This window comes from Sinohyriopsis cumingii, chromosome 6 (genome assembly GCF_028554795.1).
Source record: "Sinohyriopsis cumingii isolate HCF-2022 chromosome 6, ASM2855479v2, whole genome shotgun sequence".
NCBI classification, from domain to species: domain Eukaryota; kingdom Metazoa; phylum Mollusca; class Bivalvia; order Unionida; family Unionidae; genus Sinohyriopsis; species Sinohyriopsis cumingii.
Window position 1 is genome coordinate 49,188,712 of NC_142966.1, and position 72,089 is coordinate 49,260,800.

Sequence of the window (72,089 nt, forward strand, 5' to 3'; positions counted from 1 at the left end):
CATGACTATGATATTTTGAAAGTTCGTGTTGTTTACAACCATGTGAAACCTGAACAGAGTTTTGTATGATTAAAAAAAAACTGACCCGAACTAGGATATCTATTTCAGAAGATAAATAACTGTTTTAATGTGTATATTCTTATATAAAAAAAATGTCAGCCTTGATAACAGTACGACATTTAACTTTTATAATCGATGCTTCCTTTAAGTCTTTGAGTTTTTATTAAATAATAAATAAACTTGGCCTGTTTACAACGACTACTCTCTATTTACCTAAGTACTACATTACACGAGCGTATTGTTCACCTATTGGCTGCGATACCTCGTAAAGACGTTGTATATTACGCCATTCCTATTATTTCTGAGCACTTCAGAAAAAAGTATTGATAGTGCAGGAAAATTACGTGGGTATTTTATACGTGCGAACGATACAGTCATATACGTGACTATATGTCAGAATAATGATATATTACTCCAAAAAATAGTTCCAGCTAATGAGAGAATCTATTCCTAGACTCGTGCTTATCGAGTGTTGTAAAATACTGATCTATTTCATTTGTAATTCAGAATTTTAACATCTTAATATAACAACGATCACGCATAATTCAGAGGACTCGTATAGTCTATGCTGACACAAACTAAACTTGAAACAAAGGTTGGTATATTTATGTCAGAACCATTTTGTTATAAATCTTGTAATGATTCTTCACAGTCAACGAAACTGGTCTGGACAGTCTATCCACTATATAAACCATGTAAAAAAAACAAAAGGGATTGATGCCACTGTTTTGAAAGAATGGATGCATGAGTACAGATGGTCTCGATCGAAGAAGCCGGTCACTGTTGCAATGACATACTGTTTGTATGTGGAGTTGCAGAACTTGTTCTATGTTATTTTTTAAATTGTTTTAATAACAATATTTGACTGATGGATGTATTTGTCATATCATGTGAGTTTCACTTTCCAAATTAAATATTATATCTTATTCAAATGGGGAGATATGGATGTACTTAGTATTTGTAGTGAATGGAGAAAACTTTGGAAACAAAAGACAGCATAATCGGATTTGATTTTTTTATCAGACTGCCAGATTTTCTAGGACAACACAGGCTATACAAGAATATTTTAAAATAATAAGATTTTAAATTAAGACCTTTTTCATAGCCTAGTATGAAATATAGAAATAACACAAAATAAGAACTCACAATATCTCTGCAATTTATATGCACTACTGTACCTACTGGTAAAGCTAATAACTTATTTCAATTTACATGTTTACAAATCTAACCTTTTTGCAATGAGTAGTTCCTTTGCAGAATAACGTGAACATAAATAGTAACTGTTGAGCCATTAAAGACAGCAAAATTGTTTAATTCCTACGATTCTTTATCAAAAGCGCACTCTAGTCATCCCACTAAAATTTTTAAATGTTTTCAGCATTTTCAGAGTGAAAAATAATCCAACGAACAAGTATATACTATCTTAAGCTAATGAGAACTCGTGACTATACACATTAATGTGAATCCACCATTTCAAATCTCTTCCGAAGAAAATAACAGTATAAAACGAATATACATAATTAAACTAAGTAACTTAAAGTTCAATCCCAAATAGCCATACACGTTTTATCACAAATCCAAATGTATGAAGTTCGAATTGAATTTCAGTGGTGTTCCAAGTAAATTCTAATATGCAACGCAAAGTTCGCTAGGGCCTGGATCCGATTGCAATAGAGACACGTCAGGCTGACGTAACTGCACATGTGACCACGCTGACTATGGATACAATACATGGTACATCGTCTGGAATTGCCCGCAGGGTATACCCATAATACTTCTACATTGTATAATTTGCGATGATAGTTTTGCTGGAACACCAGCTCGATAATGCAACCAACGTCGACCGAACGTTATTCTCAAAGGTCACTGCACTAAAATCCTCGCTTCGTGTCAGCGCGATACTACAATACTAATTTATTTGCTATCGCCGTGCGAATAGGGTCGAGGCACATTAGAAAAGTCTATTTCGGCAAAGCAGTTACCCTATGGCAACCATGGGAAAATCAACGAGAACATCGCTGCACAATTCTGACATATATTATACTGGAGAGATATGCACAGTTAGACCATTGTCACTTAGGATATTTTGCAGTTATTCCTTGTGAAGATCAAGATCCCACGGAGACTTATCTGTGTTAAATGCCTGATCATCTTCGTTAAGTGACGCTGTGACGACATTTCTAAGGACCAGTTTATTTTGCTAGCGCTGCAAGGTATCGCCATGTAAACGTTTTGCTTCCAGGCATCCATTGCCCTGTACAACAACGGGACTTTCTCGTTTGGATGGTGTTCCGCATTTTAAGCATTTCCTGGAGAAGTGTATCATGCATTTGTTTTCGGGAAAATACAATCAGATCTGCTGGGGTCCACGCAGATAGAAAATCTCTTGTGCCGAGAACACGTTAACGGACTTTGTTGTTTCACTGGAGCCACCGCCGCTATTAAAATAACCATGTTTGTGTTGCGCATTAGGATCATTTACCGTTCGGGACGTAGATGTCTGCGACATGTTGTCATGGGAGTGATATACTGTGGGCGCCATGTACAGAAAAATCTGAAGACTGTATGAATTTCTTCATGGTTGGAATAAACTTTCCGCTGCGAATAGTAACTATTCTGATAAAATCACGATCAGCGCTATCGATAACTATCCTATTACTAACCCCTTTAACATATACCCTTTTTAAAATTTCTCATCTTCTAAAGTAGCCCCTGTCTCTCGTACTTTGTCCCATTCGGATATGATCTCACGTTTCCTGACCGTTAAGCCAGACCCCAGTACCTCGTTTGTAAAATGCCCCTTGACGCGCACAGCCACACAGTTAATGGTGTCCGACGTTTTCGTTGGCGCCAGTGACTCTTTTACTGGTTAGTTGATCTGATAAATGCCATATGTAACAGCGGTTTCCGGATATCTCCTATCTTTATAAACTTTGTCGATGCCAGTAAGTAATCCCGGCTTTGACTAAGACGTTATTGTAACAACCGAGAGACCATTTCTGCGATCTTCACGTACTGAATCAATCTTGTCTTAGACGATCCTTTCACTTGACTTATTGACCGTAACAAATTTTATTCTGATAAAATACTTTTGTTTGGGAGTGGGGGTAGAAGCGCTAAAATGGCCGCCGCACGAGCATTGGTTATTCTGCCATTATAAATCTACTTTTGAGCTGTCTCAAAATACCACGTCCACTACACGTATGCTGCTCAATTAACAGAAAACGCATCTTTTGCATCGTGAATAAGCATATGGATAGCTGAATATTCTTTTGGTGGAGGGGCTGTGGCATACGTGTTTATATCTCGATCAAAGCGGACATCTGTGCTATCAGGTTCAAACAGCTGTTGTCAGTTGTATTTCGTTCCGGACAGTTTTATCTTCGCTGTCAAGTTCATTACTTAAACCCATATCTTCAGGGTTTATCAATGCTATCCGACTACTGTTAGAAGGCGGTGAATGTGTAAAAGCGTCTATTTTGCACAGTTAGATATTGGAAAATGTGCAAGACTATTACATATTGCAATAAACTTGGAGTATGCGCATTTGTTTACAGTACTCCGTTTCAAGGTTGCTTAGATGTTTGTGATTATTTGTTTGATTATGGGAAGTCGGTCCTGAGAAAATATTCCTCAGACCGAAATAATTAGCCAATTGCTAGGAACAAACGTCACGGAGTGAAGTGTTAGTGAGTTTCCATGATGCCATGGATTACCTTTGGTGAATTCAGGTCAGAGCCGCATCATTGTCCCTGTCGTTCAATAGTCCCTATTAAAATCTAGTTGTGTACATTGATGGTGTGACTCTAGGTGCAGTATTTACGATCGGAGACTGGAACATTACACAGAGGAATAAACGAGAACGGAATGTTCCGTCGTCAGAAGGCAAAGTTGATTGTTGCCAAGGTGGTACATGTGATACAAAGTTACAGGCGAAATGTAGCTTACAATCATGATTTTGCTGGCCTAATGTAGCGTAGTAAAAATAGTTCCAAGTGTTAGGTGGCTGAGAAGTACAGTGTTATGGAGTGAAATGCTGACGGTACGTTACGGAAAGCTAATAAAGAGAAACCATCCAGATGTGACTATTGGGAAGTTGTGATATCTGTGGTCTTGTAGTAACTAGAGTAAAATTATTTAAATAATGGACACATTGGACTTTCCAGTATACATCACTAGTTGTATAGAGTTCTTTGGATTTAGCAGAAACTTATGACTTCTAGCAGAATCGCGACATGGTTTGTCATCGCTCTGTCAGGTAACCCCTTTACTTGTTATAATATATTGAGTCATATCTTGTTTATGACCATACGATATGAATATAGTATCAAAAGAGCTAAGCAAGTTGAACAGTATTATAATGTAAGTATGCATTTCAAATGTCAGTGATATAACGAAACACTATATATGCAGACCAGCATGCATAATATAGACTCGTCCGCTTAAACTTTGAGGTCGCCAGCACATTATTTGGACAACACTGATGTCCTTTACATGCAAACAGAGAAGCAAGGAGAGAGAGAGAGAGAATATACAACCTACATGTTGGATTGCAACAATGAATGAATGAATGAATGAATGAATGAGTGGTGTTTTCGGGGGTTTATGCCAAAATTCAGGCACCATTTACTGTATATGGCGTGTAGTACAGCTGGTGGAGGAAGAACCAGGGAACCCAGCGTGAGTAAGAACCACCGACTCGTGTGACGCTCCTGGCAAAGCGACAAGTACCATATCATTAAGAAATTTTAAAAAAGGCTGTGAACGAAAAAAGAAAATGGACTTTTGTAATAAGTTATGAAACTGAATTGCGATTCTTATTAAAGAACATATACAGGGAAAAGAAACGTTAGTCTTTTGTCTTGATATTATAGAAACTATTACTGAGGGCAAATACTTAAACACATTCACACACGCACACAGCTGAATCACGTGAAGGGCTTTCACGGGTTTATTTGATTTGGCAATAATATAAAATAAATATTTACCAACAGATACAGGTGGCCTCACAACGGACCGGTTGCTTTTATTTTTTGAATCATTTCGGTCTTGACATAATCAAATTTATTTATCTTAATCCCTTTTCACGGTCAAGGAATACTCCTCCTGCTCTTGTTGTTGATGATTTGATAGTAGTATTAACGTTTGCTTCTGCTGACATCTCAGTGGCGGTGAGAGTGGTTGTAGTCATTGAAGGTTTACTAATGTTAGCACATGGATGTCTCTGTCTCTTGAGCTGAATTAAAGACGTCTGATACATTTGTCTCAGATATTTTAACTCCGCAAAAATGTCATGTAACAGTCCACCGTTTCGTATTAATTCCCTTCCTGTTTCCTATTCTATTATTTGTGTTTTCTTTTTTCTCACTTCTTGCTGTTGTTGAATACAATCTTTTGCTTCTTTGTGTCGCTGCAAAACAATTCCATTTCTTCCTTCTCTTTCTTTTTGAATTCATCCAATAATGGTAATGATGGAGAAGGAGGTGAATGCGGCACTACCGATGCAGTCAAACATTCTTGGCGAAGAAAACAGGCAATCAGTCAAAGCCAAATTGAAGTCACCCTCTTACAGAACAATACTGGCTACAGCAACTGTAGTAGTCGAAGTAACTGTAATGTCACTAACATTATAATATCTATCCTCAGCAGTCGTACCAAAATATATCGGCTATAGGTATGGTACTTGAACTTTTTCGAAATGGTAAACCGTATGAACAATCTTGTACATGTATATTGATAGTGACATCATGCTACTACTCTCTTCTGATTGGAAGATGGTCTCTTACTAAATTTGTAATACATGATTTGATTGTTGGAACGTTGCAATCAGTTCTGGTATGGTACTACGCCACATATAAAATAACGACCTGAATAGCTGTGGGTAACACTAGAGCGATTGACCATCATTTGGAACACGCTATTCAACCCAGACTACCTAGTATACGTTAATACATCATGATCCATCTTCATTATTATGGACACAACTACATGGGAGAGAAGAGTGTATGTGGAAAGACAGGCGTGAATGAAGAAAACATCTTCTTCTGCTTCTTTTGCTTCTTCTTTTTCTTCTTCTTCTTAATCCAATAATGTGCTGGGTTCCTCTAGAACATACTCGCTCATGATGTGAACTATGTACATATGGTGGGAGGTCCAAGTGCAGCTAAAATCAGGCTAAAAACATTTCTGGTCTGGAACTAAGCAACTGCCATGTCAACCCCTGCTCTGAAAGCATCGATGGAATTGGCATTGACTATGGAGGCTGGTACGGAGTTCCTAAGGCGGATTACCGATGGGAAGAAGGAATCATTGCATGCGTTGACTCTGCCGTAAGGGACGCGAAATTTGCATAAATATCATCTAGTGTGAGATCCTGTCTGTTGGAGGTATGGTGCTACTGGGAAGACAACCAGCTAGTGTACAATCCGGTACATCATAACAGCTCTCGCTTGTTGACGTCGTACTTAAAGATCTTCCCATTACAAATGTTGGTTCGTCGATAATCACCAACAGTAAACCGTAGTAATAGTAAACCGTACTGTCTTTCACTCTACTGCTTCAAGTTTTGCAATGTTTGTTTTGGTGATGGGCAGAAAACGGTCGACGCATACTCTAACTGTGCACGTACTAAGGATTTATAGCACCTAGCCTTAACTTCTTCGGAGCATGTAGACAGATTTCTACGAAGGAAGGCTATGGTGGTTTTGTAACAGAGTCAATGTGGCTATTCCGTGATAAGGTACAATCGATGGTGACTCCCAAATATTAGGCTTTGGATGTCATCGTCAGTGTTTGACAATAAATGGAATATGTGGTTGGGATGATCCGTCTCTTGTTGATGATTCGGATGACCTCACATTTGTCAGAATTAAACTCCATTTGCCAGTCTTTATCATATCGTTGTAGCCGGTCTAGATCAGTTTGTAACAGTTCTGCATTCTGGCCGAGTCGATTATTCTGTACAGCAAGCTGTCGTCAGCAAAAAGGCAAATCATTGATATTGGTTTATTGATATAAGACCAGCAGTTCGAAGGAGAAGAAAACTGAAGAGATGTGGCCTGTCTTAGCTCTCTTCTTTGGTTAACTACCAAAACAGCCCTTGTCAGACCCACCCAGATCTCTAGAAGAGAGATATGCTGATCATACTTGCCAAAAAGTTTTCGTTTGTCTGTAATTTTGCGTATGTTTGTGCACGACTATGTCTCTGCTAATATCCGAAACTTGAAACCCCTTACCCCTCATTTATGTTTGATCACCTGGTATGCTTTTGTCAATGTATGTTTGTGTGGCTATTTCAATACCCTTCTTTTACATCCTACACCCCCACCCCGTTAGATGATATTATGTGCGTAATTATAAGTATAGACTAAAGAGTGTGTTTATAAATATGCATATCCTTCTCGTTGGATAGTAGAGATGTGCGTTTGAATTGTAATGAAAAAGCGTGTACTGGACAGAGAGTATATGTCGTGTGTTGGATTATAATCAAAATTATGGTGCCAGATAATGGAGTGTGGATTTGGATGGTAAAGTTGTGCGTATGGATTGTTGATAAAATTTTAACATTACCATTCTCATTTGACCCTATACAACTTTTGACCCTATAAATACTTTTGACTCATTAAACACTTTTGAGTATATAATATTATCCCCATGTTACACTCAATGAATTTATTAACATAGGATTTGCCACTGGTTCCATACCGCCTCAACAATTTAAGTCTATGGACACATTTAACATAGGATTTCGTATTGATCCCATACCGTCCCACTTACGTAAGTTTATGGACATTTTTAATTCAGCATTTCCCGTTGACAGTTAGTGGTCAATTTTAACATAGGATTGCTCGTTTGGTTCTATATCGTAGTGATAGTACTATTGTGTACCTCCTTTGAGGTCAACTACTTCTAAAATGTTACCATTTACCCAGGATATTCAATACATTATAATTTTTACATATATTTCCCATAGACTCCATACCGTACAACCAAACCACCAATGTTAGCAAAGGATTTCCAATGACCCCACACTGTCCCATAATGTAAACATATCGGCTAATGTTAATTCCCATTAGATCCCCTTGACCAGGCGATGTAAGGGGAAATGGAGACCACCTCTAATGTTTGCCATTTATGTCTGCCAGAATACATTCCCAACGGAATGGAATACATTGGCAATACACGAACACGTACCCAGTGAGACAGAAGATTTATGTTATGTAAAGTAAACCAAATAGGAGTATTTTTTATGAAATACCTGGAAAGAATATCTAGGACTTACATAACGAATGCGGCTTATATTTAAAATATTAAATAAATAAATAATAATAATAGTGTTTATTTGTAACACAGGTCACTGACCCATGGATTTTAAGCAACTATTCACATACAGAACTTCAGGGACAGGTTTTTTTAAATATAATTTTGCATGCAAAAATATAGCCTGATTTGTATTGATGTGCATTTACACCAGCTGCATATATTCATACTTTCAAAGTCTCTCTCTCTCACAGTCTCCCTCGTGCCAGTGCCCAGATATGCGTGCGCGCGTGTGCGCGTATGTGGTAACCTCCTATTATGTGAATGTCTCTGTGGTTAGCACCAAGATTTTACTAAAATATAACTATTGCAATATATAGTTTGCACTCGGACTCCTTATATTTGCTATGAGTGTCCTTCTTTAAAAGCAGGAAGTAAATTAAAACAATGTGTCTAAACAAGTTTCAATCGTTCATTCGAGCAACTATCAACTAGTTCTAAGTATACCTGTCTACAAGCGAGACCCACGTAGTTGTTCAGGCAGATTATGATCTTCATGTATGCCTCTGGTGTAGGGGAGAATTAAGATTCCTAACTTTATAAAACGTTTACATTTAAATGATTTCTCGAGCAGACATTGTTAATAAATAATCTCAAAATTGTTCACAAGAAGAATGTTTCTTGCAGATTTACCTGCGATCAAGGAAATAAATTACCCTCGCAAAAGTGCACACCAGTTCGGTGATCAGTCACAACTTTTCAGCTGTATTTAAGGCCCGGATATATCACTACGGTAAGTACATTTTTTAAAGCGTAACTTTATTCTGTTTCTTGTAAAGTATTTTACTGATTTCCTGGTTAAATTTTCATATTCGAATTTCGTCCGCCCCTCATCTCCACTCCAACCCCTTTTGAAACGTTTTCACAGTGAACTTCTCCCTTCATCATTATCCACTCTCTGAAAGATATAACCCTTATATCCGAGACATTTGTACTGAAACTGCTGTCATTCATGGAATTATGTGCTAAACACTTGAACCCGGATATGGGGTGGGTAATGGGTCCAGTGTTACCTGGGAACCCCTCGTTAAAAAAGTACAGACACAACGTACATTCACTTGTCAATTGAAATTTGACCATGATTTTATCCTTGCGCATGTTTATTGGGTATTATGCAGACTTTGAGTAAATAGATACGTATACTTTGCTTTGGTGCTCTTTCAAGGGAAGTTAGGACCCTTCCGAAATTTTCGAAACCCAGCCCCCAGCCCACAACACTTAACCTGAACCGGCTCCATAACCAGCCCCGCTAACATTGTGATTATATAAATTATGAAATTGATAGATACATATAAAAATAGGGTAGAACCTACCATGATAAACACACACACACACACACACATAAACGTATCTTAAATTTGTGTTATTAGTGCATGTATTCATTACTTTCATATTTCTACTGACTTCTTCAAGTTGTTTTGAATCTTATTATAAGATGCAAAGATTCACGTTTGCATTGGAATTCAAGTGAACTTAACATAAAACTATAAAAAGCCTCATACAGTTTTAAAGAAGGATAGGGTCTACAAGATTAGTATTGTTAGGACTTTATCATAAAGAATTAATGTATCGATATACAGTATATCTTCAATCATTTAGTATCCATAAATAATTTTTTTTTTATAATCAGCAATCGTGATAGGAACACGGTCGACCGAAGAGATCGTATGTGGCGCCAGTCTTTAAAAGGCTATAAATTAGACGGAATATTTTTATATTTTTTTAAAAAACAATTTGGTTTGGGGAGGGGGGGGGTATTTTACTTGCACGGGTAGATGGTGTGGAATGGGGCGTTAAAGTCATAACTTTTCCTAGGGCGCCGAAACCATTGTTCTGGTTTTGGATAAGAAAAATCATTTTCTCTGTATAAATTAAAAATGTTAAACATTATAATTTTCCACGGATATATCCTTGTCATTGACCAAACATATTCTATGTAATTTCATGATTGGTTAAGATAAAATATGATTAACTCGGTATACACTTATACCGATTGAAAAGGGACACTATTCAGAGATGCAGGCAGGGCCGGATTAAAGCTTTTTCCTTTATATGTGTATAATTATTATGATTATAGCCATATTACGCAAAGTATTAGTCTGTTTAGGCCTACATATGGTTTATTTAAACACGCGTACTTTTATCCACAGCAACCATGGGGCCCATATGACGGGGCTAGGCTGAGAGGTGAAGAGTATATTTTGTACACTTATATATTGAACAATTTACAACTTTATTTTCTGTGCTGTTTTACGTTTTGATTATGACAACCCACGTGACATAAATATAGCAAAAATGCCTTCATGAAGTCGAGTAATGTGGTAATTAAATATGCGTTTCTTATGTCAGTGATAAAACGGAAAAATATACACGGAGATTGCGTTCACACATATATACATATATTAATCCATCATGAGTATATATCAGTAACTGTGAGTATATAATGTGAGTATATATTATAAAATATACACATGATATGTAATGCATGTCTTCCAGTGTTTCATCCTTCGCATTAAACACTTTAGAAATGCAACATATCAATGCTACATGGCTTTATATAAACATATATATTGTTTCATAAAAAGCGATCTTGGCAAAATCCAGAACACTTTTAGATATATATCAACTTGACCGATCTGTGATATAAGGATTGAAACGTAGGACATGTCCGGGAAAAAGAAGACGTATGCTAAACTAACAAAATACAGAGAGAGAGAGAGAGAGAGAGAGAGAGAGAGAACTGACGGAACTGAATTATCTACTTTGCGGTGACATGTTCTGGCTACCAGTACTTGACGGGACTTAAATGTTATTGCGATTATCAGGACTCACCTAGAATAGTTTCAAATTGTTCAAAATCGGGTAAGTATGACGACTTTTAAAATGTCCCAGTAATTATCAATGTTTAGACTTGTTTATCTGAGTCTGTAAGTATTACCGAGTACACGAGTCTAATGTACATTCGGATCACATCGGCAATTTTTGCGAGACAAAAATATGCTTATCCGCAAAATTGCGATTGCGATAATGCATTCCGAGCAAATCTGTAGTCTGGTATGAAAACAGAGATGATCTAGCGATGTTTGACGTACCGGACTTTAGTTCTTCACCGGAAACCCAGAAGCCATGAAAGCGCAGCACGAATGGAGAGATGGAAGAGGTAAATTATCTTGATTCTTCTGTAAAAATCACTTGAGTTTCGTAAACTTTTAGAGCTGTTAGAACCCACTTGGATGCATTTTACAATTACTTTAAAATAAAATTATTTTTCTTTCTGTAATTAATGCGAATTCGGTTCATACCGTTTCTTTATTTGTGTCTTACTTTCCATTTGTTACATGTTTCTGATATATAATTCGAACTGTTATCTGTCCAGAAATTTCAGTTAGGAGCTTAAAAAACTGCACTTTTCTTAAAGTACTGCAATTGGTTACTTAGACATAAATGTTGTTAAAACTGGCAGGTATGTGGGTGGGTTTAAGGCCGATAAATCAGCCCCTCACACGTGATGATATTGATTTTCGGGTTAGGAGCTGATATCACCTATTCATTAAAAGCTGCGATTATCTGCAGAAAATTTTGAATGCACTCTTCAGTGTACATTTTATACATTTACCGGTATTTCTCATGGTTTTGGAGCTACCGACGGCTGAAGGGTTCATTTGGTGATATGTACATTATATTTCTTTAGAAAATCCTCTGTTTGGTGACTTGTACATCCACGTGGAATACAACAATCTGCCCTATTGCCATTTCGCGCTAGATTTGGCTGTTACCAATTACCGGTACGTATCTAAAGTGTACAAAGTTTTGTTCTGGAAAGATTTGCATGCAGCGAAATTGCACATTTTAACGAAGTGACATTAGACCCACATATTTTCCATCATTATCGACACAGATTTGGGAGTGGTGGTGATGTCTCTTATTAGGTCTGTTTTTACAGCACTTGACAGACCTATATGATTTTATGATGCCAAAGAAGTTGAAGCCTCAGTGCTGTTTTCAACGACACACAGAGACAGCCGGCCTGGATGGTATTGCTTAGATTAGGCCTAGACTATGAATCCGACGATCCACTAAATGAGACACTGCGTTTCCTCCGCCACACCCTAAAACAAAAATTAAATTGTGCATCCCACACTGAACAAGAACTCCGGTCATTGCAGCTGGAGCATTTATTGTCATAACCCCTGTTGGATTTGCAGTACGAGTTATCATGTGGAATCATGAAAGACAAAATCTCTTTGATAAATTTGCTGTCATTTATTTTTCCACACTGTCAAAGCCCAAACTAGCAAAGCATGGTGACATGTTTTCAAATTCATTTTGCATGTCAATTATTATTATGATATGGGAAAACTTCAGTGTTGTTGAATATAATTTTGAGATAATTAACGGCTGGGATCGGTTGTACAGAACTGTGCTCTCAGTGGACGATCAACAGTGTTATAATGTAATCTTAGATTTAACAGTAGCATTTCAGTAATTGCAAAAACAAATCTTCCATCATTGATTTCTTTTTCATAGAAACTCCACATGAAGCTGCCACCTTTGACGACCTTGCTTCTTGTTAGGATAACTTTATCATGTACATTGGTGTAATTCTTGAACCTCAAGACACAAAAACCCAGAGATGATCTATGTAATGCGGTGACAAGGACATATTCTGAAAATTAATCTGAGACAAATGTTAATAATTCAGGGTATTGATGTGCATGGTCTTGCAAACATTCGTTGGACTTGGTGTGCCACTGATTACTCGGTGGATGAGCTTCAGATTATGTTTGTGGAGCACACCCAAGACCTGTGTAGTTTCCTCACTATTGCTTGGACCCCTCCGGTGTCCTAGTGGTTAGCAAGTCCGCCTCTGATGCCGGAGATCGCGGGTTCGATGCCCAGCTGAGTTATACCAAAGACTTACAAAAATGGTACTAACAGCTGCTTCGCTAGGCGGTTAACGTTAAGAGGTTAGTATCAGGACTGGTCAGCCTGGTGTCAGGATAATGTGACTGGGTGGGGCATCATGCTAACTGTCCGCGGTATGATGCTCCAGTGCTACACATCACTATAAACTGCCACACTGCAGACATCGTAGTGATATGACTGAATTTTTTTAAAGCTACGTTAACAATCCGAAACAAACATACCACCAGTAGAACTATTTCTCACAATCATGTCTTTGTTTTCATGTTTTTAATTTTGCTACCATTATTGTCAGTGTTATGCACCATATATGCGACAGATTCAGAAATAAAAACATTATCAATTGTCTTCGCGTGTGCTGTCACCTTCCACATCGGAGGCCGACTCTCAAACCACTAGGCCAATGGAGCAGTCAGTTCTCATGGTGGAAAAAATGGTATCAGATGGTACATTAAAAACAACTATTTTGCCAGCTATTGAAAAATATTTTCTGTCTATGTGGTCCTATAATAATTTAATCCAGATAGGTTATAAAATAATGATCATGTGATTTTTCATTTTATATATATAATTTTATGAATGATTGGAGATAACAATTTTATTAATATTTTTTGTTATGTATAATGTATTATTTGTATAATATATTTAAACTTTTTTTAAATGTGTTCTTTAAACTATGTTAATTTAAAGAGTAAAATCTTAATTACATCCCTTTGTACGATTATTTAAGAATAATTCAATAGTTTTCTAATTTTTAAAATAAACCTAAAATAATGAAAATGTGATAAAACTAATGTAATAATAACAATATTTTTACCAATAAATTTAAAAACAATGGCTATTATGAAATAAATTTACGTTACATTATGATTATTAATTTATTGAATAGTTATTTATTTATATTATTGTCAGTATTATGCAGACAGTAATTGTAATTAGGTAATTTGGGTGACAACGGAAAAAATTGTTTATAAAAAAATCCAAAGGTTTCAATTTATTTATTAATAAATATCACATAGAATTTTCGAATTTAGACTATCTTAAATGTATTGTATCTAGAGGATAAATTCAATAGGTGTCGTTTAACAGATGTTCCACTTCAGAATCCAATATATCAATAGGATGATATTATGACTCTTGCAAAGTATGGGAACTGTCATTAAAGTTTGACCAATATATTGTATGCCACTATTTGTACACGTGGTCAAATAAATAAGATTTGGTGTTGCACAATTAGTATCATAATGCATCCTGAATGTTTGTTTAGTATTGTTACTACTTAAAGAAGTATTTTCATTTATGAAAATGAAGTTTTGAATTAACTATGAAATCTTTAATATTCTATGTAGGATTTCTTTTGCTTAGCGATTTAACACTTACATTACATAATAATTGTAATAAATCCCATTATTTATTGATAATCTTACCTGCATACGGTAAATTTGGATTATATTAAATAACAAAAGGAATGATATCTTCATTTCTGATTTTGATTTTACATTGTAGTGGTTCAAGTTGTGTAAGAGAAGATACTTTGAAGGAAAGCAGTATTAATCATGTCAGTAGGATAATTTCTAATTAAAAAATGCCGACCGAACTCTGTTAAAGGTGATTTACAAACAGTGTCATCTGAAATTATTCTTCTATATATTTCGCTTGACTATGTGGTATTCCATCTTTTCATGATTTCAGATGACACAAAGAATGTTAGACATATTGATGAATATTTGTGTTTTTACCATGAATCTAAATGCTTTTGTCGGATGTAATGTATTTAAATAATCTATGAAATAATAAAGGTATTCTAATGAATAACTCCAAAATGAAAAAAAAATATATGATGTACAGATTTTAACCAATCAGCTGGTTTTAAGAGGCATTTATTTTGAAAGTTATAGCGATGCATAAGATGGTGCCATACGACTACCAAATGATGCGCCCAACTTTTGTATATAGTTCGTATTATCAAATCGAAACAGTTATTTTCGAGCACAAGTTTTATCAAATCACAAATAATTTTATTCGCTAGCTTTACATGTATTTTCATTTTTTTTTTTCAAGACAATATTTATACGCCTCGATACTATCGTTACATGATATAATCGTGTAGAGTTAAAAGATATCAAGTGTAACTAGGAATAATTTTTCAGTTAATTTCTTTAAAGATTTAAATTTGGTAACGAAATCTGAAGCGTCTTTTACACATGAAGGTAGTGATTAATATTTGGAAAATATGATTGCTATATAAAGATATATTATTAATAAATTAGTTACATGTACAAACTATAGGTCTACCTGGGTACCCTAAAGGTAATGATTTATCAGATGTTTTATGTGTCTTGGGTTGAATATAAAACTGAGATGCGCGTATTATACTAGGGAATATGGCCAGTTTGTGATATATGGAGCACAACTTCCTTTCCCTACAAGTTGCATAGACTGGTGAAATTATATATCTTTACTGAAACCTTTAAAATGATATCTTAAATATAATGCTTGTTCAGAAAGCAAGTTCCGTAATGACTGTATATCTTGGGACACTGTAAGTCTTGGGACACCCTAAATTATTTTCAAAAGTGACCTTTTATGATCTATAAATGGTGGGACACAAAATTATAGCAATTTTCGTGTACTATAACTCTTGGGACACGTTCAACATTTGTTTGAAAAGTCAATAAAATATATTAAATTTTATTTTGTTTCCTTATTATTTCTACCCAATTCAAATATGCATAATTTGATAGATGAAAAGAGTTAATCATTAGCGGGTTTCTGTGAGCATTTACAACAGTGAACTATCCCTTTTGGATTCCGTTTATTATTGTTTGTTTAAGCTTTATTGCATTTGATTATTGTATCAATGCAGCACCAGTAATTACGTTTTTAGTTGCCTTGAAAATGTAAACACCTAACTCGTTACAACTGCTACCAGTATCGCAATAATAAACAACAATAACGTTTGCTTCAATGCACGCATGTAGTCAGCATCTTTACATCACGGCCTCTTTGCATGTACGTTGAAGATTTTGACTTGCACTTAATGAAGTACATCCCTTGGATTCAAATGATTGGCACGCTTGCGCTGAAGTTTAATCATACCGCCAAAATGCAATAATGAAGTTTGAAAAAATGCTTTGAAAATAACTGTAATGTCTAAACCACTCGGACTAGTTTTCATTGATGTAAACGACCATAAATAGGTACCCGTTTATTTGGCTACGGTAATCGTGTTACTCAACCGAGCAAGTGTTCATATCTTAATTGACTGACAATGATAGTCAATGGTTAGTTAGTCCAGTATAATTGTAGGGGGACAACAATTTAGTACCGCTATTATGCGGGTCATCCCATCCCGCTCAATCCACTTTAGATTGTACAATAATATAATTCGTGTGGGTTGATGTTGTAGAACAAACGGTTTACCAGCATTGCTACCAGATAAAAATCTCCCTTTCACAAACCAGTTTCAGGGCTCAAACAATTACCTGGTCTTTTGTGAAAAAACAAAAGATTAAAAAATCGGCTAATTATATATAAAATGAAACGCCAAAACAACCAACTGTCCAAATTCAAAGGTGGAATGAATACTGTGTAGAAAGTTACGAATTGGTATTATGGTTAGTCGAAACACAAAACTAAAATGTATCAATGATGATCAGTGATGTGAATTTTTTATCTGAGACTTCTCGAGAAAGAAGCGCTTGAAGATGAGACTCAGGAATACATCTTCAGTCCGAATCAAGAAATTCTTCCATGGGGTGAACATAATTTGAAATGGTTTTGGAGATCAGTCTCCAGCCTCACAAACCCAGCAACATGAAATCTCAAATTAGAACTTCATTGCAGGCTAAGCATAGTTGTATTGTCATTACAACATTCTAATGCTGATACATTGGGTTACAATTTCTCAGTTTTTTGCAAAATACAAAATGATTCAAGGGGAAATATGGATCAGAGGAATATAGAGAGCCTGTCAAGTGTGAAGCTTAATACTCACAGTGAATGGTGTCAGTCCTCACCATACAGTAATCTTGTGAATCAAACTACAAACTCTTTTTGGATTTCATTCACACAAAAAATCCTGAAAGTAAACTGTAAGATGCCATTTTTCATTAACTGACAATAATACTGACATGTATTTATTATCATTGTAATGTTGCCATCATAATCAGAATCTGATTCAAGACTTCCCGTTTTGTTATAGTATGAGCAAATACATGTTGTGTAAAAAATGCACTTGTCAATACTCTTGAAAAACATAACTATTATTTCAATAAAACGTTTCTACTTTAGAAGTTAATTTACTTGTCAAAATTTGCAAATCTGCTGGTTTGTAATCTTCGTTCTGTCAAATGTATGTAGACCAGAATAGAGTATGGAATGGGGTTTTGTCCATTTTCCATTTATTAGTACCAGTGTGTTACTGAAAGATTGTTTTATGTCCTGTTAGGCCTAAATGAAAATGGTGTCAGTCTAGCATTTAATCTTGATGTTGATACTTCTAGATGGAAGATCATATCCATATGTCATCAGCATCATAATCAGTCCCTAAAACGAAGAGGTCTTTGAGGCACCCATATTTGACTTTACAACTAATTTTCTCCATTCTTCCCTGTTCTCTACTGCCCTTTCGGAATCTCTAAATCCTATGCCTGTCCACTCCTTAATATTGTCTTCCCACCTCTTGTTCTGTCTGCCTCTTCTTCTGCACCCTCGCACTGTGCCTTGCAAGATTGTTTTTGCCAGTCCAGATGATCTTCAAACATGACCAAACCACTTCAGTTTGCGCTTTGTTACAGTGGTCAATAGGTCTTTACAGGGTCCGATAGCTCGTTGGATCCTGCTGTGGACCTCTTCGTTGGTTATATGGTCAATTTATGAGATGCCAGAGATCTTGCAGTAGCATCTCATTTCGAAGGTTTGAATCCTTCTTTGTAGTTCTGATGTGAGCGTCCGTGTTTCACAGGCATACAGAAAGACGTATATGACAATCGAGCGCATCAGCCTTAGTTTGGAACCAAGGTCAATGTTGGTATCTTTCCATATTGGACTCAGCATTGTTATTGTCTGATCAACCCTGCAATGTAATTCTGGTTTATAGCCTTCATCTGTGATAATCGATTCCAAGTACTTGGAGCTTGTGACTCTTTCTAGTTTCAGTCCACTGAGCTTTATTTATGCACTGATGCCATTGGTGTTGTTTGTCATCAGTTTGGTTGTTTCGGCGCTAACCTCTGTACATTATACTGTGGAGATTGTGTCGAGGTGCTCAACCAAGTCAGCCAGTTCTTTTCCATCTTCTGCTTATCAATCGGTATCATCTGCGAAACGAAGGTTGGTGATTGTTCTTCCTCTGATGCTGACAGTACCCTTGTGGTCATGCAAGGCATCCTCCAAGATCCTTTCTAGGAAAATGTTGAATAGTGTAGATGACAGTACACATCCATGTCCGATTCCAACTGTTATTCGAAACCAATCTCCTCTGCTACCATTGATGAGGACAGCGCTCGTGCCTTTGTGATAGAGGTGCTCAACAACCGTCACCAGGTCTGAGCTGATATTTTTGAAATCCCCAGGTTGACAAAAAAGTCAGTCTGGCAAAGTAGCGATGATAAGAATTTCATATGGATGCCAGTTAGCTAGCAAATCTGTACCACTTTCATTTTGGATCAACTAGACACCATACTAAGTCTTCTGGTAAATGATACAGATCTTATACTGCCAAGGTGGCTATCTTGAAAATCTTGGTTGTGTTGAAGATTATCAGAGATGGTTCGAACACCCAGCTTTTAAAATCTATGATTATTGGAAGTTCTTTTGAGTCAATAGAGCATCATCCTTTCAAGGGACTCTTGTTTTCTTATTTAGTGAAACTTGAAAATCTTTTTGCAGCATATCTAAACAATTTTAGTCAATTCTTCAAGTTAAAAAGTGTTGTGCAGGAATAATACAGCTCTGAGGTATGAGATGTCCTCAAAATTATATGTCCCAAGAACGGTTTTACGCCCCATTCGTTAATCTGATAGAATATTCTGGAAGAAGGAATTAGACTAATAAGAGTCTAGTGCATACTACTGGATACGGAAATGCATTCTTGTATGTAGAAATCAGTGCCTCAGAATCCATAATATCTACCCATGCCCTAAGAGATAAGTTTAGAAAGTGAGAGAGAGTTGACCTGATAATAGAGAATTGAATAAAATATATGGAGAGTGACTGATAGTTCAAAGATTTTCAAATGAACTAGATTATGAAAAGTAACAAATATAACATATAACATATGTTTGGTATGTTGGATTATAGCTATGAATAAAGAATGAATGAATGAATCCAGGAAAATAAAAATTAAAAGTGGTAATTATTGAAGTATTTATAAGAATAGATGAACAAATTGAAAGAGAATTTGAGTTAAGGAGAGCTGGTATGAACAAACAAACATTGTAATAATGTTGATGTTTAATTCAATTGTATCAATGTGAATGAACAATGTCAGCAGTTAGTACTATTCTTTGATTCAAGCAGACTGTAATGATTCCTTCAAAATTGCAGGGTTGCTTTGAAATTCGGTATATGATCGATATGTCAAGTAAAAGACCCTAAAAAGGTGTATGCTGTAGTTTACCCAAGCACTTAAGTTTATAGAAGTTAACAAATTTCTCCCCTGCCAACAGTTGATAAAATTAGGATTAAAGCTGTTTACGATTTAATTTTTTTGCAATCTTTATATGAATTATTATTATCAACATTATCGCCATCAATAATAGTACTATAAAGTGTTTAATCAACGAAATCTATTCCATCAGATTTCTACTCACCAGTACATCTAATGTATCAACTTAATCATATTTCAAGGCATTAGTTTACTTCATATACTATGGAAACACAATGATATTGAAAATGAAATAACTCCAAAACCTTAGGACCAAACTATAACTCATAGCGTAAAACTATTTTTGGCGTATGGCTGTGTTGAGAAAATCACCATAGCATTATTTAAAAGAGCATTTAGTTGAAAAATATATCACCACTCTGACCAATGGAATAAACTATTGTTATTATATGTCGTCGTAAGGATTACTAAGCCAAGCTAGTAAAATTAAGTAACAGGTTACCAGTATCTTTTCTCCTTCTCAATTCACTTAATGGTGGAATATCTGGATATCAGCCTTGAAAAAGTGGTTGTACTTATTATTTGTTTATCATTTTCAACCAATTATAAAAATTCTTCACCATTCCAACCAATTTCACCCTGTTTATCATATATGTTACCTCTATTTTATCAGAGAACGCTCGACCTCTTTTATTGGATTGTTAGTTTTTTACATACTGAGTTTTAGGGCTGTTTTTATTTCCTGAAGTAAAATTGTACTTCCTTGTTGGACTGTTTTTCTAATTTTTCTAAGGAAAATTTTAATCACAAAAGCAGAGTACTGATCAGAACCTGGAACACATGATGTTAATAGATTGGTGTGTTAACAGTATTGGACAATGTTAATTCAATACAAAATTACGCTACATAAGGAGCATAGTGTATACACTGCATCTCTTACGAAGTAAATATGCATTGTACGCGACAGGAATCCATTGTCTTTGATCATATTGTGTTGTTTCCGCTACCTGTGAATGCATAGTGGGAAGAGTAGATGCAAACATACAAAGCTGAATTTTTAAAGCAAAATGCATGTTCTTGTAGAAAACTTAGGAAACTAACACTAATTTGTTTCTTTCAGGATGATCGTACTTGCCTCATAGACAGCATACTTCAGTCAAGCATGGATTTAATAATGGCTTTACAAATACATTGAATACTTTAAGGCTCAGATCAAACAGAATATGCGAACATTTTCATTATAATTATTAGCAGATAAAATTTGGACGACACCTCAAGGAGCACTGTTTAATAAATTTGTGTACATTTTACATTGAATTGTTTTTTTTCCATGTGATTCAAATGTTGAAAACGTCTGAAATAAAGAGTGTGCACTATGTAATATGGCCAAGATTCATGTTTAAAGAAGTTCTCGTTTAGATGCACGTATGAGTCTAAAATAGGGAATGACTAAGATTATTATTGTAATGGATATCACAGATTAGGTCTAAGACACAATCAGACCAGCTAAGCCATATAATTTAGCATTAAGTCCTACAGAAATGGCCTTTAAAATACAGAATTGCACACATTACAGAAACACATCTGTCTGCGGTAAAATCTGGATTTGGATACTTGAACAGTTTTTCGATTAGATACTATACAGGTGAAGCCGTCAAAACATTCAACAAAATTTGCTGTGGGTTCGTTCTTAGCAAAGATATTCACATATGTATTCAGTTATATTCATGGAGAAGGGGAAAACTCCTTAATCTGAATTGACTTCATGCTTCGTACAATATTTGACCAGCTTTTTCTTTGACAGATCTCTAAAGTATAAATTTTGTTTTTGTGTTCGGCTATTTTTAGACTTGCTATACTGGATCTAAACTGTGATCTTTACAAACTGATGCTATTACCATTATTTACTTATGGTACTGTAAATGATCATGTACGCATAGTAAGTGATATCTCTGTTGTACATTGATAGCATCATTTTCAGGCATGATTTCTTTTCCATTTATATGACCCAAAAATGAAAAAGGTCTTGATGACTTAGTCAGTGCTGCATCTGTTTACTAAATTTATTATAATTTTTAAGTCCTCTAGAACCCTCACACAACCTTTTCTTACTTACATAGTTTTGATTTTGGTCAAGCTTAAAGTTACCAAATAAATTTATCAGCCTTATCATAAATAGTTGATTTCTGTGTTAGCATTTCTGAATGGACATATAAGATATATTTGGTAGAGATACAGTCTCTGAAATGGGCAAAGGGCGGAAGTAGTTTAAAATAAGTACACTTATCTGAGTAGATTCAAACTTCAGTTATCAAACTCATCTTCCATGTATAAATGTTACAAGCAAAAGAGGGCGCTGTGGCAATGGTGTTCTCTTCTGGATTACATACTCATTATGTGCATGCGTAACAACAAACTGTTTATACCTTTTACCAATCATTGTTTCCTTTTTCTAACATTTGTATGAACGGGCAGGTCACATTGACTCAAGATAGTTGAATATCATCCAAAGAATATAAAGAGAAGTCGAGAAATCTTGGAAAAATAAAGATTGTGCCTTTATAAGAAATTTTGTAATTTATTTAAGTTTAGTCAATGTCATAAAGAAACCGTAAATTTCCAATGACTTTCAAATTTGATCATTCCATGATGTTATTTTAATTGATTATTTGTTTTAAAAAGAAATTTGCATTTGAAGTATTTTGAAAATTTGGAGTTGCTACAGACATTGAGCCTTCCTCTTGTTCATTTCACATGTTTAGTAAATCTAAGTTATAAAATAATTAGAAATTTGATATGAAAGCGATCTTGATTTTACTTTGTTACGAACCATGCTTCATACATATTCTTCTTTTATTTCTTTATCTTTAGAAGAAACTCTTAAGACATGTTCGACGTAAAGTTTGTATAATGTTTAGACTATGTGCATTTTATTGCAAAATAGGCTTTTGAACTTCCTAAGGTATATTTATAAATGTTGGCTTGTGTGAACTATTAGAACAACCGTGTGGAGGAAATTACTTATATTTAACTTGCCTCCTATTAATTTGCACTCAAAAACATGACCTTTTATCCTTCGAATACGTTCCCCAACCACATTAGGAACATCAGCCTGCTACTTCACGAATCCAGCCCTATCAAAAGACGAAAACTTTATTATCCTGTCTATTTTTAGACAAAGAGCAGTAACTCGTACCTCTTACCTCCCTTGATATCACCATGTGTCGCCAGTGTTTAGCTTCACCGCTGTGCAGAGAATACGTTGTTCAATAGCCTTCAACAATACAGCCTTTTCTACATTTGTATAGGCCCATCCATCGTTTGTTTTTAAATTAGTATATGCACTTATTGATCCTCTGCAGGTTGTATACATTATTTTACACTTTCGGCAAGTTTCTTATACTGATTTTGTAATTTAATCGAGATGTCATCTGTAAGACCCCATTCCACCACGCTATCGTCGACCTACACATGGTCATTTTTTAGTAGAACGAGACTTTGACCTTTTAGTGCTGCCTGATATATATTATTATATTATTAGTTTTCCAAACTGTTTTGATAGTCTCCTTGTTAATTATTACTAAGCATTCTTCCCAAGTCCATTATGGCATAGGTTAGGCAACACTTTCAATTACCTGTTCGTTAGGACATGGTTTTGATGTCTTAGTAATTCTAATACATTACTAATTTTTTATTTAATTTGTTTTTTGTGGCGTCGTTTTCAAAGCGTGTGAACTGCAAGAAATTCAAGGCCAGTTTTGGACACTCTTGAGTCATGATCCCTGTATTGTATGTGCGAAATGCATGATTAATCACCTTGTAAAATATGCAGTGCTTCGTCTGAATATATGACCACGGTACTACAGAAAGCAACAAAGGGAAGGAAAAGCAGTACAAATCATGCCAGGATAACATCCACGTTCTCAGCCTCCACCCAAAATACGTCTCCGTCGCAAGGTTCGTGGGGAATGCTAGGGTCCCTTCTCTAAAGTTCGTCGGATGGAACCCACAGCCAGAGCTCTTTCAGGGGACGGAGCGCATAAAGGAAGGGATCAACTATCGTTGGACTACACGCGTCGCTTGGTTAAGCAGACGATGACGCAACTATTTCAGTGTGCGCAAATCGTTCCCTTCTTCCCATAATTAGCTTCTATGGACGCATTAGGGGAACATTCTCCCCAATTTTAGGCAGTCCACGCGGCGTATGTACGCCACATGCCTGAGCATGGCCTTCGGGCATGTAAGTCTGGGTGTATGGGTTAATGGCGAATCCTTTGGATCAAACTTATACTGCAGCACCGTCATTCAGCCGTCCAGTCCTCACCGGTTGTTCCGACATAACCAGTCGTCCAACTGACACTAGCAGTCAAGCCGTCTCTGCATGGGAACATTTGCGTTGGAATGGTCCAACTCAACAGTTTATACGGGGATCTTAGTGATAGAGCCGTCTGTCTATTTGGTCAACTGGCAACATGTCAATACTATGCCGACGATTTTGAGGAGACATCGGTACGTTCAGCCAAGTCTTTGGAGCGGCAGGTACCTGTGCTTCCCGGACCGACTTGTATAACACCAGCCGTCAGGCCTACCACATACAGTTCGCACCAGCCGACAGTGCTGGCGATGCCAGACTTTGGATCACTCACGGCCTACCATCAAGGCATAACTCGTGAAATTCCAAATACAACCGAGCTGAGTCGTTGATGCCACTTAGAGTGACTTACACAGAGCTTGAAGCCGAACCGGATGAGGACCCGGTGCACAGTCTTATTCCGATCCGACTATGGAGCGGACTGAATTCAGCTTTCAAGCCTCTGTCGAGGACATGTATCGGGTGTTGGTCATTTTGGATTGTCATCCACCCCTCTCACTTCACAAGACTTCAAAGACAATCGAATGCTATTTTCGGCTCCTTTGCCAATCGGTGAAGATTAAATAGATTAACAACCGGCTTTCAGGTCGGATTAGAAATTTGAAGGCATTCTTCTCGGAAAGTCATGTTTTAGCAGCCTCGTTTCGTTGATATAAGATGCACTTCAAAGTCTTTAGCACAAACCTTCCAGCATTGGACAAGACTTTAGCAGCCGTCCTCATGCCGAGTCCATTGTAATACATAGTTCCATGCCACCTCGAAGTTGGTTCGGAACATAGTGGCAACATCCTCCATGTTAGATTTGGCCTCATTGGCAATCTTCTGATTTGCGGATCAATCCAATAATTGACATGCTAGGGAGTCGACGACAATAATCGCTTGGGTATTTAACCGAGCAGCTCACCACACTATTGCCAGTGGCTTGATGGCTTCAGCCACTTTCGACCTCATACGACGGGACGCATGTCTGCGGTCGGCATCACTTAAAAGACACGATACTCTTCCTTTGCGGACAATCCTGTTTGGGTATCCATTGCTTTTTGGAGTATGGATTGAAAATATTCAGGAGCTGCTGCTTCAACTCGCCGCTTCCCCTGCGTAAGCTTTGAGACCTTTTTATCACCCGCCAGTTTAAGGGAATGCTCAGCGGCCAAAATACGCGGGTTTGCCCCAGCCATGAGTACCCCAGTATTGATCCATCCCAGTGCCAGAAGGTCTCAGCCTACTCAACATAGGATGCGTTCGTACATAGGCGAGAAGAAAAAGACTTTTTCTGCCTTCAACATTTTCAAATGCAAACATTGACATAGCTTCCCATCCGCATGTAGACAGCCTGCTCATGCGATTTCGAGCTCACTTGATCTATTTCTTATGTCTAGCGACCCCTCCGTCATCCGGGGAAAATATGTCGTCAGTTTTCGACTTAACACGCATACTTTCATGTTCTTGTCCACCCCATCTAACGTAAGTGTCTCCATTTTCCTTACCGTGACACAGTCTGTCAATTTACAATTCTACCTTGACCTCAACATCAGCCCCTGGGCTTTCACTCAGATTGTGTATGTACCAGTGCGCACTGTTAGGGCTCCCACCTATTGCCAGATTTCACTATCGTCGGCAACATGTGGGAAACAGGTTAGTATCTCTGGACATCGAAATCCTAGAAATGAAGGCCGTTATCAACGTCTTTCACTTCTTAGAAGATCTAATCTCAAGCAAAGCGGTCCTCATCATGTCTGACAACTCGGTACTTGTCACATATCTCATGAAACAGTGAAACAGGGGCTACAAAATCATCCAGCTTGTGTGTCCTGGCATGGCAGTGACTACATTGGGGCGACAACCACCATATCAACGTGCAAGTTAGACACATTCCCTGTAGACTCAATGACCTGGCCGACACTCTATCCAGTAGAGGTCAAGTGCTTCACACAGAGTGGTCTCTCAACCCATCGTGCTTCATCCGGATCTGCATCCTCTGGGTAATCTCTTTATGTAACCACGGTCAAGAGTGTTCCATCCCTACTTGGGTTGTCATCTTCTACACACTTGGCTTTTATCAGGACAGCCTTGTGAGACAAGTAATTCAGACCTTCGATTGTGAAGAGAATATCGAGAACAACAAGACTCCAGTCTAAAGGCTTACGAGGGGAAGTGGCTTATGTTAAAGGACTGGTGCCTGGTCTATCACATCATCCCTTGGCATGCCTCAGTCCATCTATTGGCCTACATTTTAATCTGGTACTTTGAGGAGAAACAGTTGGCCCTAATCACTGTCAAAGGCTATCGATCTGTGATATCAGACACATTCCGACATCATGACAGATGTGACATTGGACATGATCAAGACCTTTTACATCGTTTAACCACTTTTGAACTTCAGCGGCCAAATATCCATATCATTGTTCCCAAATTGAACTTTTATTAGGTTCTAACATGATGCAACTCAAGAAAGTTCAAGCCCTAGCCCATACTTTGCTAAAGTTTGTATTACAGGAAAACATGTTTCCTGATAGCTTTAGGTTCCGCACGCAGTGTCAGTGAGTTACATGCCCTTTCAGCAATTTGTAAAGTAAATTCTATTTCTCCGAGAATGCTTTCGCAATAACATTACTTAAAAACCCTCCGAACCACCCCGCCAAGTGAGCATCCACGTTAGTGTCAGCTAAAAACTGGGGACACTTGGTGGGGAGTTAATGGGCAAGATTTAGAGCCCTTTGTATATCTCTGATTCGACAGGATAAGCCGTTTTTCTCATTAATAAGACTAGAACCACGAGGTAGCAGGATAATGGCATGTGATTGGGTAAGTATTCGCAGAGAAACATAATTTACATACAAATTTAGTTTCTTTAAATATGATGATACTTTTAGGTTTCATGTAAGCATTTTGGAGTGGAAGAAAATGGACTTTTTAGGTATAGAATCCAATGTAGCAAACACGTAAATAAAACGCACAGGAAAGCAAATCCTTAACCTCTGATGAAAATGGATATGAGATGAAAAGTGTAAATGCTGTTTTCTTTGTGTGGATTGACTTTAATGATGAAATGTCATCCTGTGTTGAAATTCACTTGTCATTTACATGCTTGTTTAATTCAGAAATCAGACGCTATTAACGACAAACATCATTTTTTTGAACTAAATTCTATTTGTATCATAATAATTATCAAGATCATTATCATCATCATTGTAAGAAAATAACATTTGTAATAATATTTGAATTTGATTGGATATTTCAATTTTGGAGATAAAATGTGTATCCGAACATATTTAAAATGTTTGCTGCATTTCCTTTGATTTTGAAGGACGTCTAGGTGATGAGAAAGAAGTTTAGTTTTATGGTGGCAAATCACCGACAATTTAATTGCTAAATTGACTGTCCATTTGCATTATCGTAATTATAATGAACTTGACTGATTTGCTTTTATGAAACTCATTCAGCATGCTGTATCATTGATGTATTTGTTCTTTCCCTGATGGAAACATTTTGATTAATACAACTTTCATCTGTAGTTTGTAATTCTCTGTTTCTTGAATGTCGATTTGTCAATAGTAAGTTATAAAATATACAATATGACCGATTTCTCCTGTTTTTATGAACATCAGATCTGGACAAGAAAGCGAGTTAGATCCACTAGCTAATCTAAATTCATATATGGCCACAGATAATCTGGGAAGGTAAGTAAAATGCAATGGAATAAGGGCACGACCATTTGACAAGATAAATAGTCTAAAAAAATTAGGCCTATGATATAGCTAGTATCATTGAAAGATATCTTTAATTTCATTTTATTCAGTTGAATGCATATAGACAATATTGGCACACTGATGCAATTTGCATTAATGAAAGCTTGCTTTTGCACTAACCGGAGAAACAGTGTTAAAACACACCTTGATATCCTACATCAGAACGATATATCATGCCCACTTGACATATACCTCAAGGATTGGCAGTTATCATTGGTTTAACATAGGCCATGCTGACCTTTAATTTTTGTCTTTCAGCAGTTATAAAGAGTGAATTACTTGAAATCGTTTAACTACTTCCATGATATATATAATTTCTGCTGTCACTTGTGATTCTATATAGGGTTTCTTTTCTTCCGTCATATTTAGTTGTTGATGTTACTGCAATTTGTCGAAAATTTAATTTAATTTCATCTGACCTGTAAATATGTTGAGGCCTAGATGGAAACTGACCTATTGTCATTTGTATCATTTCATACAAATCAGTTATAAGAGCCATTATTAACACGGGGAAAGTTCTCACAACACATTATAACAGTGCTACAGATGTTAAAGGATGTGTTACGTCTAACACAATCGTTTTCCTTTCGATAGTAGAACACATCAAATAGAATTAATGAATAAGTGATTTATGTTCAGGTTTGTGTTATGCTTTTCATAGTTCCTTAGTTGAACAGGCATCATATGGTTTGAAACTAGGCTTATATAAAGTTGAACAGTAACTTAAGCTTTGTATTAAAAGACTGAACTACTTAAATCTTTCAGGAAAAATATAAAACCTAGAAACACGTTGCCCGTCAGCATGTTCAATTTAGAGACAAGCAATGGAATGGAAGAAAACAAAACCTTCCATAACTACACAGGACATGTTTGTAAATAAAAACGAAAGAGCTGTTCTCAGTGATGTGGAGCTGTTTACCCCCGGGTACAAATGTTAACACTGCCAAGTAATTCAGAAAATAAGTTTGGAAACCAGAATTAATTAAAGACAGGAAGTTAATATAAATTGTTCCTTATTAAGTCGAAATAGAAAAATGTAATACACAAATGAATTTTTAAAAATCCCCAAAACATTTTGATAATACAGAAAAATATAGGAAGTGAATAATCACATTGACGACAGAACCACCAGAAATCTAAAAAGGATAGATATGATATATGATATTTATGCAAGATCATATTATTTCTAATCAATATTGTTGGTGTTGCACTAACATGGTAATATAAAAGGCTAACATAAAGGCTAACATAAATGAGTTGTCCCTAAGATTTGTATAACTTTAATGTTTCTAATTGTATCTCGTTAGGTTCAGTAAATCTGAGGATTGACTTTAATCTTTCTATCATATAATGAGATTCCTTTGATGTCATACAACATAATGGGATGGGAATTCATTTATTGTTATTGAATGCCAAGTGAATTTACAGAATGATTGTTAAGAAATGATATTTGCTATAATTACCTGAACCTGATTTTACCAAAAATGTTTCTCCTGGATAAGAAGCAGGGAAGTTGATCATACCTAAAGTGAGCCGTTTCTAAACCCTATTTGGCCAGACACCACTAGTATGTTGCAAGGGCATGCCCATCCTTTTCTGGCAGGCATCGCATGTTTGTTTCATTAGACAAAGTTATTGTGTTGCTTAGACTACAAAGATATGCGGGTCACTAGTGTGTGCAGGTGGTTGTTGCTGGAAGAACAGGTAATTGTGGGACACGGTGTGCTCTGAACTACTGCTTGGTATATTATCAACGGCTGAGAACCAGGGTTACGTTACCAGTGCCCTAATATATATGCGGAAAGAGAACTCACACAAAGGTGTGTCTGCGCCGGGCATGCCACAGCTAGAAAGTAAAGGCTAATATGCTGTGAAAGGAAATAAAGACAATGGTGCAGTGCAGGCTGGTGACAGCCAAGTTGCCAAAAAAGTGAATTTCCTTTAAGTGGGCCTTACATGTTTTTGTGTAGAATGAATATGTTGCATTCGATTTACTCAGATATACCACAAAGACATTTAATATTGTATACCACAAAGATGAAACTACGAAACGGCAATTTCTTGTGCACAGCTGTAGCTCCCGGAATGAATATACTTCGGGCGTCCTGTGGAACGTGTATGGCTGCCAGTACAGCGCTTTTAATGCTTGATACAGCAGAGTGGACAGGGATGAGAGATGGAGAGAAAGATAGAGCGCGGGATTTAAACCATCATGGCACCATTGAACCTGTGGATCCCCATTTGCCCTTGACAAAGTAGTGTCAGGTCTATTCCCACAGACATGGAGCGGGGATAGTACTGCAACTTCCGGGAAGGCAGAAAAGAGTTAGAGATTGCCAAGGCTGCATGCATCTTAAGTGTCTTTCGTATAGAAGAGAACGATCCATTAGTGACTGAGGATATCAAAATGACGAAAGGCTACATGATATTTGTAGGCATTTGAGTCTTGTTACGAGTCTAAGCTCTTGAAATAAGTAACAGAAAATTGTGAAAGACAAGACGTTTTGTAAATTTTAACAAATTATTTATTTCCCCTGAATACAAAGTGAAACCCTTCAAAATATATCCATTAGCCATATCATAAGAAGCACTCTGCTGTAGTGATAGTGAAATGTAAATATCACGAAATTTACCAGTAAGTACACATTGCAATAATAGAGTCCAGTACTATCTTGGCCTTTTCAAAGTCCAGCAATTTTCTCAAAATGAACAAAATATTGATCTACTTCTTTTTCCTGAAAAGCAGGTATTTATTTCATATTTCTAAAAACATCAAAATTGGCGGAATGTTTTCCACTTGCCTGCTCTAATCTAATTTGAAATTCCTTTTCTTTTTCTCGTTTCGTTTACATTGGCTATCTTCTTTTCTTTCTCAAATTACATTTACGTCCCCCGCTCGTTCCATTTGTATCATTTCTATTTGAAACTGAACCTGTCCAACATTTGTAGCTGTGCTTCCATTTTCAAAATTTCTAATCACCCCTGGATAGAGTTTGAAATAAAGATCTCCACTGTAGATGACACCGTAAAAAGCCTTAATTTTCAATAAAGATTTCTAAAATGTGAAATAATACCTGGTTTTCAGAAAACTCCAAAACAATGTAAATACAAATTTCAAAACCAAAGGTTACCGAAATATTTTAGTCAAATTCGTATCCTAAGGATGAGTGTCTAATTTTCTTGTTCTTAAAAATAAGTAACAGGAACGAGTGGAAGACAAGAAGCTTTGTAAAATTTAATAAATAATTTGTTGCCCTAGAATACAAAGTGAAAATGAGAAAAAATAAATTACAGTATTTGGGATTTAACCCCAAAATAATCCAAGAATTAAAGTCCTGAAAAAAACTATATACGACACTATAATAAATCAAAACCTGAAGGCGATGATGTGTCTGTTATATTTTATAGAGTGTTGATGTGTAAATAGTCTTTTGTTGAATCACAGAAATAAAATTCAAAGTCTCAGTTCAGTATAAATTCCAGTGAATGTCTTTATCTAATAATTTTATCATAGCACGTTTGTATTTCTAGAGAAAATGATCATATGAATTCAGTAATTGAAGAAAAGAAATCATCTCATCTGGACACGACGTAATACAACTAGGAAGTGCTAGATATTAAAGCACGAATGATTTAATCCTCTCAGTTACACTATATATAGTGTAAAAGGATGAGCATATCTACTTGACCTCAAGTCACAATTTGCATTTTCTAAAAATTAAAACATTACCTATTAGAAAATAACCTTTTAGAATCATACTCATATTTAGAACAATAACCTGAATTATGCATAATTCACCTCAGAAATTCTAACATGTTGACCTAAATAAATATTTATTTCTTATGTCAATAATAATACTGATTTTAAATCCATACATGCAGTATATTTATTCCATTTTCAGGCATATACAGAAATTTTGGGGTGCCTCTAGGAACTTCTGGCAAAAATGTTGGCAATACATCCATGTTAATGTCTTTGGGGAAAATGACTTGATCACTGCAGTAGTAGGTATGGAGGACATGATTTTTTTGTGTTCTTTAAGTATTGCATACCTTTTGAAGCACATGTACTCTGGAATGTTACAGGTAAACTGGATTAATTGACTTGTCTTTTAAACTAAAAATGACCAGTTATTCATTTAAAAGCATATATAAAATTTAAATGGAGGAAAAGTTTGGTCAAATATTTTGTATGGACATTCTGTGTGGACACTTTCCATTTCTTACTCTTTTCCACCCAGAATGAAATTTTGATTGGCTGCTCCAAGATCACATGATGTGTGTCTCACAACTCTTCTTGACTGGAGAAGAATAACCAATCTATGTAACTCTGTTCTAATGGTAGCTTCTTCTCAGATTAGATAATCTTGTATATAGGAAATAATAGTAAAACCAAGGTCAGTGTTTAACAATATAAAACATTGTGAATATGAGACATGGCTTTGTTGAACCCTTAGTTTCTGAAACAAAATTAGAATTCAGAATCAAACACTGTCTTTGTATGTGAGAAATGCTTCTGTTGATCCATTAGTTCATGAAACTAAATTGGAATTAAGAATTGTCCCTGATCAGATGCAAGCTTTTGCTTGTGCTATCAACCAGTTTTAATGAAGACAATTTTCAGACAGACCCTTTTTGGAAACTTTGTTGTACCAGAATGTCACAGAATTTATTTCTACATTCCTGTTTGTCTGATCATGTTTTCCAGGGTAGAACACTCATATGGAATCTAAATATCATTTTGATTGGCACATCACCAGACTTGTTTGTATGATGTCATCATGTACATGTTGTCAGAATTATTTGTGAGTTTTAAATCACTTTTATTTCAATACTAACTTGTCTATCTGCATTTTAGTCATATTTTCAAATTCATATTTTTTACAAGACAAATTTATATCTATAAATCATAGTTTGTAAAAAGTCCTTTAACCCATGTTGTTTGTACATATGTAAAATTCGAAAAAAAGGACAGGTGTTAAAATAACTCAGTTTGTTATAGAAACATGACATATACAGCATACCCTCATTATAATACTATTCATGAGTTCAGAGCCTTATAATGAAGTATGATGCATACAGTTTTATATGATACAGCACAACTGATATGACTTTTCAATTCCTCACACTTTGCAGTAGTGGAAGTGGAGAGAGAGAGAGAGTGGAAAGAATTTAGAAAAAATATCCACTATCTTTCTGTGCATCCTGTGGAGAATAGCTCTGCACACCACACTTTCTGTGGACTGATGACAACCACATAGTGGATGTGGTCTTGATAAAATGGCATGGTTTGCTGTTTATGACCCAAGCAATCATGTGAGAGAGAGAGGGGGGGGGTACTGATTTATCTACATCATTATCTCTTTTGAGAGCATTTTGTCTGCTTTTTGATACTGAGACATGAGATATTACAAGTAACCAATCGGCTCAAATCTCAAAATTTATCTCAACCAGAATAAACATCTACCCATTTATTATATGTAATTACAGCACATCAGTTACAGACCTGGTTGTTTATATCACCAAGTAAACTTGACCATCAGATGAAATTAATGTTTTACATTTTTCTATTTTTGTTTATTTACCTCTTGCATACAATACATAATAATAAAAAATGTGATGAATCTGTTAGGAAGCTTTTCAAGATCATTAACTTATTTTAATAATGTTAATGTCCTCTCACTCTCTCTCTCTCTCTCTCTCTCTCTCTCTCATAAAATATCGGATACAAATCACTACTGCACAAGTTATCATGATCTGTTGCACTTAACATTCAAAACATTTTCTTAAATGTTTTTGTACATTCTTCAGTAACAGTAATACCTGAGTGCCTACCTTTTTTCATTTGGCTGTCACATTGTTCTCACTAAGGCAAAACAAAATGTTCATGCCATGAAAGTTTGTTGTGACTCAGCATATGTTTGGAAGAATTTTTCACCAGTGTGAGTTTAAAAAATGATGCCAAAATGCTTATTAACAATAATCAAATTTTCCTTTTTTCAATGTTTCACATGTCACATTATTAGGTGATCTTTAGAATCAAAATATTGACTGTTTATAAATATACATGTATGTAACTGAAATCTGGAAAAGTTTGTAAGTGGTAAAAAAAAAACACTGTACTTGACATACAGTTATGGAGGAAAATGAGAGAAAGAAATTTTCCCACCTGTAGATGAGAACTCATTACCTTTTGATCCAAAGTCACGTGTGTGTGTGTGTGTGTGTGTGTGTGTGTGTGTGTGTGTGTGCTTGCATGTATGTGTGACTATGTCAGGCACTTTATCCATTAACCCACGATAACTGTAGCTGTAAATCTAAGTTACTTACAAAAATACAAAATATTATTGAAAGAAATTAATTTTTTTTCTTCTTCTCAATATCAAATGCCCCAACAGTCACAAACAGGAAACTGCATACTTTAATATCTGTTTTTAAAAATCATTATAAGAAATAGATCAGTATAACAATTCAGTTATTTACATGTCATTTCCATATGGTTTACTATTTCTTTTATATGATAATGCATTTTTTTAAAAACATCCTTCCCCTTACAAAAATGAACAAATAATAGCATGATGTGAAGATAATACATACATGGAGAATGCCCTTCCTCTGAAGAAATTAAAATCTCTGAAAATCTGAGATTTTACAATTTTTGACAATATTATTCCTTTCAGCAATTAAGTTCAGATTAATTATGAAACTTGTTAATGGAGGGACTGGAGCTATTAAGTACAATGTGCCAGTTCAGATGGCTTTGTGTGATAGAACACACCTTTTATGAGCTGAAATTTACATCATCTTTTGATGCTAACAGTTGTCAAAGTTGTTAACAGTGTTGACAATGGTCACTGCCTTGATTTCTGTAGAACATCTGCTAAAGTCAAGTCTTTGTTATAGAGAAGCCATTTAATTTTTCTATTTTTTGGGGGGCGGGGGTAAATGCTTGAAATGATTGCCTTATTCTGACTGGTAGTATAAAAAGGACATTATTCCATTCCTTATTTCACTTGAAACAAATTTAACATGTAATGAAAGAAAAAAGAATGTCCCAGTCAGAAAGAACATTCTAACCCCATAAATGTAATGTTCAGTCCCTTGCAGTACACATGCAGTTAAAAGATGTCTAAGTTCACCCTCTTCACTATACTATTTAGGACTAGACACATGGTTCACATTTCATTGTAAATTAAGTACTTTCTGTTTGGTTTGGTTTTTAAACAGAAGTGGTTGTCATTTGGAATTTAATTGTCCATATCCCAGAGGATTACTTTTTGCTTTGTAACAGTTGGATAAAATGATGCTGTTCAAGAGAAGCTCAAGAAGGTGTCCCTAATGTCAAGTTAGTAAGTTGAGATTTGTTTGGATAAAGTAAATATGTAAACTTATTGCAAAAGAAGATCAACAACCATTTTGACATATACATATACTGAATATACTGACATTTTAAATTATTGTTTTACTGTCTAAATATATGATTGAAATAAAGATGTCTAACTCTTCAAATGGTATCTGATTGTAAATCACTCTTCTCAGTCTTTCCATGGGTGGTCTTTATCCGTTGGCTGTTCAGATGTCTATTAATAATGTTGACCAGCTTTCCACAGTGGAGTTGCCATCAGAATGCCTGCTAAGACTTGGTATTGATTTGTAGATATTTATCCTTCCACTGCAGAGTGTTATAGTGGAGTGAAAGGGGAGGGGTTTAAGTCCCCCACTGTTGAGTGTGGGGATTGAAAAATTGTATGAGCTGTATTGTACATATCATTTTACATGATACATAAATAATTTTATTTCGATATTATGAATTATATCCATGATCATTCTTTCCTGATACTAGGAACTGCTACTTTGAAGAGCCTTAAAGTGAGGGAGTACTGTATCAACATCCCAATAAAAACGTTTTACAGATCAAAACAATTACTGTACAATTATCTTTTATTTTGCTTCTTATGTTGACATAAATGCGTGATACCAAATTTGATTGAGTTGGATATACATGCATTTCCACCAATCTCTTAGTTTCATTTGGACTGATACTGAAATGTTAAACCAGAACTGCCAACATTCCACAGAATATTATCAATACAGCTGTATTTAGAATATAATCATTACAGGAAATTATCAAGAGAGCTGTATTTTCAATTATTAATACAGCTGTATTTAGAATATATATATATATTACAGGAAATTGCCAATGTATTTAGAAGATATGCATTACATAAATTATCAATACAGTTGTATTTAGAATATATGTATTACATAAAATCATCAATACAGCTGTAATTAGTATATATGATTACAGGAAATGATCAAGACAACTGTATTTAGAATATATATATTACATAATATTATCAATACAGCAGGTGATCTGGATATATATTAACTGCCTCTTATACACTATTTCGTCATAAAATTAGTTTAAAACTGTAAGTGAACCAGTAGGCCTAACGGGAAATGATGGGACAGACTTCGCTAAGTTTGGGATGTACCAGTTTATTAGATTGTCTGTTTTCTTAAATCATCAGGCAAATATATTCAGAAAAAATATACAAATCATTGAAACCAAAGCCTATGTATTATTTTATTAAAGATTTAACTTTAAAATGCAAATTATGTAGGTCAGAAACGTATGGGACAATGCTATGTTGTGGAATTCGCGAGATGCGCTTTTAAGGTCTAAGCTGTTTTCTAACTTGACACGTATTTGCGAAAATACGGGAAAAAACAGCAAATCAGATGCTATTTATTTGCCTAAAATTAATACAAGTATGTACACAAATAAATAAACCATAAATTTGCGATCCTGTCAGTGGATTTTGTAATGAACCTATATTATAGTGAGTGATTGCATTACGAAATCTCTCCATCTAAAAATAGATGCACGCACATCTGTGTTGATTCTGTAGGAAAAAAGGGACTGCAACTTGTGATGGTGGGACCCTTATTTTTAACAATAATGGGAGTCCTGGACTCCTAGTTTTAAAATCCTAGCAATACCTCTGCTGTTTATTGCTAACTAGCATAATGCACAAAATTTACATCACAATTTTGCTGATTTTTATGAATTTATTTTTAAAAATTCAATAAAAATAGTAGAATTTCTAGTAACCTTAACAAGTACAAACCTAGTTTCAAAACATATTTCTATTTACAGGAACTGTAGTCGTGACTATTGGTATCTTTTGGCTGGCCAATATTGGTCTTGTATTCTTGGAAGTAACTGGTAGACCAAAAGCCTTGCTGAAGTACAAGATTCAGGAAGACAAGAAAGTACAAGTGAATAGACTATTTCATTCATCACACACACTGAAATCTAACACTGAACTTTGTCAATTTAGGATACTCAGCAGTCTTTTGTAATGCTCCTTAATTGGGGACCATTAGTATCTGGGGTACAGTTTATCATACATTTCCATGTAATAGCCCATACTTTTGTGGACAGTTAGTGACAGGGTACAGTTTTTCAAACATTTCACTGTAATTACCATTACTTGGGGACAGTTAGTGACAGCGTACTGTTTTTCAAACATTTCACTGTAATTACCCTTACTTGGAGACAGTTAGTGAGAGGGTACTGTTTTTCAAACATTTCACTGTAATTACCCTTACTTGGAGACAGTTAGTGACAGGGTACAGTTTTTCAAACATTTCACTGTAATTACCCTTACTTGGAGATAGTGACAGGGTACAGTTTTTCAAACATTTCACTGTAATTACCGTTACATGGGGACAGTTAGTGACAGGGTACTGTTTTTCAAGTTTTCATGTAATGACCTGTTCATGGGGGTGAATTTTGTTTATTGACAATTAGTGACAGGAATCAGTTTTTCATACTTTTCCATGTAATGACCCTTACTTGGGGACAATTAGTGACAGGGTACTATTTTCCATACTTTTCCATGGAATGGCAGTTATCTGAGGACAATCAGTGACAGGGTACTGTTTTCTATACTGTTCCATGTAATGGTGGTTACTTTGGGGACAATCATTGACAAGGTACTGTTTTCCGTACTTGTCCATGTAATCGTGGTTACTTGATGACAATTAGTGACAGGCTACTGTTTTCCACACCTTTCCATGCAATGGCATTTACAAGAGGATAATTAATGACACGGTACTATTTCCATTCTTTTCCATGTAATGGTGGTTACTTGGGGACACCTAATGACAGGGATCTGTTTTTCATACTTTTCCATGTGATAACCCTTACTTGGGGACAGTTAGTGACAGGGTACTATTTTCCATACTGTTCCATATAATGGCAGTTACTTGGGGACAATCATTGACAGGGTACTGTTTTGTATACTGTTCCATGAAATGGCAGTTACTTGGAAACAGTCAGTGACAGGGTACGGTTTTCCATACTTTTCCATGTAAATAACGGTTACTTGGGGACAGTTAGTGATAGGGTAATATTTTCCACACTTTTCCAATATAATAATGGTAGTTACTTTGGGGACAATTAATGACAAGAACTGTTTTTCTTACTTTTTCATACCCAGTGTAAATTGATAGAATGACATAAGAACTTTTATGTCAGGTCAGATATTAAAAAAGGCAACAGTGGCTCTGAACAACTATTCTGACAAATAATCAGGGCCTTTGGATGTTTGAGTGGTCTGAGTTGCTCTCCTTTACAGATCACTCATCTCTCTGACATCTGTATTCATGGGTTTGAATCTTGGCCAAACCATTATGGGTATGTGAAAAAACTTTCTATGGGATGGTGGCTCTTCCCACGATATCCCAACTTCTTCCTTCACAAAATATACTGACTGCCATGTGTAGCCTATTATATGTTGAAAAATGGCCGTAAACCACACAAAACCAAAAGTCTGATGAATAATCAACTTAAAGCAGCTATGCAGGAATAGGAGTAATTTTGAAGTAATGAGGCATTCACATCACACATAAAGCATGGAGTAATTATCATACAGTGATGCATACACATGTGTGCACACACAGACACACACACCCAAGGATTTAAGCAAGTTAAATACTGCATGCATGCATGTATACATACATACATTCATACATACATACAAACATACACACACACACACATACATACATACATACATGGGGCCCTGAGTGGCTGAGTGGTCTAAAGCACTCTCCGTTACGGATCACTGCCATCTCATCTCTGTCTGCAAGGGTTCGAGTCTCAGATTCGGCTAATGTGAGTATGTGAGAAAGTTTGCCAGTAGCTTCTCGTGGGTCGGTGGTTCTTTCCGGGGTTTTCCCTGGTTCTTCCTCCACCATTAATACTGGCCGCCATGTATAGCCTATCGTGTGCTGAAAAATGGCATTAAACCCTACAACAACAACAACAACATACATACATACATACATACATACATACATACATACATAACAGAAGTTAAATATTATTTTAATACTCAGTATGGTGACATAATTACACATGTACATGCATATTTCAAAGTAAGATTTACACAAACATTAAAACATTGTTTTAAGATGCATGTATTAATAAGATAAACATAATAAACACATACATGCATAACACCAGAAGTAGAATGTAATAGAATAACAATTATTTGAACTTAACAGATGAGGAGGGCATGAGAAGAGTTTGAATGATCAAAATGTGGCCCAATCAGAAGTGGATGAATATACTGGTAGCAACAGCCACTTCACATTTGTAAAAAAAATGCTTTGGAGCTGCAACGAGAGAGGGGAATTGTGGGCTGATTTTTGATGGAAGAAATTTTGTTCAACAGGATCACATATTTGGTACAAGATGGACTCAAAGAGGACAATATCAGGGTCACCCAAATAACAGATCATAGCTGGACACATTGGCAAATTAAAGTTCCAGTTAAAATAATTCTATAGAAATGACAGCTGAATCTGTATTATGTAACACCATTAATATCAGAAGATTGAATGAATATAAACAACATGTCAAGTTAATTATTTCTTCAAAAGTATTTTTATGTTTATGATATTGTTTCATACATTGAAAGTTTTGTTCTGATTTGAAAATAATATGACCTTGCTAATCCAAACTTTTGGAATTAAAAATACTTCTTTCTTTTATTATTTACATTTTGCAGGTGGACAAAGAGAAGCTAAACAAAGCTGTTTGGTTAGTTATGTTCAACCAGACAGTGATAGGTATTCCCTTTGTCTATATAGCCTATCATATAATGAAGTGGCGCGGATGTACCTTTCGAGCTGAGGATTTACCCACCTTCCACTGGACACTGTTTGAACTCATGATCTTCTCCCTGGTAGAGGAAGTCTTTTTCTACTACTCACACAGGTCATGAGATATTAAATGAATGTATAATCTTAAAGCATTTGCATTATTTGTTTTGTTTACTTATGTGCATCAGTTTCTCATTCTTTTAGTTACCAGTCTGTAGCTATCAGTGTACAGTCTCATAACAAGTACTTAGCATACTTTATGAACAATGAAACCCATTTTATGAAAGTCAGATAACATCTACATTACGTCCTTTATTCATTTTGAACTTTGGTACAGTATTGCTTTATACGAATAGATTGTGCCCTGGTAAGCTAGAATTCCCATCTTGGCTGTGTTAGTATCACTGTATCATGGCACAATTCACAAATGAGACATAGAATTTTGCAGATCACTTGTCTGTTATTGCCACTATTATTACATCAACGCCAACCATTATACATGTGGCATAATCATTATGCTTTTTTTAACCTATTTGCACCTTACACTCACATGTATATGGATTTCGCTTCTTTGGTACAATATAAAAGATAAGAAAAATATAGCAATAAAAAATTGACTTTTAATTTTTATTATCTCATAATATAAATGTGAGAATATTATGAAACAGAATTCTGATTGCTGCATAATAATGGTGCTCATGTGCATTAGTCCATCCTAGACCTACATGTGCTTTCCATATTTACTATTTATAGCCACTGTATATGAGACCTGTATATGATACAGTTCCAACAAAACACTGGTTTTTAAATTTGCTTCATAGAGCCATTATATTGATAGTAATTTAGGTAGCAGACCGGTCTATATTTTTAATGAAAATGGGTGCCACATGTTAAGCGAAACAGTCATTTTTTATGTGACTTATGGATGTTATATGATTGAAACATATTCGAGCAAAAGGGTCTTTTTCAACTTCAAAACATGTCAGCTCAGGAAAAGGACCAATCACTGGTGCTTTATAAGAGACAATGTTCAAAAAGGGCCAGCTTTTGTCCCCCAGGTTAGTGATAAATTAAAGTATAAGTGTATTTGTTATGGTAATGCCATATCCGGCATATAACAACGGCAAAATATGATATAATGAAATAGTGTGAAATTAACAGTTAATTTTGTGCCTAAATAGGCCTGAATTTAATAATAAACTCAAATTTTATCAGATTTCCAGCTCTTTAAAGTCTTCAAAATTCAAGGTTGTGTTTGATTTTTGACAGAAGATACTTTTCGTAACCATCAAACACATATGCATATTGAATACATGTTCCCATTTGCACTCATAACAAACAGAAAAATGAAAGCAAAGTGCATTTCTTACATCACCTGCCATGTCGGTACTTTAAGCCTACTTCACTGTAACACAAAATGTAATGTTAAAAAGTTTCTTTAAACAAAATTGATGTTTAAATGTCAATTGATATTTGGGTGGGAAATGGTATTTTTTAAAATGCTTCTGGTTGGGTTATTTTTTGAGGCATTCATATTAGAATATCTGGATGGGAGTGGGTAAGTATAGAAGAAGCATATTGAGAAATGGCAACAAAAAAGGCAGCAGATAATTAATTTTTTTATTAAAATGTTCTGTTAAAAGGCAATAATGGTAAGAAATAAAATCCCCATATATTTTTTCATTACCTTGATCATATTAAGTTGCATTTATTAAAGTCAATCACACTAACCTTCACCTTGGTTATCTCGATAACCCATGTATGTCAAACATTTTGGTCGGACATAAGTTTCAGTCCGAAATAACGTGTTGGCCCACTTAATCTGGTCCGGTCCAGAAACAATTCTTATTGTTATGTTCATTTTTTCCTGCTTATCTCAACCCCTGTTATGTCAATAACCCCATTATGTCAGGCATAAGTTTCAGTCCAAAGTAACATGTGGATCCACTTAATTTGATGAAATTAAACTTTTAATGTCTGTCTCAGAGAAAGTTTACAAGAAATGATCCAGTGTTTCCACCTCTACCAGCTAGGATGGAAAAAGTCGGTACAAGATCAAATTTTGCTGGCACAAAGGCTAATCAACCAACCTCGTCAATGCATGGTTTATCACTTGCATAGAGTGGAGAAAATTATACTACATTTAATGATGTTGACCTGAAAACTTACAGAGGTAAAGATAGGAAAAAATTCACAATGTGAAACACACTACTTTGTATTCCCATTCCAATATCGTTACTGTTAGTCACCAACTTAATCCATACATGATTAATAACTTTGGTACAGAGTTCACTTAGTAAGTAAATAGTTAAAATGTTTCCATTCTTGGTATGAATGAAAGCCTTCAACTGCACCATGGCTAGATCACATAACTTACAGTCATCTATAAATAGAAACCTGCAAAATTCCAAACCAAGCCAGGCCTCCAGGAAACAAATGTGGTTAGTAATTATTTCTGAACAAAAATAGATGCATCATTGGTATTTTTTTAAAAATCCATAGTGCCCAGTTTTGTTTTTTTAAATGAACTTGTCACTTGCTATGCCATGATTACAGGTTCTTCAATGCAAATGGAATGAAGCAGAAAGTGACTGCTGTTATTAAAATCTATGCAACTGAAGAAGGAGTGTTTTTATTTGTATTGTTCATCTTGAATCGAAAATCGTAGCCTTGCAATCCATCAAAGTGATATGCTGACTCTCTTTCTGGTGCTGTGTTGTTGCTGACAATCACTGATCAAAGTCAGGAAGGATATGGGACTACAACTGTACGAATGGAATAAGTCAGCTTCTTACAGAATTTGATGTTGAGACAGTTAACTTTAAGGAGTTTAAAGTTTTACAGTTTGTTGGTACATGCATCTTTTTCTGTTACAGAGGAAATATTTGTCGGTAAAAGCTGGCATATACTCGTGTAACAGAACCTCTGATGATCATCAAAAGCGACCAATTTTCACAGTTTTGGTCGTTATCTTTTTTACTAATCACAAGTCAACACTAATAAAAGAAAATACTTTTTTAAAAGTATAGTCATATACCTACATGTACTTCACGTGGCCTACATTTTAGTCATTGTGAGAAGACTATTGCCTTGCTGAGGCTACCAAAGAGATGAGGCAGTTCAGAGGGAAATAAAACGAATTTCAAACCACTGACATTATTAATTTAAGTGTTGTAAAAATTTGTGACTTGTTACTTAATCTCAATGAAAAGACCTCCAATTATTTTTTTTTTTCTGGAACCTGACATGACTGAATTTTCATGTTGATTGTACATTAGAAATGCCATTTGTTTTTAAAAATCAAACTCCTAATTTTTCGTACTTCGGATGCATAATCATTGTTTAGCAGTAGATTTGTCAAGTAAACCATGATATCTCAGTACCCCGATATGTTGATGATTTTTGGACATCCCCAACATAATTGAGATAACTGGGTTTGACGGTATTAGATACCACTCATCTATGATTTTAAAATGTATTGGCACTCAGGTAAACATAATCATTATATGAATAATAACGTGAATCACAACAGGATATTTATCTCATGAAACTGACACTGAATCCAATAAAAATGCAATATTTGCTGGTAGCATTTTTCGTTTGTGTTAGTTTCATGATATATTTTAACACAGCTTTAAATTATTGTCTTTAGACTTGATTTAAAATAGACCTAGGGGAGCAGATTGGTCACCATTATGGATCACTGTCATCTCACCTCTGTTTGCATGGGTTTCAGTCTCGGGTTCAGCCAATTTGGGTATGTGAGAAAGCTTGCCAGTAGCTTCTCATGGGTTGGTGTTTTTTTCGGGGTTTTCCCAAGTTCTTCATCCACAATTATACTGGCCACCATGTATAGCCTTTCTTGTGCTGAAAAATGACCTAAAACCCTGCAACAACAAGAACATAACATAAACCTTCACATTGAGTTACAGGAACATTATTACACTAATAAAATTGATTACAGCAGTTTTCAAAGAAGTATTTATTGAAGGAAAGGATTTTTGTACCATTTGTTTATTTTTTTTAAACACTAGCAAAAAGCAAATTAATTGAAGCTTTGGATGTATCTGTTACCCTATGGAACCTTGCCAGCCATATTGTTTTTTATATATAGTAAACTGTCATCACATCGTGTATGCAGACTGATGGTGTACAGGTCAAATGGTTTCATTTTCAGTAATAATGTGTCAGACACTAGCTGTTCAAGTCCAACTGTAACCTCTTTTTATTTTTTATTATATTTTCTTTATCCATTCTTTTAAATATAAATAAGCTTCTACTTATTTTGCACCTGTAATTTACGCATATTCTGATCACACCATTTTATTTCTGTCATTCTGAAACCTTGTCAGTACTAGGTAATATTGTAATATACATGGTGCCATTTATAAGTTCGAGCATGTAAAAATCATATAAAAGGTTAAGATGTTAAAATTCTTTTTAAAAAAATGTACAAAATGTAACACTGAAAGTAAAATATAAAACATATGGTAAAGATGTGTTTTGTAAAATGCATATTTTTAAAATTCCAAGAATTTGTCAGGTGGTACATCATCATAAAGATCTTTCATTGAATTCACATGACATATACTCTTATATCATAAAAAAGAACACGAAGCACTTAACATAAGACAAAAACACAATCAGTAGCTATCAGAATATGTAATGAGTTTGTTTTCAGGAATCCCCCAAAATGTAAAAGTGATCTACCGGTATACACAAATCAATTGACAATTTCATGTGATATCAACATGGGGTTTTCACAAATAGACAAATGATACCTAGTTGGTCCTGAATGAAAATGATGTTTCTAGCAGTCTTGAAGATCTTACTGTCACTACTTTCCAATGTTAGATGGTCATACTGAGATGGAGTTTACACCTTAAATATTCTGATAATGTCCGCTTGGTCCTAAATGATAGTGGTACCAATCTGACATACAATATGGCCTCCCACAGCAGCTAACTTGAAAATGTTGTTATTGCCAAAGAATATCAGAGATACTTTCAACACTCAGCAGTTAAAAAGAAGAAATGGTCTTACACTGAATTACTGGAAACTCTTGACAATCGGTATTGTATCAGTCACCTCAAGGGAGGACTCTTGTTTTTTCTTTTGTAGCTTATTGAAATATTCATGGAGAATTAACATCCAGCAAACAAGTCATATTCTGGTTGTAACAACATAATGAAAATTAAATCATGGAGGAAGAACATTGCACAAATACTTCTGCAGGTAAAAATTAAAAATTAACTTTGACCTTTAATTTCCCTTTCCAGGTTGCTTCATCACAGACTGATATACAGGCATATCCACAAAATCCACCATGAATGGACAGCCCCAATTGGCCTCATTTCTATTTATGCCCACCCTGTGGAGCATGTCTTCAGCAACCTCATACCCCCTGCCTTGGGGCCAATCTTCATGGGGTCTCACCTGGCTAGTGCCTGGCTGTGGTTCTGTATTGCCTTGCTATCCACCACTGTTGCCCACTGTGGATACCACTTTCCGCTGTTGCCTTCTCCCGAAGCCCATGATTACCACCACTTCAAGTAAGTACACCTGGTTTTACATCATCCTATGGATAAGTTAAAATTATATATTTAACACAAATAAATGCTATACTGTTAAATTTAGTTTGCACTCTGAATACCAAATAGATCATACAGCAAGCAGTGTCAGTGCAACTACCACTTTCAACTGCTGTTCACTCCAGTAGTCCATACTTACCACCAAATATTTTCAGTTAGTCTGAGGTGATACATGCACAGAGTGGATAAACCATAAACAGCAAGACCTTATTTATCTACACTAATAAGAGACTCAAAATTTTGCCAATAAATGAGAGTTTGAATGAAAGAGTTTAGGATATTCTAAATTTGCACCTTTAGACAATATACAGTGGAACCCCGCTATAACGCGATAATTGGGGTCCACAAAATTGGATTGCATTAATATCGGGGTCGCATTAATATGGGGTTTTAAAGTATTTTACTTTTTTCAGAGAACAAATCACTGTATTCATGCTTAATGTATATGATGGGTATCAACACCGTTTACTATCGTGTCATCGTGGCATTCAGTTCATCTATAATGTATGTAATTCCATTGAAAAATGGCACACAGACTTACAATATTCAATACTTTTCCCAGATCATTGTGTCTGAATTCAACGTTTAATATATAGTATGAACAGAGTATCAACGCCGTTTACTTGCCGTCTGATATCGTACCGTCGGGGCTTGAAATTAATCCATAAAATATGTAATTCCATTGTAAAAATTGCATACATATGTAAACTATTCAATAAATTTTTCACACATCATTATGTGTCTGAATTCAATGGGAAAAATTAACAGCAAAAATTAGGTTAAGAAAGACGAAGCACGTGTACGGTTCATTACGTTCCAGGGTCTATGAACAGTGTCAGTACAAATTTCATACTGCTAAGTTTTCTCATATGTGTTTCCGTGTACATTTATCCATTGCAAATTTCCAATAATTAACGCTTGTACGCCTATTCATTTGAACGACTACAACAAGAATAATTACCAATCAACACATGCTTTGAGTGTGCATATAACTTTTACTTCAGATTTTGTCAATATAGAAAGAATTGTGTGAAAACTACTTTACTAATCATTGCGCGAAGTGCAGAGAACGACTTGCGTTTGTGAACTAGCTTTCCCATAACGGTAAAATATATTTTTTTTAAAAATAGGAAATTAATAATAGTTCATAAACAAACACCATACCCATGTAAAACCCAAGAACTAAGTGCAGTAGGCCTGCAATGATCACAAGTCACTTAAAAAAAAAAAAATTAAAGCTGAACGCATGTACAATTTCATACCCTTTCAATTTCCAGCTAATAAAGAGGGTATTATTTACTAGTCAACTGATTGCGTCTAATAACACCGCCAAGCCCAGCAAACATGTTGGCGGCTTTCATTCTTTGATGTTTATTAAATTGTGAGAATCTTTAATCAACCACTGCATTGGCTGCTGCTTGTTTGTTTATGCAGTTAAAAGAAAAAACACATGTCGGCTATTGTTTGAGGAATGATTATATACAAAATTAATTGAAGACAATGACAAAGACGACTTACTGGCTTTACTCATAGATCAGTAACAAGCAACATTTCCAATAATGTTTATTTTGGCATAACACTTCAAGAACCTGGTGAAATTGTTAAATTTCAGAAGCCAAGCCATGATCATATTATATTCGAATTCATACTCGAACTCTTCCCAAAATGATAATAAACGTTTTACACACTATTTCTCGTACCTTTAAAAAAGTATTTTCCTGGGTACGAGAAAAATACATGTACATTATTTAAAATTTCAGAAACCACACTACGATCGTATTCTATATCATATTATACTCGAATTCATACACAATCCCTTCCCCAAAATGATAATAATTTGTTTGTTGCACAAAGTGCAGAGAACGAATTGCGTTTGTGAACTTGCATTTCCATAACGGTAAAATATTTTTTATAAAAAAATAGGAAATTAATAACAAGGTCATAAGTAAACCCCATACACATATAAAACCCAATGACTAAGTGCAGTAGGCCTGCAATGGCCACGAATCACTTTTATAAAAAAAAATTTTTTTTAAAGCTGAACGCATGTACAATTTCATACCATTTCAATTTCCAGCTAATAAAGTGGGCAGTTTTTACTAGTCAACTGATTGCGTCTATTAACAGTGCCAAGCCCAGCAAACATGTTGGCGGCTTTCGTTTTTTGATGTTTATTAAATTGTGAGAATCTTTTATCAGCCACCGCATTGTCTGATGCTTGGTTGTGTATGCAGTTAAAGAAGAAATACATCTTGGCTATTGTTTGAGCAACAATTGTATACAGAATTAATTGAAGACAATCACAAGGATGACTTACTGACTTTACTCATGGACCAATAATAAATGGCATTTCTGAAAATGTTTATTTTGGCATAACACTTCAAGAACCTGGTGATATTGTTAAATTTCAGAAGCTACGCGAACTCTTCACCAGAATGATAATAAACGTTTTACACACTATTTCTCATACCTAAAAAAATAAAATCCCGGTATGAGAAAAATACACATGTATTTAAAATTTCAGGAACCACGCCACGATCATATTAAATTCGAATTCATACTCGATCTCTTCCCCATAATGATAATACATTTTTTATACACTGTTTCATATACTTTGGAAAAAATGTTTTTTCATGTGCGAATGAATATAAGAAATTTTGGGAGCCACGCCACAACCGCGTTATATCCGAATTCGCGTTATAGCGGGGTTGCACTGTATTTGTGGTTTGAGTGAACGTTTTTAGTATCAGGGTTAACGAGTTTTGTACAAATTAGTAAGTTCTTTTAAATAATACTACTGCCTATAGGAAAGCCATTTGTGTTCAGTAATGACAAATAAATTCTGAAACTTCTTAGATACAACATAGTTTATATAAAAAATTTACTGTACCATGTCTGTGTTTCAAAATGTGTGACCCATTATTAAACATAATACATGTTCTTTTTGATGCTTCTCTAGGTTTAATCAAAACTATGGTGTTCTGGGTGTTCTGGATCGACTTCATGGCACTGATAACCAGTTCCGCGCCAGCAAGCAGTACCAGCGTCACATCCTACTGCTGACTCTAGCACCACTTACGGAACAAATTCCTGACTCTCCTAAGAAGAAGCCAGAGTAGTTCTGTAAAGAAAACAATGTAGCACTCAATGTACCATTTAAATCAAAGTAGGACCAAGATTTTTTAACTCTGTTTTTACCCTGGGCCATGACATACTATTGAGACCATGTGAGACTATTCTGTTGCTTAGTGTTCTGTAGATGTGAAAGTACTGTGGATATCACTTTGCTTAAGATGTACTAAATAGCCCCACCACATAAGATCTATACTTAGACTGTCATTGATTTAAGGTCATTTACAACAGATTTTTTTTTCTATTGCAAAAGAGGAAATATAGATTAAATTTAAATGCATGGACATCAGTTTGATTTAAATCTTCAAAAAAAAATTGGATAATTGACATTCTATTGGCATCAGTGTTATGTTGTGGTCTTTCAAATCAGAACACCACAGTGATGGTAAGTAATTATCTTTAGATTTCATGGCAGTTGTACAGATTTAAATCTCTTATGCAATAAATATTTAATATTTAGATATTTCTATTTATCTGTTGGGCTTTTTGTTTTCACTGTCATTTTTTAATGATATGATAAAAATGAAGGAACAGAGAATTTTGTTGAGTTAGTTAAAACATTGATTGATTGAACAGTCAAAGAACAATTTGATCAGAGATCTTTATTTCTTTAATAGTTCTACAATTGTAATGTATTTATGATATTTTTGTAGCTCACCTGGCCGTGGGAACTTATGGTATGGGTCTGTGTATGTCTCACATTGTGTATCGTCCATCCATTCATTGACAATTCGCTGTGACCACTCTGAAGTACATATTTCTGATCTCATTTAGCTCCAATTTGGAATATGAGTTTATATCATTAAAATCTCAAAAATGAGCAAGATAAATCTTTCATCTGATGGCCAACCTTGTTACATATCAGGAGGCCATATTTCTGATCTGATTTTGGTCAACTTTGGAATAGCATGCTTATATTATTAAGATTTCAGACAAATTTGATAATTGGCAAGAGCCTTGCATGCAGTTGAGGTGATCTTGCATGGTGGTTGAGCTTGTGCCCTCAGAAACCCTATTTCTGATTAATTTTTTATCAGACTTTTTTAATATTTGCTTTTATCATTAAGATCTCAGATGAGTTTCATAATGAATAAGATTGATGCTTAACAATAGGTCTGACGGTAAGAGCTTGTTATCCCTCTTGAAGCCATATTTAGACCAAACTTGAAATGTAGTTTATATTATGAAGATCTTGGATGGGTTCAGTAATGAGTGAGATCTGACATGTGAGATCATCTTGCCTCTGATTGGCTGAGCTTATTACCACTCTGTAGGCAAGATTTCTGATCTGATTAGATCAAATTTAGAATATATGCATATATCATCAAGATCTCAGATGGGTTTGATAATTCATAAGATCCACGCATAATAATAAGTGATCTTGTATCTTATTGCCTGAACTCATTACACTTGGGAGACCATAGTTCTGATTCAGTTTTCATAAAACCTGGAAAATATGCTTATACCATCATGATCTGTATAAGTTTGCTAATGAGTGTGATGCACACTTATTGATGAGTCACCAATGCATCTGTTTGGCTGAGCTTATTACCACTCTGAAAGTCCTATTTCTCTTCCAGTCTTGATCAGACTTGATGTCAAGATCTTGGATGAATTGAGAATGATTGAATCCACATATAACAATGAATGTAATCATGCATCAGATTGGTTGAGCTTGTGATCACTCCAAAAGTATTATTTGTGATCCTATTTTGATAAAACTTGGAATAAACACTTCTATCATCTGTGCATATTAATGAGTTGTTCTTGCATCTGATGTGCTGGGCTTCTTATGACTCTCGAAAGCATATTTTTGATCTGTTGGATTTATCGTCACCAAGATTTTGGATGAATTTGATTATGAGCAAGAGACAATGCATATTAATTCTGCTTTCATGCTTGGAAAGAATTTTTTCTGTCAGGATAGAGTAAAATAGGTAAAATCAACAAGATACAAAGTTTGAGACTTAGTCTATATGGTATGTGTTCTTACGATACTACATAAATCTGATAGTGAAATGATCAACTGTTAAGTTACCTAAGCCAGGTGAGCAATATCAGGTCCACTTGGGCTTCTTGTCAGTTTCAGTATTTAATGACAATTTTATCTAATTTTGTTATTCTGGCTTTGTACCTGAGAAATATTCCTAGAGGAGCCTTTATGTGTCAGGTTGTGAGACTTTGTGTAAGTAATTTTTAGACCGCATTATAATGCCAATATATTATTTAATTCTGTTTGAATATATTAATAAATAGAACAGAATAAATGAACAAAGAAGAAACAGTATTTTTAAAGTGAGGATCTATTTTATATTGAAACTGTGATTAGTCTCTTCTGAAGCCGTTTTTCAGAACCTGTTTTTAATTTGAAGTCGGCGAATGATATTACTCTTGGTCACTGATAATATACTCACAAACTTTACACATTCATTTTGTATTAATAAAGCAAGTCAAATATATGTTTCATTTTCTAGTATTAGTATTTTGTATGAGTGCAAAGATCTGGATATACAACAGTCAAAAATCTGTTCATGTTTGGCATTATTTATGGAGTATTTTTGCATAGTATAATTACTAAACAATTTCTCTAATGTCGGTTCTTGTTGTTAAATTCTTGTACATGATCATCAAACAATTAATTTTAAATGAATTTTAATAAGTATTCTCCAGATAAAGATCACTGAAATGTTTTCCTTAATGTGATTGTACATACTTTTTACAGTGTTAATGTTGACCAAATCCTAATGAGATTCTTGAAGCCTGAGCCCAAAGGACAGTTTGTACAAACTCCAGGGTATTAGTGAACAATGATACAGTTTTCTAATCTGGTTCTTTATCATTACATAATAGTTTTCCAGATGCTCCCCATCAGCTGATGTAAAACAAAGTATATGAGTGTCTCACAAAATAGCTAACTTTGTAGATCTACTGTAGAATGAGTGTCTCACAAAATAGCTGACTTTGTTGATCTACTGTATAATAGCCACTTCAGCTAATCACTCAATGTAATATCAGTCATTTCTGGAAAATAAAGCAAGTACCTTATGTTTGGCAGGCAATTCAGTGAAATTACAGAAATTCTTAACCATGGTTTGATTGGTACAAAAATGAGAATACATATCAGTTACTGTGGAGAAGATTACTTAAAAATCCCAATCATTTATTTTTATCACTGTTCTGTTCTACTGATGATTATAATAGGATTGCATATTTTCAGTCAATACACATGATGCGGGATTCAGTCATTTGTTTTAATGTGGTCCAGAAAAAGAATAACACTTAGGTATCGAAGCTACTGCATATGTTGATAAATGGTTATTGTCATATTCATATATTTCATCCACCAATATGCATGCATTTTTATGTCAGAATGTCTCTTAAGGTTCTACTTTTGATTTTTGTTATTGTACATTGAATGTGATGCGTTCACTTGCAACTGTTTTTCTATTATTTCTATTACCATGTCAAATTATGTCAGTGTTGTCTTTTTGATTTTTTGTTTTTTGTTTTTTTCTTCTTCAGAACTCCATACTGTCTGCAATGTCCATGAACGTGTTCACTGTTTTTTAAAAGATGACAAGTTCCAGTAGTCTTAATATTATCAAGCCAAAAATTATTTTGAAAGCCCTACTACTCTATCTTAGCTGTTTTATCTTTTGCTTATGCAGTTTTCATTTCAAGTCAGTATGATTTTAATTGCATTTTTTTATCACATCCGTGTCAGTTTGTTTGAGACAACACAGTATTAATTGGTTTTTTATTCTTCTTTCTTTTCTTCAGTATAGCCCAATATTAGTCCAGTAGATTCTGTCATAGACTGTTTGTGGAAAAGTTATTGTGTGATTTAGAATTATCTCACAGATAAATGGAGAATGTTTCACCCATTAAATATGTCATGAAAAGAGTGATGGTGATTGACTTGGAACTTTTAAGTATGTGGTGAAAATTTTATCAAAATTAGACTGGTGGTGATGAAATTCCTCAATTTTGAATTTTTCTACAGCAAGTATTACAAGCTGAAAAGTGTTTTACTGGGTGCATGACCAGTTGCCTCAGCACATGGGGAAATAATATGATTTGGTAAATATTCACACTGAGCTGAGTGTTTAGATAGCAAGTTGTTGGAATTTCTGTTTAGCAGTACTTGATGGAAGGCTACTATTCTAGGCCAAGAGGTCTGTTGCCATTTAAATTTGTTTCTTCTGTAACATTTAGTGTAGGCTTTGACTTTAAAAATCTTGTTTCTCTTGACAGACCAACCTTTACAGGACCTTTTTTCTCTAACCTTTTTATGCAGTGAAGTATAATCCATGATCCAAAACTTATTTCATTAGATATTTTTTCTGGATTTTTTTAACCATGGGAATGTAATAAATTTTGGGTAAAAAAAACTTGTACAGCTGATTTCTAGTCATATGTCAAAATCAGATTGGCTTAGTCAGAAAAATGTGTTTCCAGATTTTACCTCCGCTTTTTAAAAATATCTTTAGATAAAATTTACAACAAAAGGCATCAAGCTCCAATCAAGTGTTATTTTAAAACTTGCAATTGTAGGATCAAGAAATGTAGTCACTGTAAATGGTTTTTGTCTTTTTATCGTTGACATACACATTTATTTTTATATGCCATATTCAACATAATACCCTCACTTAAGTTGGGGGTTTTCGTGTGTAAATTTCATGAAGATATTCTCATCATGTATAAGCATACAGCAACAATATCATCAAATGTCACAATCCTGTGTATGTACAGCTTAGAAGAGTTGTCTCCCTTTATCTGTTTTGGTTTATCTTGACTTGGAAGGTGCAGTTTCTCGCTCCCTATATTATACTAAAAAAGGCATGTATAAGGTCCATTCTGGGCACTGATTTAACCCACAGAGTTAAGTGTTATCAAGAAATCAGGAATGATGTTTTTATGCTGATTTTTGCAGTCACATCCTTTAGCGTTAATTTGATCAAGTCATGTACATTTTAAAAAAGGCATTTTATGCAGTTTTTGAAAAAATCAGAGGCATGTGCAATTAGTTGGGCATTTGTTGATATTGTGTTGAATATGGTAGAGTCTTTTTTTTTTAGTTTGTAGTCAGGATGATCTTTTGAATTTTTTCAGTTGTTGTAATATTGCCTGGTGCTTTCTCAGTATTGTTCATGCCTGTGATAGTACAGTTATTTGCATCAGTAAATGTAAATAACTTCCAATGAATAAAGTTTTATGGCACCAGTTGTTTCGTTTTCTGTACTGTCACAACATTATAAACAATAATGTTCTAATCTTCATCGTATGATTATCTTGGTTCATTTCAACTCCTTTATTTAATTTGTATGCCAGAAGGCAGAAGATATTCTAAGCATGAAATCTGAAGATATGACCAGAAGAAATGAAGAGTATATGTGTATCTTCAAAAGGAAGAATGACATAGATATCATGTATGTCAAACACTGGTATGTAAACAAGACCAATCACAAGCTCATGTCTAATAAGATGGTATTACCAGTTTATCGCAAAACTGCCTTTACCAAATTTTCTTTTACTCAAAAAGCTGCCTACATAACATTGTTGCATAACAACACCATATATACATATTGTTGTCTGCAGTTTGTTAGGAGCAGTTGGTTGAACAAATAACATAGACTATGATTTGCTGGCACATTATGCTATGGCAGATCAGGATCTTTCTTGTTTGCTGTTTGCCTCGATGTATAAGTAAGTGTATACTGTACTACTTCTGCTGCTGCTTCAGTGATGCTGGATCATCACAACCACAGAGACAGAGACTTCCAAAGGAGACCTGCAGTCTTAAGCCTTTCAGGAACTATTTATCTGCTTTCATAAACAATTACATATTCATATCAAAATGATGATAAGCCATTGCGACTGTGGTTAGTGTGCAGGAATTGCAGCTAGATGAGTGGTAGTTTGAACTACTTCGTACGTCTGCTGTAGTCCTAGGCAAGGCACTTTGCACCAGTTGCCTAGGCATAATATAATTATGTGGTGCTGTGTCAAAAAAATTAGAATCAAGTCAAATTTTAATTGTTGTTAGCTTACCAGGATGTAAGGTAATGTGAACTTCTGGTTTGGTCATGTGTATGTCTATTGTTGTAGATCGTGTGTTTTTCAGCTTTTGTTATTTTAAATTTCTCACAAACCACTTGACCAATTTCCACCAAACTTGGCAGACATCATCCTGGCATGAAATGGCTTTCAAATGTGTACAGATGATGCAACATGGCTGCTATTATTTAAAATAGAAAAACCCTTCAATGATTTCTTCTTAAACTCATGAATGGAATTTGACAGAAAGTATTGTTGATGAGAGATTTTTAACATTTGTATAGATTATGCATGATGCACTATTAAACATGGTAACCATTACTAAATATAGAAAAACCTTTACAAGGTCAAGTGAGCCCTATGGTACAGCCATGCATTTAGTGTGCATTGTCTGCGATGTGTCATTCATCAACTATCCAATATTTAAGTTCTATATATATAAAAAAAACACGGGGCCAGTTTTGTTCATATTTAGAAGGCATATTCCTCAGGATGTGTTATACCAAAATTATTTTCAGAGTAGGTCCCTAAGGGATAATCTCAGTGAAAACCTATTATAGACTTCTCCAGAAATGCTCTGCCAGTTTTGATCAAACTTACTATGATTGTTTCTTAGCACATGCTTTATAAAATATTTTATGCAGCAGTTCTCCTTGGAATGATGGGGTTTCCTTAGCAACCAGCTGAAAAACCTATTTTAGCTCGATCAGCTGAGTCAATTTCAGTCAGACATAGGAGTGTTCCTTAAGACGTACATCAAAATTGTGTCAGGTGGCTCCACAAGCAATTGCGTGAACCATAGCAATAATGTGGAAAGCAAATTTTTAATTTCTTTTATGAAAGTCTATAGTATCTTAATAACCCTTTAGTTCTGTCTTCTTGATTGATGGACACTTTTCACTGGAAGTGAACGCTCTGTGCTTTTGTTTTTTGTGGTAATTGATAAGTATAGCCTTAGCTACTCATACATGTTCATTACTGTCTATTTATATGATCTTTATTTCTTTGGTACTTTTATCAGTTGCATGGTGTTGACTGTTGTTTTAAGTTGATATTTATGTTGCCACATGTCTCTATGACAGTTCCATTTATAGCTTTGTTTTATCCAAGTTTAGACTACTTTCAAGTTTAGTATTAGGTCCTAGTATTGCACTTACAGCTTGCTTCTTTTAGATTTTACCATTGGGATGTGCATAAGAAACTGTTCTATGGTAATATTATTTTTTGAAGCAGCATTGAAATTTATTCATTGTAAGGTCTTTCATTATGTCACCCTTGTTCAAGTCAAGAATATTGTTCAAAAGTAGTCTAGAATCTCAAATTGGCATGACATCGAAATGTCTTGAGTAATAGAAATCCTTAGGAAGATTTCCAGTATCATCAACATGTGTATCATTCTGTACATCTATTACATAGTCATCTTCAGATAAAGTATCAATCACCAACACAATCGAACATATATTGTGCCAAATATTGACAAAAACGGATGGATTAACTGGTAATGTTCTGGACAATACGGATTGCAATAAATGCATCCATCCCTTTTATAACTTCGCGCGTTGTTGAACCATAACTGGAATCAGATCATGGATGTATTCGCAGTCTATTTTTAGAGTATTTTTCCTCTCACTTTGGTGATGATACAGGAGTTAGATTTAGACATTCTTAGTGTGGATCACGTGACAGTAATATGACAAAACCATATATGCTATGGTTACATGACAAAGACAACCATTTGAGCGAGTCAAGTCAATGCTTTTTGGTACCTGTGTACTGATAAAACAACTGAATATCTGCCGATAGAGCCAGTTAATAGGAAATGGTGACACGAGGTAGATTTGTGTTTGTCCATGTGGATTAACAAGTCGTCAAACATTGGATTTGATACAAAAATAGGCTGTGTTGATCACCGAAACGCCTCTTCAACATACTGTACCAGTGTCTAAAAAACAATAGGTATTCTGGTATGTTGGGCAAAGACCTATCTGAAAAATGTGCAGTTTATGAACAAGTGATATCAGACCCCAAGTAACATAACATACCTGTTTTAACGTATTGTATGTCGTCATTTGGTATCATTGACTTGTCAGGTGATGAGTAAAACCTTCATAATGGTTTTATGCCTGTTTTCATTAAACCTTTCAAATCTGTTTGTTCATATGGCTATATTTTTTCAATATTTAGGTGTCAAATATTTAAACTGTTTCATTGTTTATATGAAAGTTTTGTTATTTTCTTTTATTATTAGTTGTTTTATTGATTGCCTCATGAATCTAATGATTTGTAGTGGTAAGTAGTTTATTCAACACTAATACTTTTTTCCATTATCTTTAAATCCTTGTAAGCCCTTCTTTAGAATCCTTTATACAGTGTTGATACAAATAAAAACTTTCATTTAAAATGTTGACTTTTAAAATTTCTCATTTATTTTTGTGAGGTCTGAAAATTTTATTGAAAAGATATTAAAAGAGGGTAGTCTTTACTAATTTAAACAATATGCTACTATATCTCTTAAAACCACTGTTCATCGTTTATTTTAATAAGATTTCAAAACAGTTACCCTCGATATTGTATCTCATTGTTTTTTTCTATGAAATATACCTAAATTAAAAAACGTAATGCAACTATTTTGTACTGTTTCATGATCTATATTTCAAATAAAAGACATGATACACACCTGCTTATAACAGATCTAAGCAATTCATTTGTCATTCCAAATAGCATTTACTGAGTTATTTGCTGGCTGTCTTAGTTAGCAACCAAGACCTAAATTCATTTTCATACATGCCTGTAGAAATGTAGAGGAAAAAAATTTATTGAATAATTTTAATGATATTTAGTGTTTTCTTCTCAGAATTCAAGCATAATATACTATAAAGGATTTTAAAATACAAGCAATGGGTGGGTATGCATGTCAATATCCAATAACAGCACCAATGCATACTGTGGTTAAAGAACATTGGGATATCTTTGTTTTAAACAAAATTAGCAATATATGGTCCGATGACGTGGGGGTAGTTTAGATTTTTTTAAAGTAAGAAATATTAATGGTTTTGCATGTCATTGTGAAAAAAACACAGCACCAATGTATAATACAGTGCAGGGGTTTGAGTTGTGTTTTTTTGTTGTAAAGAACCACACAAACAATTATGAGTGGTTGTGCAAGCCAGTGTCAAGTGAACCTTGCGAACTAATGGTCTTGTGATTTTGGAGGTATTTTTGTTTTATTTAAAAACTTTGGCAGTCAAGAGCAGTTCTTTTATAGGGATAAGAAAAGCTTGAAAATGTAAAAGAAAATGACTGCTTTAATCAGTGTTTTATGTTGTAAAGCAATCTTCATATTATATCTATTAACATAAATTTATTGATTTTTTTGTAAGAAAATTATTTGTGACTGTACAATTATCAAAACGTATGCACAAATTGCGGTCGTAATGCATGCAGGCAGGTGTGTTTTGGTTTATCATACTGATTGTAATATGGTTACAATTAGGTAAGATTAACCAAGCACTCGTGACGAATTTACCGTCAATGGTTTAAAGTTATTTTATTTTATGCACCGAATATGAAGACAATCTACACACAAAGAGAAGGCCTGGGCAATTAAAAAATTTTTTGAACAGGTTAACAGACAAAAATGTCATAAATGACAACGTGACCCATCAATTTCACCTTTCATAGTATTTGGACTATGGGAAATATTCTGGTATAGTTATTTCTTGTAATTAGTTTTGACTTCCGTGTTAGAAGCCTACACATGCATGTGGGGGCTGGAGGTGTTGGTGGGGTTGTTTGGCGGATTGTACTTTCTTACACAGTGTCCACTTTATTTGGTTATCATTATCTAGAGGGTAATCGCCCTTGGTGTTGTTGCCCAGATCGAGTAAATATTAATATAAGTGTGAAACTTATAGATGAAATAAATAGAGATCTGAGCAGATATATATGTGAAATACAACAATTTAATCAGTTACATAAACAACTGTGATAATACGTTACATTAGGAAGATACACTTCTCTTTTGAAATAAATCATTCACCGAATTTCAACACAAATATACTTATATAAATAGGCGATCTGTTTTAAAAGATAAAACCGGTTCATCATAGAATCGAGTGAACAATTGAAGTATTGCCTTGTACAACTTCATAACCTGCTTATTTCCGGTTCACTCCAACTTCCCTGTAGCTGTTCTTCTTGGTCCTTTCGCTTTTTTTTTTCTCCAAACTCGTTATGTGGGTAGGTGGATGCGTAAGTACGTAGATACTTGGATAAGTAGGTATGTGAATATGTCCGTGAAGCTATTTCCCCTCAAAATAAACAGAAGCAACGGAAGTCTTATGTCAGATATCCTACTGATCTCTAGATCATTACTCCCCTATCGTTATGTCAGATATCCTACTGATCTCTAGATCATTACTCCCCTATCGTTATGTCAGATATCCTACTGATCTCTAGATCATTACTCCCCTATCGTTATGTCAGATATCCTACTGATCTCTAGATCATTACTCCCCTATCGTTATGTCAGATATCCTACTGATCTCTAGATCATTACTCCCCTATCGTTATGTCAGATATCCTACTGATCTCTAGATCATTACTCCCTTATCGTTATGTCAGATATCCTACTGATCTCTAGATCATTACTCCCCTATCGTTATGTCAGATATCGTCCTATCGGAATTCAAACAGATATCAAAGGCTATCTGGTCAAGCCAAACATGGTAGACCATAAACAACCCTAGTTTCATAAGATTAATGTACTTCCTAATGGTTATTTCATCACTGACTTACATTAACATCACACAAGACATAACAGTTCCGTTCTCGTCTCAATGTACACAAATGAATGAATGAAATTCATTTATATGTTTTAACTACGTTATTTTCAGCGAATACACGCATTCAATCTCACTTCAAGTCATCTAAGATGGGAGAATTCACGCGGATTCTCGTAACTCATATCAACTAAAGTAATGCATGAAATTCTTAGAATACCTGGTTCCTTATAACAATCAAGATGACAAATTCAAACAATTCGTCAAACTTATATAAAGAAGATAGTGTACGAATTCAGATTGATGAACTCCACAGTTATACTCCTATCAAGAAAATTGATCTACGGGTTTAAACAAATTCATGCAAATAAGCAAATGGTATCAACGAATTACATGTGATTGACGCAGATACCTTGTGCTTTCGAGCTTTGCTCGTTTCTACCACCAGAATTGTGTCCGCCGACTTTCCAGACATCCACGCCTTCGGATAAATGTTTTATGAGAGAATTTCTTCTAAATTCAATCTCTGAGTCTCCAGTAGTGAATGGGGATACTATAGCCTCAATGGGAATTAGCATTACAGACCCCCCCCCCCCCCGGACACTATAGCCTCAATAGAAATTTAACATGGAGAAAAATCGTGGGACTGTTGAGCCTCAAGAGGAATTGAACATGGGAATAGGGGACTGTATAGCGTCAAAGGAATTTAAACAGGGTGGGACTGTATAGCGTCAAAGGATCTTGAACATGGGATTTTTTTTTTATTTTTTAAAAAATAAAAAATAAAAAATAAAAAAAGGGGTAGGCAATCGAAAGTCATTCTCTTTTCGAGAAATGTGGGTGGCCCTGAAAAGGGCTTTTGGGTTTCTTCTGCTTCTAATTTTTTCTATTTCTCCACCAACTTCTTATTTTCTCTCCTACACTCTTTCTCTTCTTTTTCAATTTTTTCATTCCATTTTCTTATCCTTATCCTTTCCTCTTCATCCTCCTTCTCCTCCTTTATTTCTTTCATCACACCACTTATCATGTCCTTTACTTTTCTTAAGTTATTAATCTCCATCTTTACTCGATGGGGACTATAAGAATAGTGGTCTTCATTTAGTCTCACTAGCATTTGTTCCATCATGCCCAAATTGTCCAGGACGTCTTGCAATGTTTGCATTTTATCCAGGTGGTTTGAAGCCATCTTCTCTGTAGAATGGTTTGAACGACGAATACTGCGGGTTCTTATACGAAAAGCGCGGACGTGATGGAAAACATCCCCTAAGACATAAAATTGATATTACCTAGTTCATTTCCAAACAACGCGTGGACGTGAAGGAAAACATCCCCCTACTTTCTCATGTCATATAATATACTATCCACATAAGTGAAGCAACATTTAACAAACCCCAAATCTACTATTTACACATGCAAATTATTAAAACAAAATCCATAATCTACTATCCACACAATCGTACGTGAGCGGTTACAAAACCCTAACTATAATCTTCTCTTACGCTAAGAAACAATAAACAAACCCATAATCTACTATTCACACCAACGTACGTGAGCGCTTACAAACACAAACACACAAACACATACCCTCACACAAAAAAAAGAGTCAGTGTTTATATTCACACTACTCTGCCTAAACACATTGGCAAATCGATTGTTATATCTTTTCTAGAGTATTGGGTAGCCCTGAAAAGGGCTGTTGGTTTTTTTAAACTCCAGATGCACCTGTCTAATGCTGGCACCTTCCTGGCCTGGCGCCACACACACATCTTCTTCCCCAGTCTCCTTTCACCTTTTTTCTTGGGATAGCAGAGGCGGGATATGTGGCTTCAGAATCCCAATTTTCTGTCTCTGGGATTCTGAAATTTCTTCTCTCCTTTTCCTCCTCTTCTTTTCTTCTTCTTTCCTCCTCCTCTCTCATCCTTCCCTCTTCGACAATGGCCTCCGCGGCCAGTTCGTTCAACAGGCGCCTGGCATATTCCAGGTGCATCTGGAGTTCTAGCAGTTTCACAATTCTGGTGTTCATTCTGGTGGTGTTGATCAATCAACAAGGGTAGCTAGACTGCCGAACGAGTTTCAATTTATAGTGAAAGCGCGGACGTGAAGGAAAACATCCCCCTAAAAACATAAAATTGATCTTACCTAGATCATGACCAAAACAACGCGCGGACCTAAAAGAAACACTCACTCACTTTTTTATACTACCCATTCCTATTCTAAAAAATTTTCATTAATCACTTCAATATACTATTCACATACGCTAAGCAATCCAATCAAACCCCCAAATCTACTCTCCCCACACCTCTAACAGCAAAAAAAAGACATGATCTTAATCTACTATCCACACCAACGTACGTGAGCACTTACAAACACACAATCTTATACACAAACACATACACTCACACCATAAAAAAGAGTTAGCGTTTATATTCACACTACTCTACCTACACACATTGGCAAATCGATGGTTATTTCTTTTCGAGAATATTGGGTAGCCCTGAAAAGGGCTGTTTTTTTGTGTTTGCTATGCAAATCTTTTAGTTTCTAAGAATGCGACGTCCTCTGAGGATAGACTTTCTGACGTTAGGTCTGCTTCTTCGGAAAGAGAAGAAGAACTCTTTGGTGTCGATACGACAATCGACAAAGCCTCTGTCAGGTTCAGGTTCCTGCTGCTGCTGCTACTGCTGCTGTTGTTGTTGCTGTTGCTGCTGTCTCTGAAGTCTGTACTTCTCTGTCCATTCTTCTTTCTCCCTGTTCACTTCTTCTCTGAAGAGCTCTTCTATCAGGTCTTCAGTGACTTTTAACATTCTCACATTCTCTATCTCTTCAGCTTTCGGTATCAGACTGTGTCTGACCCTATGCAAATTCACGTAGGCTTCGTTTAGCTTAGCTAGTTTGGAGCACATCTTCATAGGAGGATGAGTCGACAATGGATGGTTAGATTGGAAACTTCCCCGGTTCTTAAAGTCAAAGCACGGACGTGAAGGAAAACATCCCTCCACGGTTTTCGAGCCGCAACGTTCAATGAGTGTCATGAGAGGGATAGTAAGAAGTTAAAGAGCATGAATCAACATTCTTATAGCCAAACAAAAGACAAAGGCATTTTTGTTTCAAAACACAACATTTTTTTATTCAAAAATCACTTAACACTAACCAACAACTCTAACATTTTTTTTTAACAATAATCCAACCCTATAACATCAAACATTTTTTTCAAATCACAAACATTTTTTTCAATTCATACTCTACTTTAAACAGGGCTGACAACGTTGTGAATGAAATTGTGATTTCCACTGTTGGAAGTCATTAGGCCATTGATGGACACTACGTTTCCCAGTTTGAGACAAAAGATAAGCATAATGGTCACAAAACCATCGATCTACTTTCACATCATTTCTAGAAGAAGAACGAGGATCAAAATGAGTCACTAAATGTTCTAAGGAATAGCCCAGGCTGCGATGATGCAGAAAATACACACAATATTGTCCACACACCAAGGAATCTGTGCCTTGTAATTTCACATTTTTGAATCGGGTGGTTTGAGCATTTCTTCTCATAAAGTCGATGATATCGTCTTCCAAAGGGGGCAATCCGTACGAATCGAAATATTCCACACATCCTTCTTGAGGAAAGTAAACGGCTGCCCAGTGGGTTCCTGGGAGATGACTGTCGTCCGTGTTGATCACGTAAGCTAGATGGTCTTGAGGTTTGCGATGAGGGAGTTCATCTTTAGCACAGACGACAGGATTCCAAGAAGACGTATACGAACTGTGGTTCAAAAGGTAATAAAGTTCCCAGGTATCCATTTGTGTTGTTTTTTTCTTCTTCACAGGTAATAATAAGTCATCAATTCGATCCTGACTTTTTGCTTGAAAATGTCTGACAAATAACCGTTTCTTCGTTTCGTCTCCTCACTTTGATTCAGGAGAGCTTCGATGCGATCGATCTCTTGAGTGGTTAATGTTGGACAAGAATGTTCACGCAAGTCTTTATTCCACTGGTGCAACACGTCTTCGTCCGAGATGAGACTCCAAGCTTCGTCCAGATACTCGTCCAATTTTTCTTCTTGACTCAACATCAGGCATTTGTCGTGTTGAATTTGACTGGGATGATCGTTTTGACATCCATAGCAATTTTTCTTGATCAATTCCGTCATTTTTTCGACCAAGTGTTTGGCAAAACAGGAGACTAAATGGGCTTCTTGTTCTGGCCATCTTGACTTCATCATGATCACTTCTTCTTCCACAGTCTCTTCACATTTCATGTCCAAAGTTTCTCCACTAGGTAAAGAGGGATAACAGTCTTCCATGACTTCTAATAGTCTAGAATGACTTCTCTCAAACTGTTGATTTCTATGGTATTATCGAATTCTGCATACAGGATGACGTTCACCGTCTCTGGTAGATTTGTAGTAAACTGAATTTCCACTCAAATCTGGCCGGATTTTATAGGGTGGAAATGTCCCTCGTCGCTGCCTTGGTCTGGAGTGAAATCGAAAGCCTACAAAGCATAACCTCCTGCATAATCCTCGTACGTAATGCCGTGACTGGTGTTGGTTCCTAACTGTCCGGTAGCTTCGTACAGGGACAAGTACGATCTCAAGTAATTCTTCTTCTCAAAGTCAGGTTCGAAAGGTCGGGTACACAAGGTTTTGCCATCGCGACTGACTTCGATCTTGGACACGTCAAAGTGTTGAAAGTAGAAAGGATTTTTAGCCAAAGCTCCGTTGAAGGCTGAATTCTCGAGCATACCAACGATCAAACGTTTGGGTAACTGTCCTTGGAACAGATGATCTTCGATCATGGATCGCTGTCCCTTGGGAATGGTGAAGGTTTTCACTTCCACGCGTCGGATCGGATACTTAGCGGTCGTTCTGCTCAACGTCTGACTGATGTCGTTTCCCACTTTAGGTAACACTTCCACGCGTCGTACGTAGAGCCTGGCTTCCTCGATGACAGTTTTGCAAGCGGCAGTATCTATCAAATGGAAAGTGGTACTGCTACGATTCAGTCTCAGGCGAACATTCACCCCGTTCAGCAAATATTTCTCTTGCAACCACATGTCCAAATGCAAACGATCCATAAGTTCTAAACTTTTGTTGGCTCCCATGATTCTGTTTCTTCGTTCTACAAATCCGTCATTATTTGGTGTTTTGCTTGCATTAGTTTCCAATTCTTCAAACTCGCCCGCATCGTCAGCTTCCCATACCACACAGGCATTAAGATGGGTGTTCTTGGCGTCTATTGCGTACGTCAAGAGATTTTCCAGGTAGGCACGATAAGGGTAAGTATCCATGCTGCTACTGACTAGTTTGTTATTCAAGTACAAGTCCACTCCACTGAACAAGGAATGCATGAAATTGTTGACGGGAGCTATTATCTCATCGCCATCTAGGGGCGAATTGTCCTCATCGACAACTTTGACTTTCAAGTACAAGTAACTGCTATTCAGATCGATGTAATCTTCGGGCTGTCCTTTGATTTCAAACTCGATGGGAGCTGAGGCTGTCAGTGAGGAGACGGGGTGAAGTTCCACCCACTGGGATTCTTGCATCGTCATCATCGTGGGGGGCATGGCAAACAGATCGAGTTCCGACTTGGAACAAGCGCAAGACTCTCGGTGCATCATTTTTTCTGTTTTTTTTTTTGTTCTTTCTCAATAATCGAAAACGTCTTAGTCTCGAACGGTTCTTCTTTTCTTTGTCTTTCTCGCTTTAGACGTGTGAAGTCTGGTGAAAGGGTGTTTTCTTCGTCGTCTCTTTCTGCCTTGTCCTTGCTGAATGCCTGACTCGGTAGCGTGCAGGGCATTTATAGGTGTGTCTCGTCGGCCCAAAAGGTCTTTACCCGTTTGCAGCAAGACATTTTTGCCTGCCCTCAAGAAAGCTTCTTTGGGGTTTTGTTTGTCGATGATGACATTTTGGAGAAATTCTTTGCCTTGTGTCAGTGCTGCATCTTTCAAGGCGTGCAATCCGCGTGTCACCATCGGTTTCAACACCGGGGCCACCGAACGAAAGGCCGATTTTAACATATCTCCTAAACCGTGTCCTCGCTGTCGAGCAACCCCTCGGTACACTGGATACATGACTTACGAGTCGTGAGAGAACCGTTTTCTAAAATGGAGTTTCACCGTGACTTTTCCTTTGGTGGATGGAATATTTTGTCCCAAATCTCCTTTTATAGTAATGTTGACCGTGTCCAAATACGACTTGCTGACAGGCAAATAGTGAGGATGGACAAATTCTCGGTGGACGTGATAAGTGTTTCCACCTTCCTCGTCAGCGTTCGTGGCAGAATCCACTTTGAAAGGAATGACACGCAGTAACGGCACAGAGGTGTGTCCCACCACGTTGTACTCCACCACATCGGAATACACGAACATCAAATTCAGTCCTTGGTTCAGTTCTACCGGGGCACGAAATAACTTGCTAAAAGACTCGTTGTCGTAAATGATTGGTAATTCATTTTTCTTGATCATGGCCATTCTCATGTCCATGTCTCCGCCCAACATGTCAAACAATTCAGGACAAAATAAAATGGACACGTGTTTACTCCCCTCAAATTTCATCAAGAAGCGACGAGCTGCTTTGTGGTATTCCATGGTGGCACTTTTTTGACACTTTCCAAAGCTTTAAGAAACACGACATTAAATCTGGAGGTAATGGTGCTGACCAAATCTTGACCACTAAAATAATAGCCTGGGGGAATAAACAAGTGGTAGGTCCACTTTTGATTTTGTGTACGGGTTTTCTTGTCATATTTGACATTGGTATCCAAGTACTGTTGCACTTGCTCGTCATGAACTTCCACATCAAAAACATTTTGATTGGGAAGGACATTGAGGACTTGGGTCGGGTGAATGATTTCCACTAAAGCCACTTCCCAATGGGCTTCGTGATCTAAGGAGATGGCCTGAGGTAATTTGGCCGTGTAACAGCACAACGTGTTGTGGGGAAACACCTCCATGGAACTGTCACTGGGTAAGGTTAAGTAAAATTGGTTTTGGTAACTCATAATTCCAGAGTTCTGTGGCTGTCCGAGGGGTTACTGGACGTCAGAGGCGTGTCTCCGCCTAAAATAGGGTTGTTGTTGTTATTGGAGTGGTGACTGACACTGGCACTGGACACAAGGTTCCCGTTGTTCCCGTTCGAAGAGAATTTCAGGAAGGGATTGGGAAGCAGGTAACCGATGCAACTGCTCAATAAAATGGTCCACAATTGTTTGTCTCCTTGTTGCAAACTCAAACTGGCGATGGATGCCCCGATGACACAATACACCACGAAGATTTGGCAGAAAAAGACGATTAGGCACACGTTCTCCACACCACACCCACAAGGGTTGTTTTTGTAAATCTTGCACAGAAGAACTAGGTGAAGGAGTGGTCGACGTAGCTGCGTCTGTGTGAAAATGCATGATGTTCACTTCTTTTTATAGTCGATGACTTGCGAAGCGTCGATCCAAGAATCAAAACTGGGTGGATATCCTTTCCAACGTACATTGACTTCTTTGAGACGTCGTTTGCCTACTTTACGGATTCTGCGTTCGAGAATGCTTTCGATGTCGTACACGTCGTCTTCTTTTTTGGTGACACGTTGTAACTCGGGCAAATAAAACGTTCCTTTGAGCACTTCTCCGTTCATGTCTTCCAATTTATAGACGGCAGGATGACGACCATGCACTCGTCCAGTGACACGAAAGAATTCGGTCGTCCAGTTAGGTAAGTAACCTTTATCGAAAGTGCGTTTGGTTTTGCCAATGCGCACCCAATCTCCTACGGCCAACTCTCCACTTTTCTTGGGGACAGCCCTCGTCGGGGACGTACCAAACAGACGCTCAAACACCAGCACTTCGTTGTCGGGAGTCACTTCTTGCGGGGCACGTCCGATGCTTCGATGATAAGATTGGTTGTACGCTTGCACCAGGTGCGTAAGATGTCGATGTACTTCAGAGTGTGGTGATGCGTAAAATATTTCCACATGCGTTCTTTTAAAGTGCGTTGAAAACTTTCCACGATGCTGGCTTTGGTTTTGGGATTCTCGGTGGTAAAAAAATGAATGTCACGTTTCTTTAATTCTTTTTGGAAGGCTTGGTTCAGAAATTCGGTACCTTTGTCCGTTTGCCATCGAGGAGGGTGACGACCGCTTTGTTTCAACACCCGTTGCAATGCTCGCACTAACTGGCTGCTCGATTTGGAAGTCAAGGGCACGACCCAGGCAAATTTGGAAAAGACGTCGATGACACAAAACAAATATTTGTAGCCACGATTATAGCTGGCCAAATGAGAGACATCGGCTAAATCGGCTTGCCATTGATGATCGATGCCTTCCACTCGGGTGCGACTTCTGGTAAACTTGCGTCGAATGGGTTTGTGTAAAGTGTAGGTAGCTTGTTCTTGTAACCATCGTTGCACTTGAGGTAAACGGAGACTTTTCAGTCGAGTTTTGGCAGCACGATACAATTTTTGAACTCCTGCGTAACCTGCAGGATGGGAGGGATCGTAGTAAATGCTGGCTAAGACTTTTTCCATTTTTTTATTTTGTGTTAATAAGACACCCACTCTTGGAGGATGCTACTCTTTTTCTCTTGGGGTACTTTCTTGGATTGCAATGCTTTGCGTGTGCGACCGGCAATAGGTGTTGAAGAGGAGGATGTCTGAGCGGAGGATATCGGTTCTTGTTTCACTTCTGTCTTCACTTAAGTCTTCACTTTCTTTTTCTCTTGTGATGAAGAAGGGGTGCCTATCATCTTTTTAATCCATCCAATTCTGGAGGTAGGTGGTGTTGTTAACTTGCGTACTTTTTCTGGTGGAGTTTGAAACCCTTCTTCTTCTTCTTCTTCTTCTCCTTTTTCTGTCTTGGTCACTGGTAGTGGTGGTACTGGTACTGGTGATGGTGCTGGACTTTTCATCAAGGTCTTAAAATCTCTCAGAGTGGGTAGAGCTGTTTCGTCTAAAGCTTTCTGGTGAAAGAGTTGCAGTCGTTGCAAGAGTTGACCGTACTTTTGCGATTTTTCTGTTTCGGACAAATCTTGGCGATCCATCAAGGACTGCAATTCGTGTTGTAACTGGGACATCTCGCTCAAATTGGGATTGGGAGGTAAATGCGGGGTGCGTTGTTCTTGCCAACGATGGTATTCCATCCATCGTTTGTAAGGCACTAAAGACAGTTTTCGTCCTTCCATGGGGTTGTCAGGGGTCGATTCTGAGATCTTGGGACTTCCGAGGGCCTTTTTATCTTGCTCCCACCAGTCCTCCCAACATGGTTCCCAAGACTCCTTTCAGTAAGGGACCTAACAAGAGGGGTAAAATGCCTCCACGTTGGACCAACATCTTCTTTTGACGAATGGGAATTTTCTTTTGAACCATTCGGCGAAGAACGTGACGATGTTTGCCTATGCATTGTTTCTGGTGTTTGGACAAAGGGATCGTGCCTTTCAAGACGTTCAAACAACATTCGCACACGGTATCGATGACCTCTTTGGAGGCCGATTGAATGAGTTTTTTTCGTAGGGGTGGAGAAGCTTTGGACAGGACAGATAACATGTCCCCATGTTTGACTAAACGAGGAGGCAGTCCTTTCCTTTTCTTTCCTTGGGGTTTTCTGGAGGGTGACATCTTCAGGAGCACCAAAACACTGATACCCCCGACTTGGTCACAGGCCTTTTTTTATACTGGAACGCGTCGCCACTGATTGTCTTTACGTCGTATCAGTTTGAGGACAGGGATGACACGTCGTGGAGGGGTTCGCAACGGACTAAATCGAGCCAGTTCTTGCTTGGACAAATCCAGTAAACTTTGTAGCATGCCTGATCTTTCTTGGACTTTGATTTTGGGAGAAGGTACTTTGTGAGCAGCAGCCACTGCCACTAAATTGGAGGGTCCTGCCACTGGGGAAGTTCTTTTTGGGGTCATCAACGGAGAAGTTCTTGGTGTGATCAACGTCTCCAAGTACTCTTCAGTTCTTGGTGTCATCAACGGAGAAGTGGATGAACGTGAGGCTGCCGGAGACGCAGTCACCGTTGTGGCAGGTCGTGGTTTGCGAGTGTAAGGTTGCGTCCTGGCCGAAGAAGTGCCTCTCTTGCGACTAGTTTTCTTCTGTGGACTTTTCTTTTTCTGGGGGCTTTTTCTCTGTTTCTTTTTCTGGGGGCTTCTTTTCTTTTTCCGGGGTGGTGTCTGGTAAGAGGAGGGTCCCGCCACTGGAGAAGTTCTCCTTGGGGACCTGGTCTTTTTCTTCTTCTTGGGGCTTCGTTGGACTTTCTTGGGGAGAAGTTTGGGGGCATTAGGATCCCATCTTAAGAGAGAGCGAATGATGACCCCTCCTAGAGTACCGCTCCCTCCAGGTTTCAAAATGATTTGTTTTTTGGTTTGAGTGTCGATGCGGGGATCGGCCAGTTGGACCAAAGCGACTTTGTTTCGATCAAAAAAGCGTTTGGTTTGATGAGGAATCTGAATGATCCCTTGGAGCATTTGACGTGCCGTCACCGTGAACCATCGTAAGACTTCTTTGAGACTAGCTTCTAAGACACGAGCTCGTATTTGTGGATTTTTTTCTCGACTGATGCCATACAAGGCACGAATCAACTTGACGGGAAGATGCGACTGAAGGGACGTCATGTTCAAAATGTGTGTGAGACAGACGAAAAGGGTCTGAGGTTTTTAGAGATTTTTTTTTTGTGGAGTGAATTTAAGTCGAGGACGGAGACGTGTACAGGACAGGCCCTCCGTCTTGGCACCAGTGGTGAAACAAGTGGGTAGGAAATCGCAAATCCTCGGGGGTCGTAGGTTTCAAATCGACGAGTAAATAGGCGTGTGGCGTTTGAGTGGCATCGTCGTACGCCTGAGTCAGCCAAGGCGTTCTTAACTGTTTGGCTAAGACTTGCACTTGCGATTTATCTCGAGGGCTTTTAAACAAGACCACGTAATGCGCATTGAGACTGATGGTGCGATGGGCTTTACTTTGTTGAAACAAATTTTAGGTGATGTAAACGACACTGGCATTACGGTGATGCCCTTTGCGCGTGAACCACAGTTTAATTTCTTCTTCGTATTCTCCTAACATGTCGTCAAAAATGACCAAATGGGTTTGACGAGAGTCAGAGACGATGCCGTCGTCTTCTTTAGGAATGCCTTCCACAAACACGATAGAATCGCCTTGACTTTCTCGTAAGAGGCTGTACGCCGATTGCCACTCTTTGTAACACCACACGATCCGTTGAGGTGGCCGATCGATCAAATGATGTTTATGTTCGATCAAACGTTTGACGAATTCGGTTTTGCCTGAACCGCTAGGTCCAGCAATGAGCATGTTAAAGGGATGGCGAAGATACAAAGCCTCCCAACTGGCACGATCTAAGTGTTCGTCGATGACTTTGACAGTAGAGGAAGAGGGAGCAGAGACAGCAGAGGTAGCCATAGTGTGAGAAATGTCACTTGTGACACGAAAACAAACAAGACAAGAGTTTATATACTTTTTTCAGAACACGTTTATTGAATGTTTCAAACATGAATACGAAAGACAAAAATACATAAAAGCCAAAGGCTTAAGTACAAGGATAAAAGGCACATGATAACCATTAACGTGGAATAAAAACAAGTGTCTGTACAACATGTTTTGGGTAATGTTCTAACCAGTTCTATAGTAGGGGGTAAGGTCACACAAGTGTCCTCCCGAAAAGGTCTTTCAGGCCTTTCCACGACAGTCCTGTCCTGGGTGACGGGTTCTTCTGGCACCGTCACTAACACGGCTTGAAAAGTAACTTTTTTCCTTGAACAACTCTCGTGCATACTGGGCCACTTCTTGGGTCCAAGCCTCAAAATCCCATTCTTTCCAGGCACGGACATCTGTCCAATGGGGATGTAAGTCACAAGCTACACACACATCGTCATACACGTCTTGGGTAGCTAAAAGTTGACGAATCTTTTTTTTCTGTTGAGGTTGAGAAGTATCCAGATGAAAACGCAAGGCTTTGAGCAAAAGGAGTTTTTCGTGACCATTTAAGGCCATGGGGGATGTGGTAAGTACTGATCGTAAAGAGTCCACAAAGAATCGGCTGGTAAACGAAATCCCAGAAAACAAGTCACTAAGACACACACCACTTGTCGATCCAAATTGAATGGATACAGTTCCTGTAATAATCGATAGTAATGATCCACGGTTTGAATATGGTCACTGAGTTCCTTCCACAGAATCTGTTCAATAATGTGACATAATCCGTGGCATGGCAGCCTGATTTTATAGTCTCTTTGTTTCGGAAGCAAAAAAGGTAATTTCTAACTAGACATGTTTGTTCTCCAGTAGGGAATTTAAATGTTACATACTGTAACCGA

General features: G+C 36.4%; 1 protein-coding gene across 1 annotated transcript; it reads left to right on the forward strand.

Annotated features, from left to right (window-relative positions):
• Nucleotides 1-8,838: 8,838 nt before the first annotated feature.
• LOC149796896 (fatty acid hydroxylase domain-containing protein 2-like) lies at nt 8,839-54,156 on the forward strand. Its single transcript, XM_089961550.1, has 7 exons — nt 8,839-9,112; nt 27,893-27,964; nt 31,936-32,042; nt 37,194-37,315; nt 40,117-40,325; nt 45,490-45,762; nt 48,761-54,156. The coding sequence occupies exons 2-7, from the start codon at nt 27,942-27,944 to the stop codon at nt 48,918-48,920; spliced, it is 894 nt and encodes a 297-aa protein (XP_089817676.1). The 5' UTR covers nt 8,839-9,112; nt 27,893-27,941; the 3' UTR covers nt 48,921-54,156.
• Nucleotides 54,157-72,089: the final 17,933 nt, after the last annotated feature.

Excerpts from the sequence above, each read along its gene's own strand:
- LOC149796896 (XM_089961550.1), top strand. The coding sequence starts at position 27,942 with ATGGCCACAGATAATCTGGGAAG. Across the intron at positions 27,965-31,935 it reads GCCACAGATAATCTGGGAAG|GCATATACAGAAATTTTGGG; the intron begins GTAAGTAAAATG and ends TTCCATTTTCAG. Across the intron at positions 37,316-40,116 it reads AGGAAGACAAGAAAGTACAA|GTGGACAAAGAGAAGCTAAA; the intron begins GTGAATAGACTA and ends TACATTTTGCAG.